Source organism: Heterodontus francisci, chromosome 11 (genome assembly GCF_036365525.1).
Source record: "Heterodontus francisci isolate sHetFra1 chromosome 11, sHetFra1.hap1, whole genome shotgun sequence".
Lineage (NCBI taxonomy): Eukaryota > Metazoa > Chordata > Chondrichthyes > Heterodontiformes > Heterodontidae > Heterodontus > Heterodontus francisci.
Genome location: NC_090381.1, coordinates 99,948,565 through 100,020,653, shown reverse-complemented (window position 1 = coordinate 100,020,653; position 72,089 = coordinate 99,948,565).

Below are 72,089 nucleotides of genomic sequence, written 5' to 3'. Positions count from 1 at the left end.
TTTTACAACCAAAGTGGATAACCTCACATTTATCCACATTAAACTGCATCTGCCATGCAATTGCCCACTCACCCAATTTGTCCTAATCACATTGGAGCCTCTTTGCATCCTCCTCAAAGCTTACATTTCCCCCCAGCTTTGTGTCATCTGCAAATTTGGAAATGTTACATTTAGCTCCCTCACTCAAGTCATTAAAATATATTGTGAATAGCTGGGACCCAAGCACTGATCCCTGCAGTACCCCACTAATCACTGCCTGCCACCCGGAAAAAGATCCGTTTGTTCCTACTCTCTGTTTCCTGTCTGTCAACCAATTCTCTATCCATTACCCCCAGTCCCATGTGCTTTAATTTTGCACACTAACCTCTTACGCGGCACAGTGGCGCAGTGGTTAGCACCGCAGCCTCACAGCTCCAGGGACCCGGGTTCGATTCCGGGTACTGCCTGTGTGGAGTTTGCAAGTTCTCCCTGTGTCTGCGTGGGTTTTCTCCGGGTGCTCCAGTTTCCTCCCACAAGCCAAAAGACTTGCAGGTTGATAGGTAAATTGGCCATTATAAATTGTCACTAGTATAGGTAGGTGGTAGGGAAATATAGGGACAGGTGGGGATGTTTGGTAGGAATATGGGATTAGTGTAGGATTAGTATAAATGGGTGGTTGATGTTCGGCACAGACTCGGTGGGCCGAAGGGCCTGTTTCAGTGCTGTATCTCTAATCTAATCTAATCTTATCGAAAGCCTTCTGAAAATCCAAATACACCACATCCACTGGTTCTCCCTTATCTATTCTACTAGTTATATCCTCAAAAAACTCCAGTAGATTTGTTAAGCATGATTTCCCTTTCGTAAACCCATCCTGACTCTGTCCAATCCCGTTTATGCTTTCCAGGTGTTCTGCTATCACATCCTTTATAATAGACTATAATAGCATTTTCCCCATTATTGATGTAAGGCTAACTGGTCTGTAATTCCCTGCTTTTTCTCTCCCTCCTTTTTTAAATAGTGGGGTTACATTTGCCACCCTCCAACCTGTAGGAACTGCTCCAGAGTCTATAGAATTTTAGAAGATGACCATCAATGCATCCATTATTTCCAGGGCTACTTCCTTTGGTACTCTGATACTCAGGGGCAAATAATTAATGCAATTGTTATTGGGGAGGGCAAAAGAGATGTTTTTATTTATTTTACTTCAATTTCCCTTTAATTATTTAAATTTCCTGGTAGGGCTGACAGACGTTTAAAAATGCATCAGTGCCTGTGCACAGGCAGCTGACGACATTGCCAGGGATGGACTGCTCACCCCCTCCACAAGATTGGGGGCGTGGCCCGCCCCAGTTATTTAAATCGTGCCGCCGCACTTGGAATCGCAGTGGCTTTTGGCGTGCAGCCTGCGCGGGCAGTCCGCCATTTTTCACTCGCCGCCAATTTCGGCGGTGGACTCTTATAAAATTCAGCCCTTTGTTGGAGGAGGGGAAATTCCAGTGGCTTGAGAATGGCTCTGTCCTGGGTAAATTGGAATCAAAGATTAGCAGACAAAACTGTAATCGATCAATGGTTTGGGTACAGTTGAGGGACATTCCTATGAGGGGGAAAGGTAGGACAAACAAAGCCACAGCTTCCTGGATGATGAAAGAGATAGATAGTAAGATGAGGCAGAAGAAAGTGGCATATGACACATGTCAGGTTGATAATACAAGTGATAATACAAGTTGATAATACAGGCTGAATATAGAAAGCACATAGGGGAAGTGTAAAAGGAAATAAGAGGGGCAAAGAGAGTATGAGAAGAGACTAGCAGCTAACATAAAAAAGGGAATCCAAAAGTCTTCCATAGGCATATAAATAGTGTCAGGCAAACCCCGCACCTGCCAAGACTGAGGCACTCATTATTTCGCCACATGAACAAAAACCTAAAATTGCAAGCCCTGACTGGAAGGACATTTGCATAGTACCAGACAATGTTGAAACAATGAGGACCCAGTAGTTGTTTCCTCAATACACAGAAGTGGTCAGACCAGTTTTAGTCACATGTCTAACTGGCTGTTGCAGAGAATTTGAACTTCCAACAAAGGATTTGAAGAGAATGCCATGTGCTCATGGACTGAGAACATCTCCTCTCCTGTCTGCCTGCCTTCATTTTTTCCCATGGAACTGAATCTTGTGAAGACCCGTAAACTCACAGAGAGAAAGGTTTCCTACATGAATAAAGTTTTAAGAAGACTACTGGGCCCCAATGCAACGCAAGACCATATCTTCAATCAAAGACTACAGTGAGCTTGAGAAACGGTAACAAGATATTGCCTCAAACTGTTCTACTTATCTTCTGCTCTTTTCTATCCCAATCTGCATGTTCATATCACGTGTGCATGCTAGTGTGGGTGCTTCGTATATCCGTAGGCGTGAACCGTATTAGAGTTTAAGTTTAAGGTTTAATAAATTTAATCTTTCTTCTTTAAAACAAAGAAAGCCCCTGTTTGTGCTCATTTCTTTGCCTTATAATGGAAAGTTGTGAACAAGGATTCACAAAGGGGGAGCTAAAAACACAGTGTGTTTAAAATTAAACCCTGTTACAATAAGACCAGGTAAGGACAGCAAAAGACCCCTAGAGATCTTCCACATCTGGTCGTAACAATAGTAAAAGGGTAGTAAGAGGAAGAGTGGGGCCAATTAAGGACCAAATAAAGAGACCTGCGCGTGGAGGCAGAGGGCATGGCAGAGGTACTAAATGAGTACTTCACCTCTGTCTTTACCAAGGAAGAAGATGCTGCCCATGTCAGAGTGAAAGGAGGTATTTGAGATACTGGATGGGTTAAAAATTGATAAAGAGGTGGTACTAGAAAGGGTGGCTGTACTTAAAATGGATAAGTCACCAGGACTATATGGGATTCAAATAACAAAGAACAAAGAACAGTACAGCATAGGAACAGGCCATTTGGCCCTCCAAGCCTGCGCCAATCTTGATGCCTGTCTAAACTAAAACCTTCTGCACTTCCGCTGACGCTGAGGGAAGTATTGGTGAAAATTACAAGAAATTACAAAAGCACTGGCCATGATCTTCCAATCCTCCATGGTACAGGGGTGGTGCCAGAGGACTGCAGAACTGCAAATGTTCCAGCCTTGTTCAAAAAAAGAGTGTTAGGATAAATCCAGCAACTACAGGCCAAACACTATAACCTCTTTAACTTAAAAAAAGCCATCATGGATTTGTTAAAGGCAAATCATGTTTAACTAACTTGATTGAGTTTTTTTGATAAGGTAACTGAGAGGGTTGATGAGAATAATGCGGTTGATACAGTGTATATGGACTTCCAAAAGGCAATTGGTAATGTGCCATATAATAGGCTTGCCAGCAAAGTTGAAATCAACGGAATAAAAGGGACAGCATGGATACAAGTTTGACAAAGTGACAGGGAACAAGGAGTATTGGTGAACATTTGTTTTTCAGACTGGAGGAAGGTATACTGTGGTGTTCCCCAGTGGTCAGTGCTAGGACGACTGCTTGTTTTGATATATATTGACTTAAACTTGGGTGTACAGGACACAATTTGCAGATGACACAAAACATGGAAGTATAGTGAACTGTGAGGAGGATAGGGCAAAACTTCAAGAGAACATAGATAGGCTGTTGGAATGGGCGGACACTTGGCAGATTAAATTTAATGCAGAGAAGTGCAAAGTGATACATTTTGGTAGGAAGAGCAAGCAGAAGCAAAATAAAGTAAAAGATATCAAACAAGCAGTCGGACAATTTAGAGTGGAAGGGTTAAGACAGGTGGTGGTAAGGATCAGCTGGGTATCATCAACATATATGTGGAAACTATCGCAGTGTTTTTGGTTCGGAGTTACCAAGAGACAGTCTTCTTTCTCTTCTTTTGGGCCTCCTTATCTCGAGAGACAATGGATACGCGCCTGGAGGTGGTCAGTGGTTTGTGAAGCAGCGCCTGGAGTGGCTATAAAGGCCAATTCTGGAGTGACAGGCTCTTCCACAGGTGCTGCAGAGAAATTTGTTTGTTGGGGCTGTTGCACAGTTGGCTCTCCCCTTGCGCCTCTGTCTTTTTTCCTGCCAACTACTAAGTCTCTTCGACTCGCCACAATTTAGCCCTGTCTTTATGGCTGCCCGCCAGCTCTGGCGAATGCTGGCAACTGACTCCCACGACTTGTGATCAATGTCACACGATTTCATGTCGCGTTTGCAGACGTCTTTATAACGGAGACATGGACGGCCGGTGGGTCTGATACCAGTGGCGAGCTCGCTGTACAATGTGTCTTTGGGGATCCTGCCATCTTCCATGCGGCTCACATGGCCAAGCCATCTCAAGCGCCGCTGACTCAGTAGTGTGTATAAGCTGGGGATGTTGGCCACTTCAAGGACTTCTGTGTTGGAGATATAGTCCTGCCACCTGATGCCAAGTATTCTCCGAAGGCAGCGAAGATGGAATGAATTGAGACGTCGCTCTTGGCTGGCATACGTTGTCCAGGCCTCGCTGCCGTAGAGCAAGGTACTGAGGACACAGGCCTGATACACTCGGACTTTTGTGTTCCGTGTCAGTGCGCCATTTTCCCACACTCTCTTGGCCAGTCTGAACATAGCAGTGGAAGCCTTACCCATGCGCCTGTTGATTTCTGCATCTAGAGACAGGTTACTGGTGATAGTTGAGCCTAGGTAGGTGAACTCTTGAACCACTTCCAGAGCGTGGTCGCCAATATTGATGGATGGAGCATTTCTGACATCCTGCCCCATGATGTTCGTTTTCTTGAGGCTGATGGTTAGGCCAAATTCATTGCAGGCAGACGCAAACCTGTCGATGAGACTCTGCAGGCATTCTTCAGTGTGAGATGTTAAAGCAGCATCGTCAGCAAAGAGGAGTTCTCTGATGAGGACTTTCCGTACTTTGGACTTCGCTCTTAGACGGGCAAGGTTGAACAACCTGCCCCCTGATCTTGTGTGGAGGAAAATTCCTTCTTCAGAGGATTTGAACGCATGTGAAAGCAGCAGGGAGAAGAAAATCCCAAAAAGTGTGGGTGCGAGAACACAGCCCTGTTTCACACCACTCAGGATAGGAAAGGGCTCTGATGAGGAGCCACCATGTTGAATTGTGCCTTTCATATTGTCATGGAATGAGGTGATGATACTTAGTAGCTTTGGTGGACATCCGATCTTTTCTAGTAGTCTGAAGAGACCACGTCTGCTGACGAGGTCAAAGGCTTTGGTGAGATCAATGAAAGCAATGTAGAGGGGCATCTGTTGTTCACGGCATTTCTCCTGTATCTGACGAAGGGAGAACAGCATGTCAATAGTCGATCTCTCTGCACGAAAGCCACACTGTGCCTCAGGGTAGACGCGCTCGGCCAGCTTCTGGAGCCTGTTCAGAGCGACTCGAGCAAAGAGACAGTATGTAAATGAGAAATAGGAACGGGCCAAGGATAGAATCTTGAGTGAAACCAGACGTAACAGCGCAGGAACAGGATGAGAGACCATTGTAGGTGATACTCTGGCTACGAATAAATAGATAAAAATGAAACCAGGCAAATGCAATTCCACCCAGCTGGACAATGGTGGAGAGGCATTAGAAGAGAATGGCATGACCATCATGTCAAAGACTGTAGATAAGTTGAGAAGGACGAGGAGGGATAGCTTACCTTTGTCACAATCACGTTGGATGTTATTTGTGACTTTGGTATGAGCCATTTTAGTACTTTGGCAGGAGAGGAAACCTGATTTTAAGGATTCAAGATTGAACTTCCGAATCAGAAAAAAGCACAGAGTATTCATCTATCCTCAGTTCTCCATCATCCAAAACTGATTTGCTGTTCCCTATGCAACATTCTTGCCTTGCTCAGCATTATAGAAACCATCGTGTCTCATGCAATAATTGACCATCTAAATTTATGCCTATCATTTTAACCATCAATTTCATTCCTTATGAGATATTTATCCAGCTGCTTTTTGAAGGAATTAATCCACTCAGCCTCAGCAGCTTTTGCTGGGCGTGTCATATGCACTAGTCTGTGAGAAAAAGAAAGATTCTTATAGTTTTCAATCCTGTTTGAGGTTTATGTCACATACAGTACGCAGTTCAAGGTATGCAGCTGCAAACTCAGCCACAGGCTTCAGAAGATTCCCCCTCCAGCAACCAGACAGGAAATGGAATGCAGACAGTTCCCACGCATCCCAATAGCGAGCAGTGTGGAAGAATGAAATCGAAGGGGCAAAAAACACAACACAACTGATTTGCAGCAGAACAGGATACTGACTTGTTTGTGAGTGATGTTTGCACAAGTTGTGAATCGAATGCACAATTGCATGCGTAATGCATTAATTTCTATGGACCTGATGTGAACTTATCTATTTTACATCTTCTCAGATGCAGCAGTAACATACAGTGTAAATCAGGCCGGCGTTTCTCAGTTTTAGTCATGCTGATAGGAGGGAGTACAGTCAGGTCAGGGGAACATCTAGTTTTCAGCAGTCATATCCATACTGGAGAGAAGAGGAGGTAGTTGATGTGTTCCCAAGCCTCTGTCATTGTCTGTTTGTACCCCTCAGGTAGAAAGGTAGGAAGGTAATTCACGCTCAATTATATCCCCCATGATATATAGTATTAATGCTCAATTCACCAAGACTCTGCTGGAGAATTCATTTTATCTACAGGTGTTTGAAAGTGCAGAGAAAGATCCTGGCCTTTCTGTACCCTCCTAACAGTATGGTTAAGAATGAGGAACACCTGAATGGCATCAATCAAAGTTTCAAATCTAGTGTCTTACCACCCTCACCTATATACATAATTTAAAGTTTAAGTCAGAACAGAAAGCAAAATTTTTCCCTTGTTATCATAATATGTTTACTTTCCCCTATAGCGAACAGAAACATAAGAATCAGTTTAAAGCATCGTTCTTCAGTGCACGAGTCTCTCAATGTCTAACTATTGCTCTATCTATCATCAGATACACTTGCAACCCATCATTTTGGCATACTCCATGTGTTTGGATATTATATGGGCAATGAAGGTTATTTCAAAATGGAAAGAAAAGCTACAGGCATATCAGTGACAGATAATCCTTCATATAAAACATTATAAATATAGCTTTATAGCCAGCTGCAAAACAAAATGCTGAGGAATTTAAACACATGATACGAGGATTAAGTATGGGAAAAATGAGGAGAGGGTCAGCTTAACATAGTGGCCATGTATCTTGAGGAACATTAATGATATGGTTCACTTAACCTGCAGCAAAATGTTGGATAATATTGATGTGTAGCATTGATGCACTGTTCTCCAGGACTCTGCTGGGGAATTCATTTCATCTGTGAACTAATCAAATAATACTTTAGCTTTGCTGATCTGTCTTGCAGCTGCTTAGGGCAGTGCTGCTAAAAGAGTTCACAATATAATTGACTACTTTGCAAAGTCGGCATACCAGGCACAAGTACTGTAGAGCCTCCACAAAAGCACAAAGTTGTGAATTCTGTTGGCAAAATGCTTTCTTTGATCAAGGCTGAAGAGCTCTTGCTTGCTGCAATGCACTTTGTATCAAAGTTTTGAATGTGTTTCTTTTTTCCTTGATTTTTCTCCTCCTTTCCAAAAAGAAAGACTTGCATTTATATAATCCTCGGGACATCCCAAAGCACTTGACAGTCGATGTGGTACTTTTGATAGGTGCTCACTGCTGCAGCAGCCAATTCACACACAGCAAAGTCCCACAAGCAGCAATGTGATAACAAAATAACAGAAAATGCTGGAAATACTCAGCAGGTCAGACAGCATCTGTGGTGAGAGAGACAAAGTTAACATTTCATGTCAATGATCTTTCATCAGAACTGGAAAAAATTAGAGATGTAACAGGTTTTAAGCAGGTATCAAGACAGGGAAGGATGGGGGGGGTTTGGGCAGAAGGAACAAAAGGGAAGCTCTGTGATAGGGTGGAAGGCAGGACAGATTAAATCACAAAAGGGAAGATGGTACAAGGCAAAAGGGGATGGTAATGGAACAAGTAAAGAAACAAAAGATCATCTAGTGGAGGTGTAAATGACAAGAACAGAATCATTACCAACATCTGCTGTCCAAAAAAATGGGGGCAGAGGTTATAAACTAAAATTGTTGAACTCAATGCTAAGTCCAGAAGGCTGTAAAGTGTCTAATTGAAAGATGAGGTACTGTTCCTTGAGTTTATGTTGAATTTCTTGAGCACAATGTAGAAGGTCAAGGACAGAGAGTTGAGAATGGGAGTGGGCAAAGAATTAAAATGAAAGATGACTGGAAGCACAGGATCACACGTATGGACTGAACAGAGGGGTTCTGCAAAGCAATCACCCAAACATCTTACGTGTATCTACCCTGTTTATCCCTTTAATTATTTTGCAGGTTTCAATGAGATCACCTCTCATTCTTCGTAACTAGAGAATACAGGCCCAGTTTCCCCAATTTCTCTTCATAGGACAGTCCACCATCCCGGGAACAAGTCTGGTGAACCTTCATTGCACTCCCTCTATGGCTATATCTCATCCTAAAGACAGCACATCTGACAGTGCAGAGCTCCCTCAGTGGTGGACTGAGTGTCAGTCGAGATTTTGCACTCAGATCTCTGGAGAGGGAGACAAACCCACAACCTCATGACTCATTGGCAAGAATGCTACCAACTGAGCTATCTCTCACACTTAACAGTTTATGCTGTGACACCGTTCCAATGAGATTAGGCACATGTAGGCATCTCAAACCTGTGACTATTCTTCAAGTGTAAACTTATTCAATGAATGTTGGCAGGATATTCAACGGGTTGGGTTTCACAGTTGAGTGTGATCTTGTCCTCAACTGATATCTTTATGCTTCCTGTAGGGTTACTGAATATCAATCAGTAGCAGGAGCCCTGACCGATATTTTTCCCCTTTCTAGCTCAGGGGTAGTAGAAGCCGCTGAGGCACTCACTGTTAATATAGCACTTTCCTGCATTGTCTGCCTCCGATCCACACTGGATGGTGTTCATACCAAGTGAACAATCAGGAGAGCTTAGAATGTGCTCTTTGATAAGACAAAACACACTCATGCACAGAAAAATAATCACTTGAACATATTAATTCACAACTAAAGTATTATTCACTTGCAACAGGTTCCATGATTGCTGTAGATTTTTTATATTTAGATTATGATTCAACTGCTGAAATAATTAAGCAATAAAACATGCACATATGGGAACATAACCTAAGTAAATTGTTGATGAGTGAGTTGAAATGGCAAATGTACTAGGTACTTGTTATGGTCTTAACTCATATGCCGTCTTACAACCACATTTTAGTATGGTTATTACTGTGCTTAAAGGAACTCTGAAATGCTTATGCTGCCTCCAAGGTCCTTTATCCAATGAAAACAAGAAATGCTGGAACCACTCAGCAGGTCTGGCAGCATCTGTGGAAAGAGAAGCAGAGTTAACGTTTTGGGTCAGTGACCCTTCATCGGAACTGACAAATATTAGAAAAGTCACAGGTTATAAGCAAGTGAGGTGGGGGTGGGGCAAGAGATAACAAAGGAGGTCTAGATTGGACCAGGCCACATAGCTGACCAAAAGGTCACGGAGCAAAGGCAAGCAATATGTTAATGGTGTGTTGAAAGACAAAGCATTAGTACAGATTAGCTGTTAATACACTGAATATTGAACAGCAGCAAGTGCAAACCTGAAAAAAAACAGTGGGTAAGCAAACTGAACAAACTAAGATGAAATGAAAAAAATGCAAAAAAAAGATTGTAAAAAATGTAAAAAAGAATGTAAAAAAAAAGGAAGAAAAAAATAACTAAAAATGAAAGTAAAATGGGGGGCTGTCATACTCTGAAATTATTGAACTCAATGTTCAGTCCGGCAGGCTGTAGTATGCCTAATCGGTAGATGAGATGCTGTTCCTCGAGCTTGCGTTGATGTTCACTGGAACACTGCAGCAATCCCAGGACAGAGATCTGAGAATGAGAGCAGGGGGGAGTGTTGAAATGGCAAGCAACCGGAAGCTCAGGGTCCTGCTTGCGGACTGAGCGGAGATGTTCCGCAAAGCAGTCACCCTGTCTGCGCTTGGTCTCCCCAATGTAGAGGAGACCACACTGTGAGCAGCGAATACAGTATACTACATTGAAAGAAGTACAAGTAAATCACTGCTTCACCTGAAAGGAGTGTTTGGGGCCTGGGATAGTGAGGAGAGAGGAGGTAAATGGGCAGGTATTACACCCCCTGCGATTGCAGGGGAAGGTGCCATGGGACGGGGACGTGGTGGGGGGGGGGGGGTAATGGAGGAGTGGACCAGGGTGTCGCGGAGGGAACGATCCCTTCGGAATGCTGACAGGGGAAGGGAGGGGACGATGCAACTGGTAGTGGCATCACGCTGGAGGTGGCGGAAATGGCGGAGGATGATCCTTTGGATATGGAGGCTGGTGGGGTGAAAAGTGAGGACAAGGGGAACCCCGTCACGGTTCTGGGAGGGAGGGGAAGGGGTGAGGGTAGAGGTGCGGGGAATGGGCCGGACACGGTTGAGGGCCCTGTCAACCACAGTGGGGGGAAATCCTCGGTTGAGGAAAAAGGAGGTCATATCAGAAGCACCGTCATGGAAGGTAGCATCATCAGAGCAGATGCGTCAGAGACGGAGAAACTGGGAGAATGGAATGGAGTCCTGACAGGAGGTAGGGTGTGAAGAAGTGTAGTCGAGGTTGCTGTGGGAGTCGGTGGGCTTATAATGGATATTAGTAGACAACCTATCCCCAGAGATGGAGACAGAGAAGTCGAGGAAGGGAAGGGAAGTGTCAGAGATGGACCATGTAAAGGTGAGAGAAGGGTGGAAATTGGAAGCAAAGTTGATAAAGTTTTCCAGTTCGGGGCGGGAGCAGGAAACGGCACCGATACAGTCATCGATGTACCAGATGTACCCATCCACAGAGGCCCAACCAGTCCCCATCCACCACCACCCTCCTCCGCCTGGCTGAACTTGTTCTCACATTGAACAACTTCTCCTTCAACTCCACGCACTTCCTTCAAGTAAAAGGTGTTGCTATGGGTACCCGCATGGGTCCTAGTTATGCCTGTCTTTTTGTGGGATATGTCGAGCATTCTTTGTTCCAGTCCGACTCAGGCCCCCTCCCCCAACTCTTTTTCCGGTACATCGATGACTGTATCGGTGTATCGAGTTGGGGGAGGGGGCCTGAGTCGGACTGGAACAAAGAATGCTCGACATATCCCACAAAAAGACAGGCATAACTAGGACCCATGCGGGTACCCATAGCAACACCTTTTACTTGAAGGAAGTGCGTGGAGTTGAAGGAGAAGTTGTTCAATGTGAGAACAAGTTCAGCCAGGCGGAGGAGGGTGGTGGTGGATGGGGACTGGTTGGGCCTCTGTGGATGGGTACATCTGGTACATCGATGACTGTATCGGTGCCGTTTCCTGCTCCCGCCCCGAACTGGAAAACTTTATCAACTTTGCTTCCAATTTCCACCCTTCTCTCACCTTTACATGGTCCATCTCTGACACTTCCCTTCCCTTCCTCGACTTCTCTGTCTCCATCTCTGGGGATAGGTTGTCTACTAATATCCATTATAAGCCCACCGACTCCCACAGCTACCTCGACTCCACTTCTTCACACCCTACCTCCTGTAAGGATTCCATTCCATTCTCCCAGTTTCTCCGTCTCCGACGCATCTGCTCTGATGATGCTACCTTCCATGACGGTGCTTCTGATATGACCTCCTTTTTCCTCAACCGAGGATTTCCCCCCACTGTGGTTGACAGGGCCCTCAACCGTGTCCGGCCCATTCCCCGCACCTCTACCCTCACCCCTTCCCCTCCCTCCCAGAACCGTGACAGGGTTCCCCTTGTCCTCACTTTTCACCCCACCAGCCTCCATATCCAAAGGATCATCCTCCGCCATTTCCGCCACCTCCAGCGTGATCCACTACCAGTCGCATCTTCCCCTCCCTTCCCCTGTCAGCATTCCGAAGGGATCGTTCCCTCCGCGACACCCTGGTCCACCCCTCCATTACCCCCACCACCTTATCCCCGTCCCATGGCACCTTCCCCTGCAATCGCAGGAGGTGTAATACCTGCCCATTTACCTCCTCTCTCCTCACTATCCCAGGCCCCAAACACTCCTTTCAGGTGAAGCAGCGATTTACTTGTACTTCTTTCAATGTAGTATACTGTATTCGCTGCTCACAATGTGGTCCCCTCTACACTCGGGAGACCAAGCGCAGACAGGGTGACTGCTTTGCGGAACATCTCCGCTCAGTCCGCAAGCAGGACCCTGAGCTTCCGGTTGCTTGCCATTTCAACACTCCCCCCTGCTCTCATTCTCAGATCTCTGTCCTGGGATTGCTGCAGTGTTCCAGCGAACATCAACGCAAGCTCGAGGAACAGCATCTCATCTACCGATTAGGCACACTACAGCCTGCCGGACTGAACATTGAGTTCAATAATTTCAGAGTATGACAGCCCCCCATTTTACTTTCATTTTTAGTTATTTTTTTCTTCCTTTTTTTTTACATTCTTTTTTACATTTTTTACAATTTTTTTTTGCATTTTTTTCATTTCATCTTAGTTTGTTCAGTTTGCTTACCCACTATTTTTTTCAGGTTTGCACTTGCTGCTGTTCAATATTCAGTGTATTAACAGCTAATCTGTACTAATGCTTTGTCTTTCAACACACCATTAACATATTGCTTGCCTTTGCTCCGTGACCTTTTGGTCAGCTATGTGGCCTGGTCCAATCTAGACCTCCTTTGTTATCTCTTGCCCCACCCCCACCTCACTTGCTTATAACCTGTGACTTTTCTAATATTTGTCAGTTCCGATGAAGGGTCACTGACCCGAAACGTTAACTCTGCTTCTCTTTCCACAGATGCTGCCAGACCTGCTGAGTGGTTCCAGCATTTCTTGTTTTTATTTCAGATTTCCAGCATCCGCAGTATTTTGTTTTTATTCCTTTATCCAATGCTTTGTTTTCTATGCATGACTGAGGGATACACAATGGACATAACCATTGGACAGAGCATTATAACAGTGGACCTTACAATGGACAGCCAGGCTTCCAACAGATGTACCAAAAAACCAGACTCTTTGGAACAGATTTGCTATCAACAGTTCCCCTATAACAGACATATTTATTACGTGCATTCCCTTTGCAACATATAGATTTATTGTTGACAGTCTCTTATATAGCACTTCTTCACTGTTGCCAGGTCTTTTAATAGTTGTCTATTTTTGTAAAATGTACTGATTAGTAAATTATCAGTAGTTTCTGGGTCCCTTGCAACTTTCATATTAATTCATGCTCCAGTGCCTCTCCTCTGCTTTGACATATAGATAAGGGTAAGTGACTATTCCAGGTAGATACAATCAGCTCCCGAGCATCAGTATATAATGGCGATGAGAGTGACTGCCATTGACATCAAGGCAGCATTTGACCAAGTATGGCATCAAGGAGCCCTCGCAAAACTGGAGTCAATGGGAATCAGGGGGAAAAGTCTCTGCTGGTTGGAATCATCCCTAGCGCGAAGGAAGATGGTTGTGGTTGTTGGAGGTCAATCATCTCAGTCCCAGGACATCACTGCAGGAGTTCCTCAGGATAGTGTCCTATGCCCAACCATCTTCAGCTGCTTCACCAATGACCTTCCGTCCATCATAAGGTCAGAAGTAGGGATGTTCACTGATGATTGCATAATGTTCGGCACCATTCGTGACCCCTCCGATACTGAAACAGCCCGTGTCAGATTCAGCATGACCGGGACAACATCCAGGCTTGGACTGATAAGTGGCAAGTAACATTCATGCCACACAAGTACCAGACAATCACCATCTCAAACAAGAGAGAATCTAACCATCTCCTCTTGACGTTCAATGGCATTACCATTGGTGAATCCCCCACTATCAACATCCTGGGACCAGAAACTGAACTGGATTAGCCACATAAATGCCGTGGCTACAAGAGCAGGTCAGAGGTTGGGAATTCTGAGGCGAATAACTCACCTCCTGACTCCCCAATGCCTGCCCATCATCTACAAGGCACAAGTCAGGAGTGTGATGGAATACTCTCCACTTGCTTGGATGGGTGCAGCTCCAACAACACTCAAGAAGCACGACACCATCCAGGACAAAGCAGCTCACTTAACTAGCAATCCCTTCACCACCTTACACATTTACTACCTTCACCACCAATGCACAGTGGCAGCAGTGTGTACCATCTACAAGATACATGCAGCAAAGCACCAAGGCTCCTTTGACAGAACCTTCCAAATTTGCGACCTCTACTACCTCAAAGGACAAGGGCAGCAGATGCATGGGAACATCACCAACTGCAAGTTACACTGCAAGCCACACACCATCCTGACTTGGAACTATATTGCCATTCCTTCGCTGCCATTGGGTCAAAATCCTGGAACTCCCTTCCTGTTACAACTGTTGGTGTAACCCTATCCCAAGGATTGCAGCAGTTCAAGAAGGCAGCTCTCCACCACCTTCTCAAGGGCAATTAGGGATGGGCAATAAATGCTGGCATAACCAGCGATGCCAACATCCCATGAATGAATAAAAAAAAATACACACTAAGAAAATTAAGGGTAAATTTTCTGTTTCAGTGCTCTCAGCACATGAGAGGCGTGTGTGCAGCCCATTCCTTTTTTACCTGCTATTTTAACATGTCAATTAAATTAAATGGGTCTAAGATGGTGATAAAATGGTGTGCAGGATACTAAGTCCTATAGTGCCAATTTTAACCTAACTTGCACATCGGGAAACTGACAGGATTAGATGCAATGCTGGTTTTACACCCTGTCAATTTTAATCTCCATTGAATTCAGTTGAGAGCAATATTGGGTCGGGTGCAAAATGTGTGTTACCCTGATCTGTGGGTTTCCAGCCCAGAGAGTTAGGTTAAAATTTTGTTCAACAGACAGGTAGGTACATGGACGGGAAAAAAACCCAGAAGAAAATAATAGATATTTGCAGCAAGAAAGAAATAAAAAAAGATGACAGACAGCAAATGTCTTTGAGAGAAAACTGAGAGAGGGAGAGATAAACAAATGATGTAATAAATATGAATGGGAAAGATTTTTGGATCATCTCAGTTCAACCATTCCTTTCTCCCATCACAGCATCTAAATGGATCTTGAATTAATCCAAAGCTTTTATCTCCACTACTGTACCTGAAAGATCGGTCCAAATATTGGGCACTCTTTGCATGAAGAAATTGTTCCTTCCATCAACGCCAAATTGACCTTTCACCTATTTTCCTTGTTTTACTGTATTGACTTACCTGGAAATGCTGCTCAGATTTACTTATCCATACTGTTTAACAATTTTGATAATTTGTTAAGATTTCCCATGTTCTGACCGAACACTTTATCCTTCAGCTGTGGCAGGGTGGAAGCACTCTCAAATATAGGGAGGTTATGCTTCAGCTATACAAGGCATTGGTGAGACCAAATCTGGAGTACTATGTACAGTACTTATCTCCTTATTTCAGGAAGGATGTAAATGCATTGGAGGCTGTACAGAAAAGGTTTAGTAGACTAATACCTGGAATGGGCGGGCTGTCTTATAAGGAAAAATTGGACAGGCTAGGCTTGTATCCGCTGGAATTTAGAAGAGTAAGAGGCAACTTGATTGAAACATGTAAGATCCTGAGGGGTCTTGACAGGGTGGATGTGGGTTACCCTGATCTGTGGGTTTCCAGCCCTAGTGGGAGAATCTAGAACTAGGGGTCACTGAGGGGTCTCCCATTTAAGACAGAGATGAGGAGAAATGTTTTCCCTCAGAGGTTTGTGAGTCTTTGGAATTCTCTTCCTCAAAAGGCAGTGAAAGCAGGGGGGTGATCGGGGTAGGTGGAAATATGGAGTAATCAGTTCAGCCATGAGCTCATTGAATGGTGGAGCAGACTCAAAGGGCTGAGTGGCCTATCTTGCTCCTAATTCGTATGTTCGCCTCTGAGTCAAAAACCACAACAATTTGCATTTCTGTAGTGCCTTTATCATGGTGAAATGTCCCACGGTTGTGGGTGCACACTCCACCCCAGAAATCAGAGCACAAAATCTAGCTGCCACTTCCAGTGCAGTACTGAGGGAGTGATACCCTGTCAGTGGTTCTGAGTTTTGAATGCGATGCTAAACCAAGGCCCTGTCTGTCTCTTCAGGTGGACGTAATAGATGCCATGGCACTATTTCGAATAAGAGTAGGGTGTTCTCGCCCACGTTGTGGCCAATATTTATCGCTGAATCAACATCACAAAAAACAGATTTTGGACACCTTGCCATATGCAAATTGGCTGTTGGTGTACAATAAACAACAGCAACTTGCATTTATTTATTAACATAGTAAAAATGTTCCAAGGTGCTTCACAGGAGTGTTATCAGACAAATTCTAATACAGAATAAAGAGATATCAGGACAGATGATGGTCAAAGAATTCACTTTTAAGAAGTGACTTAAAGGAAAAGTGAGAGAGGTAGAAAGACAGAGAGGTTTAGAGAAGGAATTCTAGAGATCAGGGCCTAGGCAGCTGAAGTTTCATTTCCCTTAATCACTGCTTTTACTTCAAGGAAATATCATTTTTCAAAACCAAAAATGAAATTTAGGGAAATAAATAAACAAAGCCTTACCCATAAATCCATATCAGTTGTAATTGGTCCACTTGAACCACTTGATCATGGAAAATGGGACAACTGGACCAGTTGTACTGGTTCCAGTTGACTGCTTGTACTTGTTCCAGTTGAAAATTATATTGGCTCCAGTTGAGACCAGTGAACCTGGTTCCAGTTGAAAATTATCTTGCTTACAGTTGTGACTAGTTAGACTGGTTTCTGGCTCAGCTCGTTCCATTTATTTATTTATTTAGAGATACAGCACTGAAACAGGCCCTTCGGCCCACTGAGTCTGTGCCGACCATCAACCACCCATTTATCCTAATTCTACACTAAGCCCATATTCCTACCACATCCCCACCTGTCCCTATATTCCCCTACCACCTACCTATACTAGGGGCAATTTATAATGGCCAATTTAACTATCAACCTGCAAGTCTTTGGCTGTGGGAGGAAACCGGAGCACCCGGAGAAAACCCACGCAGACACAGGGAGAACTTGCAAACTCCACACAGGCAGTACCCAGAACTGAACCCGGGTCGCTGGAGCTGTGAGGCTGTGGTGTTAACCACAGCCAAAGTATTTGAAGCCAGAGTATTATTATTGTGATGCTGAAAAACACAAAACACAGTTACATAGCAAAATCCATGTTAAACACAGTACAGAAATCAAGAAATAAGTGAACACAGCAGTTAAAGTGCAAAAACATTATATTACAGCTGTAATCAAAATACAAAACTTAAACATTAATTACATTTAGACATTTGATGGTTCGCTGGATTTTGTTCTTCTATTGAGGTCTTGTATTTTCTGGGAGATGTAATTGCTCATCTTTCTGAGCTCTTTTTTGATAGGTTCCTCACTCATCCCCTGGGTTTGCAGGTGATGCATGAAGCATGCTGTAAATAAGAGAAAAAGATAAAGTCACAGACTTCCAAATCAGATGACAGAGGCCTGCCGAGCTCCTGTTGAGAGAGATTTGTGATGTTCTGGACTCTAATTAACTAATTAGTTAACTACAGACTCAAGATGAGGGCAGATTATTCAATGGTTCAGTCTCACTGAATGACTTAAGTCATTATGGAGGCAAGTTTAGCACTGCACCAAATGTCATAATGATCCATCACCTTCTGCTGAAACCCATAATGATTATACAGTGTTTTGAAAATTAATTATAAGAATCATTACCTTGCTATCAATCGCAGTATACAACTGCTTGCTGACCTTGGCATGCTGAATAAGAATTGAGGCTGGGGGTGGTGGGGGGTTGGAGGGGGCGCAGGCATGTCTCATACTATTTTCTGTTTTGTACTGGGGGTGCACCACCCACCTAGGCATGTCTGGGTCTCATGCTGTAACATGAGGAAAAATAATTGTCATCATTAATATATCAGAGTTGGGAGGCTATTTGCGCAACTTCAATTTACTCCATCATCTGTTTCTGATCAGACATAGCTGCAAGTAGAGGCCTGCTTTTAGGTCGGGAAAAAGAACCCGACCCGAACCAGACTGGACTACAGCGGACCCGACCCCGACCCGGCCCGACTCCCTCCTATTTTGCTCCAAGCCTGATCCGACCCGATCCCGCCACTACCCGACCCGACCATCCGTTTACTTACATTCCTGACACCGAACCTGCCGGAAGCTGCAGCGCATGCGCGATGACGTCATAGTGACGTAAGTCACTCTGCGCAGACTCAATTTCATCCCAGACTCCCAGCTCAGGTAAGTTTTTTAAAATTCCAGCAGAGCACTTACCGTGTGTGTCCGGCCCGACCCAACCCGACTCGACCTGGACTCGGCCCGACCCAATCCGAGCCCGAAAGCTGGCCCCGGAAGATGGGCCCGACCCGACCCGAACCGGACACATGTCGCCGGGTCCCGTTGGGTTCGGGTAGGGTAGCAGGCCTCAAGCTGTAAGGTCACTGACCTTAGCTGAGATCTTGGACAAGGCATAAAGTGCAACAGACAATGGTTTCAGTGCAACAAGTCAACAGAATAAATGCTGAAACAAAGTACTTAAAAATAGGTGATAATAGACACGCCGCTTTCTATCCTTGCTCCTCGAAGCTGCCTAGACACAGGTGATGTTGTCTTTGGTCCTTCTCAGATCTCTTCTTCTACTCTGGCTTCTTCTTTTGTGTGAGTCTTCTGTGGTTGTTCCTGTGTCTCCATCTCTGCCTGTGTGTTCTGAGGTTCTTAGGGCCCTGCTTTTGTATCTTTTTTTCAGAGCTGCCTATGTGCCAAAGTAGAGCATGGCTACCCGACCCGAACCCGAAGGGACCCGATGACATATGTCGGGATCGGGTCAGGTCGGGTCACTCTTCCGGGTCAGCCATTCAGGCTCGGGTTGGGTCGGGCTGGGTCGGACACACTCTGTCACCACCTCCAGTAAGTGGCTTCAATGTTAATGTACTTTTTGGACTTGAAAGCTTGTTTAGTTACAGCTTTTTAGCAACAAATTGAAAAACGGAAGCTAGGTTAACTGATGGTCGGGTCAGGTCAGGTCGGGCATGAGAAAAAAATTAAAGGGCTTGGGTTGGGTCGGTCTCGGGTCAGATATGGTTCTGTCGGGCTCGGGTCGGGTTTCATTTGCAGACCCGAGCTGGCCTTTATGCCAAAGTACAAATTCTGTGCAGCTTAGCACCTGTTCTTGACCTTATAACAATTGATACTTCGATTGGCTTCTCCTGTCTCACCCCAGACTTTATGGCAACATCTGATGCAACAGAACGTTCATAAAACATCTTTAAAAACTATTACTACAACAATCCTTTCAATAAAAACCTTTTCATAAATGACTTTAAACATATTTTACAGTCTATCCAATCAAAACATGAATTTAAATTTATTTACACCTTTTTAATCAGAACATGAATTTAAATATATTTTACACCTTCTCACAGAGCTGTATTATTCAGAGAAAGAGATACAGCAAGGCAGAATACAGTCTAATTCAATGGATATCATGTAGCTGAGCAGCTCTGAAAGAAAAAGATGAAAAAGTAGGGTCCGAAGAACCACAGAATACACAGGCAGAGACAGAAACGCATTGGGCATTTTTTTTAAAGCTGCAGCCTTACTGCTTTGATTAAGTTAATCCAGTTGAATCCAACTGGATTGACTATCAGTAATATTTCCCTGTTCAAAGATTCTGTCTGCCAACTGGTTACAGTTGAAGCAGCTATATGCCGACTGGCTCCACTTAATTCCAACTGGTTCCAGATGAACCAGTCAGCAAGCCAACAGGTACCAGATGAGCCCAAATGGTTCCAGTTAAAGTCGACTGGGCAACTGGGAACACCAAACGGTTGCCAATTAAGATTGCCAGTTATCCCAGCTGTATCCAGACAACACCAGTTGAGATCACTTACATGCGGTTGAGACCAGAAAAGACCAATTAAGACCTATTGACGTTTCCAAGTGGTTTCAGCTGGTTTGAAATAGTTTTGCCAGGCCAATGATGTTTCTTGGGAAGGTATAAATGTCAGTGAAAGCTGCCAGGTTTACTGCAGGGCAACTGTCATTTTCGAACTGCAAATAGTGCTTGTGCACATCTTGTAGGCCAATGGAACCTAAAAATACTTGTGGCGCGAGACATTTGCTCTTCTAATTCATTCACTACTTCACCTCTCCTACCACCATATGGTTCAAATGTCTGTACATTTTAGGAGAAAATGGTGAACTTAAAAGGGAAGGGTTTTTGACTTTGTGCTGTTGCTAATGGAGGAGAGATTTCCATTGTTTTCATTCCCATGTGATTGGTTCCAATGGGCGGAAAATTGTGGTCTGAATTCCTGCAATATCCCAATATGTTTGTTCTGTGTGCCAAGGCTCCCTACAGGTAGCATAATAACAATTACAAATGAAAATCTCCTTTTCCAAGTGTTTGAAGCCATGTAATATTTGTCATTAAATAACATCATGTTAATGCTAATCCTTCATCCAAAATTTCTTCCCCGGCTGTTTTTACAGAATTTTAAACCATTTGCTTTAAACAGGTTAACACTTAAGTTAATGTATCAGAAAAGAATTTCAGACGAACACATGGTATTGATCAGGGCCTTTTTTTTTTAACCATGAAAGGGATTCTGTTTGTTTCTTTTGCATGCATTCTATTTAGGACAGGATGAAATAGTTGGGCACGTTATGGGCTCATAAATAGCATGCTTTCAAAATATTTTCTGATTCCGTTCATATCATCACACTATTTTTCTTTTGTTTCTTACTGAACAACTGAATCCGGATCAAGTTTGAAGGTGCATTATGGGATTTTCAGCATGTGTGTGAGTTGGTGTCCTGAGGAAACATCCGCTGGAGGGGCTAATGGCATTTAACCTTCCATTAAAAGGCTAGATCTTCTTGCACCGTGTTTTCCATTTCTATCAATATGTCCTGGAGGTTGACTTTCTGCAGAGTTGTAGCTCATAAATAAGCTATTTTCCTGGCAGAAATTTTGCGTATCCCCGTACTCAGTGCAGGGAGTAAAATTCAATTTTTACATGAACACATTGTACTGGAGATGCAGTCAAATGATATCTATAAACCATTTTAAATGCAGCTCTAAAATATTATTGTTCATGTTATCTATAGAATAATAGGTGTGCAGGAGGGATTTACCAGGCAATGATTTCACATTCATAAAGTGTACAATCTCACGATGGTACTCCTTCATTCACAGGACAAAGAAACTGTATCATAGCTGTACTCATGCCAAGGCACTTTGGCTACTATAAGGCCATTTCTCCCCCCACCAGTGCTCAATAGCCAAACTGCTGCGCTAATTATCAATGGACCTGAATTCAGAGGCTTGGTGTGTTAAGTGTGTGTTTGTGTATGTGTATGAAACAGAGAAAGCGAGAGAGAAAAGGAGAGTGCAAGAGATTTATTTTAGGCAAGTTAAACAAAATCAGCATATTCATTTTGAAGTCACAATATTTGTAACAATAGTGAGAATGCATTTGTATGAATTTTTTATGGCCAGTATATTAGTGAGGGGATTATCTACTTATTTAAATGTGTTAGTGCCCTTGTTGTACTAATGCAAGCACCACTACTATGGCACTGTGACGTCAGCTCAATAGAGTGGCTTTATGGTAGTTCCGTAAATGCCCCCAACACAATTTTGACCCTTATAACAGTTATGGGTCCCCTTGCACTATTTTCAGCAGACCCATTCATGTGGTTGGAAATAGATAAAATAATTGGCTTGACACCTGCTTTAAAATATTTTTTTTTAAATGTATTACACAAAGGTGGAATTAAACCCATTGGAAAGTGCCACTGTTGTAAGGGGAGCATTTTCGGTGTAAAGTATTCAGCTTCACTCAGACTGATTTTGATGTAATTGCTGTTTTTGAGCAAGAGCTCTATGTTGGCTCTAAAAAACAGTAAATATTTACAAGAACACAAGAACTAAGAGCAGGAGTAGACCATACGGCCCATCGAGCCTGCTCCACCATTCAATACGATCATGGCTGATCTTAGGCTTCAACTCCACTTTCCCACCCACTCGCCATATCCCTTGATTCCCTGAGACACCAAAAAACTGTGTCGCCCAGCCTTAAATATATTTAATGATGAAGCATCCACAACGCTCTGGGGTAGAGAATTCCAAAGATTCACAACCCTTTGAGCGAAGTAATTTCACCTCATCTTTGTCTTAAATGATCGGCCCCTTATCCTGAGACTGTGTTTTAGATTCCCTGACCAGCGGAAACAACCTCACATTATCTACCCTATTCAGCCCCTTCAGAGTATTGCATGTTTCAAGGAGATCACCTCTCATTCTTCTAAACTCCAGAGAATATAGGCCCAATTTACGCAGCATCTCATCATAGGACAACCCCCTCATCCCAAGAACCAACTTAGTGAACCTTCGCTGTATTGCCTCCAATGCAAGTATCTTCTTTCTTAAATGTGGAGACCAAAACTGCACCAATTATTCCAGATTTGGTCTCATCAAAATCCTGTACAATTGTAGCAATACTTCCTTATTCTTGTACTCCAGTTCCCTTGTAATAAAGGCCAACATGAGATTTGCCTTCCTAATTGCTTGTTGTACCTGCATGTTAACTTTCTGTGTTCCTTGTACAAGCACTCCCAAGCCTCTTTGAACAGCGACACTTACAAGTTTCACACCTTCTAAAAAAATGTTCTGCTTTTCTATTCTTATGACCAAAGTGAATAACTTCACACTTCCCTATATTATACTCCATCTGCTATCTAGTTACCCACTCACTTAACCTGTCTATATCTCTTTGCAGCCTTTCTGTGTCCTCCCCACAGCTTACCTTTCCACCTACCTTTGTATCATCAGCAAACTTAGATACATTACTCTCTGTCTCTTCATCTAAATCATTAATATAGATTGTAAATAGCTGAAGCCCAAGCACTGATCCTTGCAGTGCTCCACTATTCACTGTCTACCGACTTGAAAATGCCCAGTTTATGCCCACTCTTTACTTCACTGCCAGCCCTCTAATAATATATATTATCCCACTACCAGTATAGGACCTATGACTCAGCACCATACAGAAGGGTGGTGAGGACTATGGCTTCATACACTCTGAGTTTGGTCCGTGCTCTGAGGCTGTGGTTGCTCCACACTAGTTTGTAGAGCCTGCCGAATGTACTGTTTGCTTTTGAGAGCCTATTGTTCACTTCCTTGTCTATGTTGGCATCAAACGCGATGACGCTCCTCAAATAAGTAAATTGCTTGATGGCATTCAGCTCGGTTCCCTCGATGACAATGCTTGGTGGTCTATATTCTTCTTGGGTAGGACTTCAGTTTTCTTCTAGCTGATTTTTTGTCTGAAGAATTGTGCCGCCTGGAAAAAGTGTGCTGTTATACGTTGCAGGTCTGACTGACTGTGGGCCAGGAGAGCACAGTTATCGGTGAAAAGAAGTTCACAGATAAGTTTTTCTTGTGTCTTTGTGTGAGACTGAAGATGCCTGAAGTTGAAAAGGCCTCCCTCAGTCCAGAAGTGCACATAAACTCCTTCCTTAATGTCTTCCAATGCCTGTTGCAGCATCATGCTGAAAAAGATGGTGAATAGGTCGGGGCCAGCACACATCCCTGATTCACGCTGTTGGAGATTCGGAAGGGACTTGAGAGGTCACTGATTTGCTTGACTTGTCTGTACTGATTTTCATGAAACTGCTTCACCAAGGCCAGGAACCTGGGTGGGTATCCAAGTTTTACAAGGATTTTCCGATGTCCATCTCTGCTCACGGTGTCAAATGCCTTGCTGAGGAACATAGGAAGATTGGAACAGGAGTAGGTCATTCAGCCCCTCGAGCCTGTCCTGCCATTCAATGAGATCATGGCTGATCCGCGGCCTAACTCCATATACCTGCCTTTGGCCCATATCCCTTAATATCTTTGCTTAACAAAAATTTTATCTCAGATTTAAAATTAACAACTGTTCTAGCTTCAACTACTGTTTGTGGGAGAGAGTTCCAAACCTCTACCACCCTTTGCGTGAAGAAGTGCTTCCTAACATCTCTCCTGAATGGTCTGGCCCTAATTTTTAGACTATGCCCCCTAGTTTTAGAATCTCCAACCAGTGGAAATAAATCTTTATCTAGCCTGTCTTTTCCTGTTAATATCTTGAAGGCTTCAATCAGATCACCCCTTAACCTTCTAAATTCTAGCGAAAACAGGCCTAATTTGTGTAATCTCCCCTTGTAACTTAACCCCTGCAGTCCAGGTATCATTCTTGTAAACCTACGTTGCACTCCCTCCAAGGCCAATATATCCTTCCTAAGGTGTGGTGCCCAGAACTGCTCACAGTACTCCAAGTGGGGTCTAACCAGGGTTATGTACAGCTGCAGCATAACCTCTGTGTCTTTATACTCCAATCCTCTGGATATAAAGGCTAGCATTCCATGAGCCTTTTTGATTATTTTCTGCACTTGCTTGTGGCATTTTAAAGATCTATGCACCTGAACCCCCAAGTCTCTTTGGACATCCACTGTACTTAACCTCTTCCCATTTAGAAAGTACCCTGCTCTATCCTTTTTTGGTCCAAATTAGATAACCTCACACTTGCCCACATTGAAATCCATCTGCCACAGTTTTGCCCATTCACCTAGTCTGTCAATATCTCCTTGCAATTTTACGCTATCATCTAGAGGTCTACACAAGTGACGGAGCTCACGACACTTTTCTTGTAATTGTCTGAGTGCAAATACTATGTCTGTGATGGCATGTACTCCTTCTGGAGCGCTTCCATCAGCACTGCCTCCGCAGCATCCTCAAGATCCGCTGGCAGGACCGCATCACAAACATTGAAGTCCTGGAAACAGCCAACATCACCAGCATCGAGGCCATCCTCCTGCAAAGCCAACTGTGTTGGGCAGGTCATGTTGCCTGGATGGACAACAGTTGCCTGCCCAAGATCGTGTTGTATGGAGAGCTGACCACGGGTAAAAGGAACAGAGGGGCTCCATACAAACGTTTCAATGACTCCCTGAAGAAGTCCCTCTCTGTGTGTCACATTGACCAAGACCAGTGGGAAGTGCAGGCCATAGATCGTGACGCCTGGAGATGCTACATCAGGAGGGCTACAGACACCTTTGAGACTGAGCGAAGAACCAGCATGAAAAAGAAAAGGAGAAGAAGGATAGATCCAATTGCAGCCAGCAGCGACTACACCTTCACTTGCACCTGCAATGGGAGAATCTGCCAGTCACGGATAGGCCTGACTAACCGCCAGCGGGCCTGCAACCGATGACTACAAAATCATCCTCTGTGAAAAAATGCCAAGAGATCCCACTACCAGCCCTCTATTAATGTATATATTATCTTACTGCCAGCACCGTATATATTACAACAGTGACTACACCTCCAAAAGCATTTAATTGACATTAAAAGTCCTAAGGATGTGAAAGGTGCTATATTAATGCAATTCATTCTTTTTTCTTGTTTCTTTCCTTCTTTATTTGCTTAGTCTAGATGTTACCTTCTCACCATGTGCTACATTGTTACTTTGCTACCATTATCTATTACCTATGCATTATCTCACTGTCAGCTCATTACTGCCCTACATATTATCTTACTGTATTATCCTAAATGTGCTAAATTACATTTCAGTTAGTGGTCTATTTGTAGATATATGAATGCATATGCACTAAACAAAAGCAAAGCATTTTTCAGTATTATTTTAATGTGGCATATATTTGCACAATGAACAGTTTTACTTTATCTTCCACCCTCCCTAACAGCCACTGAGAGAATGACTTTCCATCCCATGCCTGACGTTTATAATATCCTTTACATATTTGGTTGTATATTCTATCTCTCCCTTGCTTGTTCAAGATAACCCCACTTCCCAAATGAGATAATGAAATTTGATTTGCAACTGGGAACAAATCTATATCGCAATGTAGTAAACTGCAATAAATTGAAATTAAATTATAATTATCAGTAGACAAAATTACATTATGCAGTATTATAGATGTGACAGCTGTTAAGAGGGTTAAGCATTTATTATCAATCAGACATGATTTTTTTTTGTAACCCATCCAGCCAACTGCAGCTTAGATCTCAATTGGACTATTACTGTCCTGGCATGTTTTGACTACAACACTACAATGAACAGATGTTCCTTTGAAGTAAAGAAAGGCCACTATATTGACACTGTATGACCTAAAGAGGAGTGCTGGATTCATCGTAAACTTTGCAGTTATATTTATAAGTGCTATTTTATGTGCCACAGTATTTAACAGCCGTCTCCAGTGCTGAAAATAAAGATACAGGGCAGATTCTAACATTTCATTCGAATTCTTTTAAGAGTCATGACCGTTTCAATGGGGTTGGAATTCTCAATTGGATCCATAACCAAAACCCTAAAACAAAAGCAAAAAAAAATTGTATTTCAGTAGTTCAACCAAGGGAATAAAGTTGTAAAAAAAAATCTCATTTCCACTAATCACATTATGGAAACATAACAGTAATTACCAGTCCTACAGGAGTAGTAGCATTTTATGAATTCAATGTCTTAAAGTGCCTTATGGTACACTAATTTGTATTCAGTAGGAAACATAATTTCAGTCATTATACTTGCAATGTTTAATAAAAGGAAATTGTCACTAATAATTTTTTGATACTCCATAAAACAATTAAATAAAATACAATACTTTGCCAACATTGGATATCTGTTACAAGTATGTTGTTTAAACATCAGAGTCGAATAGAATCCTATGCAGATCAAAGGTCAAACTGACTATAACACTTAAAAGTGCCTTTTAAAAAAAACAGCAAATGTTGGACATCTGGTATAAAAATGCTGGAAATTCAAAGCAAGTGCTTTGGTATCTGAGTCCTGCTAATGGATCTCCATCCAAAACATTAACCTATTGTTTCCCTGTTAGGCGTTAGCTTTGGTTCAGTGGTAGCACTTTATCTCTGAAGGTCATGGGTTCAAGCTCCAGCCCAGAGACTTGTGCATGTAATCTAGGCTGACACTCCAGTGCAGTGCTGAGGGAGTGCTACACTGTTGGAGGTGCTGTCTTTCAGATGAGATGTTAAACACAGGCCCAATCTGTTCTCTCAGGTGGATGTAAAATATACCAAGGCATTATTCAACGAGCAGCAGAGTTCTGTCCGGTGTCCTGGCTGATATTTATCCCTCAACCAACATCTGTAAAACAGATTATAAGGTCATTTACCTCATTGCTGTTTGGGGAAGCTTGCTGTGCACAAATTCACTGCAATATTTCCCTACGCTGCAACTCCAAAAGTACTTCTTTGGCTGTGAAGCACCTTGGGACATATTGAAGCCAGGATAGGCACTATATAAATGCAACTTCCTTTTTTAGACGCTGATGGACTAGCTGCATATTTACTTTTTCGGTTTTTACTTAAATATAGCAATTGTTAACCTCCAGATCAAACCAATGAAACCGAATCAGAAATGATCAATGTGAAACTGATTTAACTAGAATTGCAGCAAAACGACAACAGATCGAGCCAATCTGCTTTTGAGGGCGATATTCTACTGAAGTCGGTGCAGTTTACACATCGAGTGAAAAGAGAGGTTTGAGCACATTTATCGTGCAGAATTAAATAGTGAAAAATTATTTTGACTAGCTGGTGAATTGACAACAAGGAGGCATAGGAGGTGATTATGGAGTGAAGCACATCTTGGGTGGGTGGGATGTTGGTGCATGCAGTCGAAGGAGTCAGCATGGGAGCTGTGCCATTTTCATGGTCGCCTCTTATTCAAATGAGTTTGGTGAGCTGCCAATATGAAATGTGTTCATTACAGGTAGCTCTCTAATCTGGAGGGTAAGAGAATCCAGTGGAAACATGGAGATAGGTCGGCACTTCCATTCCCCTCACTATTTTATTCCCAACACTGCTCAGTTTTTAAATGCAAATGAAGCGATAGGGACATGAAAATCGTCCCCCGGCCCCTCATAAACTCAGCATTAGAAGCATGAAGGAAGTGGTTACAATGAATGTTTATCATGCAAAAAGTTACTAGAATATGAAATGCTTTATAAGTGGCTCTTGAACTAAGTCAGTTATAACATTTGAAAGGATATAGTTGAGAAAAAAGTATTAAAGAGGGTGAAGAAAGGTGGGATGAAAGTGTATAGCTCTGACTTGGAGCTAGTACGTGCAGGGCCAGCTATTGACATTTGCAGCTAGTCTTATCAACAACTAATGAGAGAAACAATAGATTCATGTTTTGGATGGAGAACCCCCCTGCACCCCTCCAGCCCCTGCCACCTCTGCCCCGCAGCAGAACTCAGTTGTTGAAGGACTTGCTTTGTATTTCAGCATTTTTTGTTTGGATATTAGCTTTCCAGAATTTGTAGTTCGTTTTTTAAAAAAAAACATCTGGCATATTTAAGTAGTTTAATTCATTTGCCCTTTGATTCAATGGCCATACTCTTCTTCATAGCAAGGCACGACACTATTGCAGATAACCTCCATATAATTAAACCAAAGTGGCCAACTAGGCTGACAACGTTTGAAACATATCAACTGAAGTCATATTGTGCTCGTGTATAGCATTGAGACTGCTGTTAATTTTGACTGACTCTGTTAGACCTATAAATTCAGAAGTCTATCTGAAAAAGTAATTGTAGTAATGATGCACTCTAGCCCTTAGCATATAGAATGATACATGTTTACTAAATATACTGTTGATTTCTAACTATAAGACAACAATAATGTACAAATCCACAGGATGACCAAGCAAGAAATGCTTGATTATTTAATGATATATAATTAAAACGTCTGCCAGCTACAGTTTGGATGTAGGCTAGACATGTTAATATTTATCCTGGTAAAATAAGAAATGAATAATTTTGGTGCAACTCACTGGTTCTGCTTGTAAGTATGAAACCTAGGGCGTCCTGCCAAAGAGGTTTTGGTGAGTTGCTGGAATGAGATCTGTAGATAGTGCAAACTGCAGTTATAGCATGCTGGTGGTGGAGGAAGTGGATATTTAACCTAATGGATGAGGTACTGATCAGGTGGACTTTTTTTCAATTTGGGAAGTAGAGAACACTACACCACACTCCTGACTTGTTTCTTGGTGGAGTCAGGAGGTGAGCCATTTGCCTCAGAATACCTTACTCTAGTAACAAAAGCATGTATGTGGCTGGTCCACAATGATTTTCTGGTCAATGATGACCCCCAGTATGTTGATGGTGGGGGACTTGGCAATGGTAATGCCACTGAATGCCATGGGAATGTAGTTAGGTTCTCCCTTTCTAGAATGGCCATTGTCTGGTACTTGTATGGCATAAATATTACTTGCCAATTATCAGCCCAAGCCTGAATGTTCTCTAGCTCCTGTTGCATGTGGGCAAGGGCCACTTCATTACCTGAGGGAATATGAATGGAATTGAACATACTGCAATCAGCAGTGAACATCTCAATTTCTGAACTTAAAATGGAGAGAACGTCATTGATGAAGCAGCTGAAGATGGTTGGACATAGGACACTGCCCTCAGGAACTCCTGCAGCAATGCCCTGGGACTGAGATAATTGGCCTGCAACAACCACAACCATCTCCCTTTGTGTCAGCTTTGAAAACAACTACTGGAGCATTTGCTCCCCGACTTTCTTTTATTTCAGTTTTACTAGGGCTCCTAGGTACCGACTTGGTTGAACAATGCCTTAATGGCAAGGGCAGTCACTCTCAGACAAAACTCCATGTTACAGGTTGGATGGTAACATTATTTAGGTTGTTTAAATTCAGGGATTCCCCCTTTCAAAGTTTGAGACCCTGCTGGGATCAGGGGAAAATGTTTGTTATATTATAACTCTACACCTATAATGATGGAGTTTGTAATAATGAGGTAGTGCTTTATTGCATTTAATTTAACAATAGCTCTAGGGTTTGTTGTGTGAGAACATTCTGCAAAGACAGTTGTACATGTTCCTTAGGAAACAAAAATCTTCCCAGGGCTATACAATCATTCCATGTGACATTAATCGATTCTGCAGTTGCTTCCCACTTTCTTGGATTGCCTTGAAATTTTACCCTTTTGTTTGTTACTTGAATAAATATCAAAATGCCATGGATCTGGCTGTTGCAATGATACAACACTGGCAGTAATGCATACCACCTGTTATCTAATATATACATTGGGAGTGATAGTAAAGGCTCCAGCTCAAAATAGTCACATGAATAGGCCACCCATTCCATACACCGCTTTTGAAGCTGTCACACATCACTCACTTCCAGAAAATCAACTCACAACATAACTTCTCAGCCATGTGTGTACACGTAGTGAGAGATTGCAGAACTCTGAGATGCAGAGGGATCTGGGTTTACTTGTGCATGTATCGCAAAAGGTTAGTATGCAGGTACAGCAAGTAATTAGGAAAGCTAACAGAATGTTATCATTTATCATGAGGGGAATTGAATACAAAAGCAGGGAGGTTGTGCTTCAGCTATACAGAGCATTGGTGAGACCACATCTGGAATACTGTGTACAGTATTGGTCTTCTTATTTAAGGAAGGATATAAATGCATTGGAAGCAATTCAGAGGAGGTTTACTAGACTAATACCTGGAATGAGTGGATTGTCTTATGAGGAAAGATTGGACAGGCTAGGCTTGTATCCGCTGGAATTTAGAAGAGTAAGAGGCGACTTGATTGAAACATATAAGATCCTGAGGGGTCTTGAAAGGGTTGATAGGGAAAGGATATTTCCCCTTGTGGGAGAATCTTGAACGAGGGCTCACTGCTTAAAAATAAGGGGTCGTCCATTTCAGACAGAGATAAAGAGAATTTTTTTCTCTCAGAGGGTCATGAATCTTTGGAACTCTCTTCCACTAAAGGCAGTGAAAGCAGAGTCTTTGAATATTTTTAAGGAAGAGGTAGATAGATTCTTGAAAAGCAAGGGGGTGAAAGGTTATTGGGGGTAGGTGGGAGTGTGGAGTAATCAGTTCAGCCATGAACTTATTGAATGGCGGAGCAGGCTCGAGGGGCTGAGTGGCCTACTTCTGCTCCTAATTCGTATGTTTGTATGTATGTGCATACACACAAAACAAGTGATGCCAAGCCATTTTCTCTCATAGTCTACCTCTTTCTCACAGGCAATTTCTAAAGCTGGTTTCCAATTCTCTCTTAGTATGAAATGAGGTATTTATTTGACATTTGCAAGCTGATACACTTGCTAGGTATATTTATTGGGGTTGATATTAACCCTGCCTGTCTGGGATAAACCGAGCAGAGGGGCGGGCAGTTAAAATTGTCTGGGTGACTTACCTGCTGATGTCCAATCTGATTCCCACTGCCTCCAATTTTAAACTGCTCTTCTGAACAGGAAGTAAAGGCACCCACTTGAAGCCGAGGGGTTCATCGTTAAATATGCAGGTAGGGGTCCAATTAAACTATTGGGACCAAATCACAATTTTAACTCTGATCTGGGCAAGGAAGTCCATCTTTCCTGCAGTGAGAAGTGGATTGGAAGCAGCTGAGGCTGTTCAAGGTAAGATTTTTTCTTGCCTTTGTGTGACTAAGAGGAGCAGGTGAATTCCTCCAGTCCCAGAAGTAATATTTAGGCCTGCTATGCCCTGCACTCCCCTCTTCCCCATTATGTACCACAAGACTACCTCCCTCATGCACCACACCTGACTACCACCACCACACTTTGCCTGAGTGCCAGGAGGTGTCCAACGGCCCAGATTTCTGCAGGCCAGCAACTGCTTCCTGCCACTTCTGTTCTGTTGCATGCTAATGAGTCCTAGTGATTAAAGTCATGGCCTTTTTGTACCATGACTGGAACCAATGTTTTCCCACCAGAAAACTGTTGACATTTAAAACCCCATTTTTTTAAAAAAGAGTTTTGCATCTGGTGTGTGCCTATCAGAATGCAGGGTATCATACTTGAAAATAATCACAATTTCATTTTCATTGATTTCAATGAACATCAGGCGGTTTCGCTAATGCCTGCCAATCCACCAGTGTTACATGCAGGCAGCAAGTTGAAATCACAATTATCCCTTTTGTGTGCTGAAAGAGTTGGGCCCAGTTAAATACTGGTCTGCTTTAGAACAAGAATAATACATTATGCGTTCCACAGTAAAACTCTCATTGTGTGCACTCCAATTCACCATGAACACTACCTTTGGAGACCTGCTGTCTGTGTATAAAGTTATGATTTTGTGGTGAATCAAAGGTGAAATTAAAAGCATATATCATAGTATTTATTGAATTTATTAACAACAATCATTGCTTGTTTTATTTACACCATGTGTGGGCTCGTCCACACTGTTTAATTACTGGTGAGGTGAAATTGCACAATGCAGTACTAGGGTCCAAGCCTTTAATGTATTTGTATGAAACTCATTTGTATGCTATTTTAATAGCAACATTAATCCATTCAATGTAAAGTGGTCAGCATGCTATTAAAATACGGGATTGAGAAGTTAGATGTAAGCACTTTAAACATTCACATGCGAATATTGCAATTTTACCCCAGAACGGTCTATGAATCTTGGGCACCAATATTGAGGCTAGTTTTGAACTGTTAAATTGCTGCAACTAATCATCTTCTGTTTTCCTATCATCCTGCTCCCCACTGCTTGCTGAGGTTTTCAACAACAATGACTTGCATTTATGTAGTACCTTTAACAGAGTAAATCATCCCAAGGCACTTCAACAGAAACATTATCAAACAAAATTTGACACCGGGCTACAGAAAAAGATATCAGGATGGATGGTTGAAGGCTTTGTCAATGAGACAGGTTTTAAAGAGCGTCCTAAAGGAGGAGAGAGATAGAGCAGTGGAGAAGTTTAAGGAGAGAATTTCATAGTTTGAGACCTAAGCAGCTGAAGGCACAGCAGCCAATAGTGGAGTGGTTAAAATCGGGACAGTTCTGATGAAAGGTCACCGACCTGAAACGTTAACTCTGCTTCTCCCTCCACAGATGCTGCCAAACCTGCTGAGTATTTCCAGCACTTTCTGTTTTTATTTCAGATTTCCAGCATCTGCAGTATTTTGCTTTTATTTTAGTGGTCAAAATTGGGGATGCACAAGAGGCCAGAATTGGTCGGGGTTATACGCTTAAGATATCTACAATAGTCTATGGAGGAGACCTTCAACAGGGTTTTCTTGATAAATGCTTATGGACTAAAAATTGGCTTGCTCTGGTTTTCAGGTGCAAGGGTCACAATTTGTGATCAGCTGGCACCCAGCCCCATTGAGGCAGGCAGAACACACACATCACTCTGCCTCCTCATTTGAATTATTGTAGTGTTCAGCAGAGTGGGATCCACACTGCTGGCTGGCTGAATGCTCAAAATGGGACCCAGCAACGTGTGTGGTTAGCACGTGTTCCAGGTAACCTGCACCTCTTAAAAGGCAGTCTGCCCCTCTTAAAGGGGAGCTACGCACATCACACAGAAGCTATCACTGACTGCTTGTTGTGCAAATGGCTGTAAGTGGCTGAGCGATCACACAACCAACAGATCAGAACAAAACTCTGCAGTCCTACTATATCCGGATGTGAATGGTGGTGGACAATTAAACAAGTAACTGAAGCAGGAGGCTGCACAAACATCTCCATCCTCAATGATGGGGCAGCCCAGCACATCAGTGCAAAAGACAAGGCTGAAGCATTTGCAAACATCTTCAACCAGAAGTACAAAGTGGATGATCCATCTTGGCATCTTCCTGAGGTCCCCAGCATCATAGATGCCAGTCGTCAGCCAATTTGACTCACTCCACATGGTATCAAGAAACAACTGAAGGCACTGGATACTGTAAAGTCTATGAACCCTGACAACATCCCGGCTATAGTACTGAAGGCTTGTGCTCCAGAACTAGCTGCGACCTTAGCCAAGCTATTCCAGTACAGCTACAACACAGGCATCTACCCGACAATGTGGAAAATTGCTTAGGTATGTCCTATCCACAAAAAGCAGGACAAATCCAATCTGGCCAATTGCCGCCCCATCAGCCTTTTTTTTATTCTTTCATGGGACATAGGCATCACTGGCTAGGCCAACATTTGTTGCCCATCATTAAGTGCCCTTGAGAGGGTGGTGGTGAGCTGCCTTCTTAAACCACTGGAGTCCATCTGGTGCTGGTGCACCCACAGTGCTGTTAGGAAGGGAGTTCCAGGATTTTGATCCAGCGACAGTGAAGGAACGGCAATATATTTCCAAGTCAGGATGGAGCGTGGCTTGGAGGGGAACATGCAGGTCGTGGCATTCCCATGCATCTGCTGTCCTTGTTCTTCTAGGTGGACGAGGTTGCGGGTTTGAAAGGTGCTATCGAAGGAGGCAAGGTGAGTTGTTGCAATGCATCTTGTAGATGGTACACACTGTTGCCACTGTGCATTGGTGGTGGAGGGAGTGAATATTTAAGGTGGTGGATGGGGTGCCAATCAAGTGGCTGCTTTGTCCTGGATGGTGTCGAGTTTCTTGAGTGTTGTTGGAGCTGCACCCATCCAGACAAGTGGAAAGTACTCCATCACACTCCTGACTTGAACCTTATAGATGGTGGACACGTTTTGGGAAGTCAGGAGATGGATTACTTGCCACAGAACTCTCAGTCTCTGACCTACTCTTGTAGCCACAGTATTTATGTGGCTACTCTAGCTCAGTTTCTAGTTAATGGTAACCCTCAGAATGTTGATAGTGGGGGATTCAGCAATGGTAATGCTATTGAATGTCAAGGGGAGATGGTTAGATTCTCTCTTATTGGAGATGGTCATTGCCTGGCACTTGTGTGGCATGAATGTTATTTGCCACTTATCAGCCCAAGCCTGAATGTTGTCCAGGTCTTGCTGCATATGGACACGGACTGCTTCAGCATCTGAGGAGTTGCGAATGGTGCTGAACATTGAACAATCATCAGCAAACATCCCCACGTCTGACCTTATGATGGAGGGAAGGTCATTGATGAAGCAATTGAATATGGTTGGGCCGAGAAAAGTATCCTGAAGAACTCCTACAGTGATGTTCTCAGGCTGAGATGATTGGCCTCCAACAACCACAACCATCTTCTTTTGTGCTAGGTATGATTCCAACCAGTGGAGAGGTTCCCCCTTGATTCCCATTGACTTCAGTTTGGTTAGAACCCCTTGATGCAACACTCGGTCAAATGATGCCTTGATATCCAGGGCAATCACTCTCATGTCGCCTCTGGAGGTCAGCTGTTTTGTCCATATTTGGATAAAAGGCTGTAATGAGGTCAGGAGCCTCTTCTCGATCATCAACAAAGTGATGGAAAGTGTCGTTGACAGTGCGATCAAGAAATAGTTACACACGAATAATCAGCTCACTGATGCTCAGTTTGGGTTCTGACAGGGCCACTCGGCTCTAGGAGGAGTCCAGCTCCAACATGACACAGAGCATCGTGGACAGCCAACCCTTTCCAGCGTGGAAGTTGTGGCCAACTCCATGACAACACTTGCGGACCCTGCTATGATGCAGTGTCTGGTGGCTGATGTCTCAGCTTCCACTGCAGAACATGCAGAAGCCACCCAATGTCTGAGTGCTGCGGTGGAAGCTCAGATGGAGGTTATGAGATCCATGTTTGATGGCATATAAGTTCAGACTGCTGCTATCATGGCTGTGAATCTCAGTGCTGAAACTAGCATGCAGATTCTCACAGCAGTCCAGCAATTTGTCCTTCAGTAGATTACCAGGATTGCTGAGGCACCACTCCGGGAGGAGTGCCAGTGGCTCCATGGTGCATGAATCTGCTGTTTTCTCTCAGCATGACAGCATTTGTGCTCCCACCACTGCCACTCCACCAGAGTCCCTGCTGTTGCCTCTCTGCGAACCAGCCCAGACTGCTGCTGCCCATGCCAAGGTGATGCAGTCCAAAGCTGGGCTTTTTATAACCAGACCTGCTCAAGGGTGTCCTGTGAGGCCATCTGCAGTCTGCCCCACTGGAATTCAGCAGCCTTTCACCAGACATGCTACAGCCATTGGGGTAGCACTGTGTAGGAGCACAATAGGCCAGGCAGAGGCACCTGCAAGACAGGCACTAAAGGAATGCACAAGGGTCATGAGTTGATTTTTGTTTGTATTATTGTATGTGTTGTTGGATAAAGTTTGTGGTGTTTGGGCTGGAAATATCTCTTATGGAGATTACTTAATTGGTCATGTTGTCTCCTCCTTTCATTCATAACACCTCCCAACAGAGAAGGCAGTATTACAATATGATTAGCTCTTACCACATACCACCCTCCCTCCCCCTCTTAAAACAAAATGATTACCTTACTATACAATATGACTCAACCAATCTCAACAATACCTGCAATTTACCAGGTTGGGTTGCATTTTTGCTTTTCCTGTAATCACAACCAATTCATATATGACTGGTACAACCAGAGTAAATTACCCCTAAAAAATAATCTTTTGCCTCAACACCAATATGTGTATAATGAAAACCATCATTTGACTTGAAGTAATTAAAAGAACAACTTCTTTTCTGAAATAACACTGCAATATGTATCTTGTGTTTTGTGTACCATTTGCATATAGACGATATCTAACTGCACTACTTCAAGTATTTCAGTCTAATGGCCTTTGATTTGCCGAAACAAAATAATAAAAAAATAACAGTACTTAACCTCTCTTGGATTGGGAAGTAGGCTTATACTGCCAATTTCCCAATTCCTCTTTAACTTCTTGCTTCTTCCTTCCTACATGCTCTCAATTAACATATCTGACTTCTTTCTCTTTCTGTATGGGTATCTTCTTCCATTTCTATTTCCGTGAGCTTGACTTTGCTCTCTCAACATCTCTGACTGTGTCAAACCTGAACTTTGACTTCTAACTCCACCTAATGGTTGGGACTGTGATATTGACTGATTAGACTTAATCAAAGCCCCTGGTTCACTTTGTTCTAACGGTGAATTCTGTGATACTGGCAGACTTTCAGTTTCTTTGTGACTTTCCCTTTCTTCCTGACTTCCACTTTGGACTGTAGGAGGAATTTGGATTTCTTCATTCAAGCAAATGATCTACATGGCACTGATGGAATCTCTCTCCAATCTTCACTAGATACATGAATACACCTAGTCTCTTTACAACAACTCCAAACATATACTTCTCCTTACCATCTCATGATCTCATGTTTTCCATCATGATCTCTGGCCAGCACTGAACTTTCTAAGTTTCATGCCTGGTATATCATGATTCATCATCACTTTGTCTTAAGGTGAGCTGCCTGTTGTAGACTGTGGGGTCATTCTTTAAGAGAACAGAAAATTGTCCAGCCTATGTCAAAGGGAAACATGGGAATCACTGCTTAGCTTGTCACCTAGCAAATACTTTTGCAAAGACCTCATCACAATCTGCACACTCCTTTCTGCAGCACCATTTGATGCTAGGTGATATGGTGGTACCAGAGTGTGTTTGACTCCATTCTTACTCAGAAATATTCTGAACTCTTCTGATGTAAACTGCAGGCCATTGTCTGACAACAACTCTTCCGGCAACATATAAATTGCAAACCAACTTCTCAAAACCCCAACAGTTTTGGCACTTGTGGTATTGTGCATAAACTCAACATTTATCCACTTGCTATAGCTATCTACCAAAACATAGTACTCTTTCCCCTTCACTTCAAAGAAACAGTGTAGCTGCGTCTTCCAGCAGCAGACTGGAGGTACAGTGCTCTAGACAGGTTTAATGGCCATTCCTGCCTGCCTGGCTTTAACTACATCCACAGGCCAGCCTTTGGAGGGGATCCCCCTGCTCGCCCCCCCTTCCCCCCACCACAATGGTGACCCAGCTGTTGAGGCCATTTTTTATTTTAAGTTTAAAAACTTGGAGAGAGGGTGCATCCATCTTAGGGTGTCCACTTCCTCACAACTGCAAAGCCATCCTACCACTGCCTCCGAGCTGGAGAGCCTCCTATTGGCCCTCCAGCTTCGAGCCCACCTTCCATCCTTAATTGGACAGCAAGGAGAACCTCTGGCCACTAACTGGCCAATTCGGTGAAAATCACAGATGAGTGACTGATCCCTACATAGTGTGGGCTTCTGACCCTCATATGAGGCTCCTGAAGCCCATGGCCCATATGCTTACATTGCATATGTGGATAAATGTTGCCACTGAAAGTTAGGTCCTGTCTATTACAGTCTGAATTTTTAACAGTGACAAGTCTTAATTACTGTCAAGCCACCTCTCTAGCACTGAAAATTTACTTCTATGAGTGTGCAGTCTCATTCCTTCATCTATTAATTGTTGTTGGAGAGTTTCTTTTAAATTTAAATAAAAGTTTTTGTTTTACTTTTTCTTTCTACCTCTTTTGTCTCTCTCTTTTAATGCTATCTTTCTTCCCCTCACTTTATCTTGCTTTCAGTATCTGATTTGATGTTGAATTCATTATTCTAACTTACTATTCCTAGTTCAGACTCTGTGTTGTTTATTCTATAATCTGATTTGTTAAGGAGATACACAGTTGTTTGACCTGTTCACATAGGTCCCAGATGCCCCATGGAAGGTCCTGCACTGTTTCAGTGTCCCACTTGCAGCAACTTGGCATGCAAAAGCTCACAGAAATTAAATGGGCAAGGGGAAGTTTAATGAACAATAGTAGCCATTTGTTCACTGTTTGCAGTAAATTCTGGCCCATTATGTGCTATAGTTTCCATATGGGCACTTTTTTCCTCTCGTTGCTGTAGTTGTTTATATTTTTGGTACTCTATGAACAAGAGGAGATCATTTTTAGGCCATAATAATGTAGGTCAATGGAAATTTTTGAAAGTGAATAGCTTTCCTCAGAGGTTCACCACTATATTTCCTTAGTGAGGCAAAATTGCACACGCTTGTAAAGGAAGTCATATATACAGCACACTTCTGCTAGGACTGTTATGACAAAGTTGGACTATATGAACTGGTGAGGAAAGAAAGAAAAGACATAGCTCATTAAGCACTAGTTCGCATTTGTTACTGTTTAGTTTATGCTGGTTATACTTTTTTTGCACAGAAACAGTAATTCTGTTTGTCAATTTAGAAATAATTTGGAGAAGACAACAACCTCATCTAGTCAGATCTGACTTTCATTTGCAAGCAGCTGAAGCTGTCCAATTCTTGAGGGCTGCATTATGCAAAGCAGTGATTAACCTAATATTAATTGCAACCCAACCCCTGTAATCATAAAAATGCAAAATACCACAGATGCTGGAAATCTGAAATTAAAACAGAAGATGCTGGAAATACTCAGTAGATCAGACAACATCTGTGCACAGAGAAACAGGGTTCACATTTCAGGTCAATCTCCTTTCATCGGAATGAAATGTAAAAGTACTAATGAAAGGCCATCAAACGGAAATGCTTAGCTGGATTTGTGACCCTGACATTGGGACCAAATGGGGAATCCTGAGCCCACTTTTGCCGGCAGCGAGACTGGCGGAGCAATCTTAAGAGGACCTCAGCTCTGGAGCCCCACTGGGAGAGGTGGATGCTGCTGAGGCAGGTCGGAGACTGCGAAGGCGTCTCAACAAGGAGGAGCTCACAGATGTATTGATGAACTGAGAAACTGATGAGGGTCCGAAGCCACTGGTTCCCTCAGAACAGAGGTGAAACCCCTCTGGAGGATTAGTTTGGGCCACAGGCATGGGTTTTCCTGCCTACGACTCATCATGGAGCCCCTGGCTCCGAAGATCCCCCCAACCTGCTGCAAGGGGGCCACCAACACTGAGCTGATGGCCTCTGCATGTGGTGGAGGGGCCACTCCACTGGTGGCAAAATGCTGGCAGGGCCACAAAATTGTCCTAATTAGGGCATTAATCGTTCTAATAGGCTGCCCATCTCCATGGGAAACATCCTCCTGCAGCGGGAATGTGTCAGGGAGCTGTCCGAACGTGCTTCCCACATTTTCCCAGCACCCTGCCTCCAACCCTTTGTCACAGGATCAGGAAATCAGTCCGTTAAGTCTGTTTCTCTCTCCACCGATGCTGCCTGACCCGCTGTGTATTTCCAGCATTTTCTGTTTTTATCTCTGTAATCATATGGTGACATTCACTGTCAGTCATCACTAAGCACTCAAATCTCATCTGGCTCTTAGGAGCTGCAACTTTTTATAAAGTACCCTTACAACCGAGGCGGAGGGGTGTGCACCGTCTTTTCTAGTTCCACTTCTTCACAGGTCACAACATATATTTCAATGTTTACTCATTTACCGATATGGTCAATCATGTACTCTACTCTTTATCCCAGATTAAAATACCAGGTTTCTTTTATAAACAACAAAATTATCAGTTTATTATAAAACAAGACTTAATCAGTAATGAAACAAAGCATTAACACACAGATTGAAATATGAAAGTTCCCTTTTTACCTTCACACACACACACACACACACACACACACACACACACACACACACACACACACACACACACACACACAGTTAACCGAAAAAATAGAGATTTACTTTTCAGAACTCTGTTACAAAAAAAAGACAAAAAAGAATACTTAGGCCAAATACTTGCGAGTTCTTGAAGAAAAAAAGAGATGTGGGAAGATGTCAGTTGTCCCTTTTTTGGTTTGATGTTGCGATTAAACGTAGACAGCTGTCGCTCGGATCTTTCTCTGGAAAAATTTGTTCAGGCAGCGTCAAGGATTTATCCGGCTGGTTTTTTACAGTGTCTCAGGCGAAATGTGGCAACAGGGGTTTGAAGCAGGCCTTTCAGGACGAATGTAGCATCAATTTCTCTATTACTTACACTCACTTCTAAAGGCTTCTCAAAGAGATGGACAACTGGCAGGCTTTTGAAAGAGATGGATCAGGCTGAGCTGGGGGGCCTGCTCTCCTGGCTGGTGTTTTAAACTCCAACTCAAAACACTGTCCATGCCCCAGCTGTCCAAAGTGAAACCAAAACAATATCTCAACAGTCAAGCCTCCTGACTCCTATAAATCTTGACCTGTCACTTCTCCGTAAATATCTCTCCCAAGATAAAAAGACTTCCTGTACATGCTGTTTACAAACCATGCCCAAAAGGCCTTATGATGACATCTTTTTTAAAAAAACATACAAAGTCCAGCACCTATGGATCCTTTTTTCATTTTTAAAATACAAGTCCTCAAAATTTAACAAAAAATGGAAGTACTTTCGTAACAGTACTTAAGAAGTTGGATATCTGATCTGCTGAAGTGTATCAAGTGTTCCCTTCCCATAATATTGGGCGCTCTGCACACTATATGACTGGAAAGTCCAAAGGGGGCTAAAAGACATAGAAAAATAGAAGGATAGAAAATAGGAGCAGGAGTAGGCCATTCGGCTCTTCGAGGCTGCTTCATCATTCATGATGATCATGGCTGATCATCCAACTCAGTAACCTGTTCCCGCTTTCCCCCCATATCCTTTGATCCTTTCGCCCCCAAGAGCTATATCTAATTCCTTCTTGAAAACATACAATGTTTTGGCCTCTGCTGCTTTCTGTGGTAATGAATTCTACAGGCTCACCACTCTCTGGGTGAAGCAATTTCTCCTCATCTCAGTCCTGAAAGGTTTACCCAGTATCCTTAGACTATGACCCCTGGTTCTGGACTCCCCCACCATCGGAAACATCCTTCCTGTCAAGTCCTGTTAGACTTTTATAGGTTTCTATGAGATCCCCCCTCACTCTTCTGAATTCCAGCGAATATAATCCTAACTGACTCAGTCTCCCCTCATACGTCAGTCCTGCCATCCCAGGAATCAGTCTGGTAAACCTTCGCTGCACTCCCTCTATAGCAAGAACATCCTTCCTCAGATAAGGAGACCAAAACTGCACACAATATTCCAGGTGTGGCCTCACCTAGGCCCTGTATAATTGCAGCAAGACATCCCTGCTCCTGTACTCGAATCCTCTCGCTATGAAAGCCAACATACCATTTGCCTTTTTTACCGCCTGTTGGACCTGCATGCTTACCTTCAGCGACTGATGTATGAGAACACCCAGTCTCATTGCATATTCCCCTCTCTCAGTTTATAACCGTTCAGATAATAATCTGCCTTCCTGTTTTTGCTACCAAAGTAGATAACCTCACATTTATCCACATTATACTGCATCTGCCATGCATTTGCCCACTCACTCAACAAATCACCCTGACGCCTCTCTGCATCCTCCTCACAACTCACCCTCCCACCTAGTTTTGTGTCATCTGCAAATTTGGAGATATTACATTTAGTTCCCTCATCTAAATCATTAATGTATATTGTGAATAGCTGGGATCCTAGCACCAATCCCAGCGGTACCCCACTAGTCACTGCCTGCCATTTGGAAAAAGAGCTGTTTATCCCTACTCTTTGTTTCCTGTCAGCCAACCAATTTTCTATCCATCGCAATACATTACCCCCGCTCCCATGTATTTTAATTTTACATGCTAACCTCTTATGTGGTACTTTGTCGAAAGCCTTCTGAAAGTCCAAATAAACCACATCTACTGGTTCCCCCTCATCAACTCTACTAGTTACATCCTCGAAGAATTCTCGTAGATTTGTCAAGCATGATTTACCTTTTGTAAATCCATGCTGACTCTGTCTGATTCTACCATTGTTGTCTAAGTGCTCTGCTATAAAATCTTTGATAATGGACTCTAGAATTTTCACCACTACCGACGTCAGGCTGACTAGTCTATAATTCCCTGCTTTCTCTCTACCTCCCTTTTTAAATAGTGGTGTTACATTAGCTACCCTCCAATCTGTAGGAACTGTTCCAGAGTCTATAGAATCTTGAAAGATGACCACCAATGCATCTACTATTTATAGGGCCACCTCCTTAAGTACTGTGGGATGTAGATTATCAGGTCCTGGGGATTTATCGGCCTTCAATCCCATCAATTTCCCCAACACCATTTCTCTACTAACACTGATTTCCTTCAGTTCCTCCTTCTCACTAAACCCTGTGTTCCCCAACATTTCTGGTATGTTATTTGTGTCCTCCTTTGTGAAGACAGAATCAAAGCATGCATTTAGTTGGTCAGCCATTTCTTTGTTCCCCATAATAAATTCCCCTGTTTCTGACTGTAAGGGATCTACATTTATCTTCACCAATCTTTTTCTCTTCCCATACCTAAAGAAAGTTTTAGTCAGTTTTTATGTTCCCCGCAAGCTTGCTCTCATACTCTATTTTCCCTTCTTAATCAATCCCTTGGACCTCCTTTGCTGAATTCTAAACTGCTCCCAATCCTCAGCTCTGTTGTTTTTTCTGGCGAATTTGTATGCCTCTTCCTTGGATCTAATGCTATCTCTAATTTCCCTTGTAAGCCATGGTTTGGCTACCTTTCCCGTTTTACTTTTGCGCCAGACAGGAATAAATAATTGTTGCAGTTCATCCATGCACTCTTTGAATGTTTGCCATTACCAATCCACCATCATCCCTTTAAGTAATGTTTCCCAATCCATCATAGCCAACGTGCGCCTCATACCTTCGTAGTTTCCTTTATTAAGATTCAGGACCCTAGTCTCAGAATCAACTATGTCACTCTCCATCATGATGAAGAATTCTATCATGTTATGGTCGTTCGTCCCCAAGGGGTCTTGCACAACTAGATTGTCAATTATTCCTCTCTCATTACACAATACCCAGTCTAGGATGGCCTGTTCTCTAGTTGATTCCTGAACGTATTAGACCAGAAAACCATCCTGTATACCCTCCTCTACTAGAGTTCCTCCTCTACTGTATTGAGACTAATTTGATTTGCCCAATCTATATGCAGATTAAAGTCACCTATAATTACAGCTGTTCCTTTCTCGCATGCATCTCTAATTTCCTGTTTATTGCCAATACCAAAATCACTACTACAGTTTGGGGGTCCACATACAACCCCCACTAATGTTTTTTTCCCCTTAGTGTTTTGCAGCTCTACCCATACAGATTCCCCACATCGTCAGAGCTAATATCCTTCCTCACTATTGTGTTAATTTCCACTTTACCAGCAATGAAACTCCACCGCCTTTTACTTTTTGTCTGTCCTTCCTAAATACCGAATACCCCTGGATGTTCATTTCCCATCCCTGGTCACCTTGCAGCCATGTCTCCATAATCCGGACTATATCATACCCGTTTACATCTATTTGCGCGATTAATTCATCCACTTATTGCGAATGCTCCGCGCGTTAAGGCACAAAGCCTTAAGGCTTCTCTTTTTAACATTATCTGTCCCCTGCCCATTATTTTTCACTGTGGCCCTGTTTGATTCTGGCCCTTGATTTCTCTGCCTGTCAATTTTCTTATTCCCCTTACTGTATTTTGTTCTTGTCCTTGATCCCTCCCTTCTCTGACTCCTTGCAAAGGTTCCCATCCCCCTGTGCACTAGACCCCAATTTTGATGCATGCGGCAGCCCCATAATGGGGTTGTAGTATCCAAATGGTACCTCAGCCACATTACAGGGCTTGTTTGGAATGGAAGTGACAAGCTCACAATATCAGGTGCTGAGGTTGAAACTCTGCCACAAGGTGCAAATAATTGGGTTTCCTTGGCTTCCTAGACTCCCTTCCCTGATGCCTCTTGTACTATGTCTGGTGCCTCTACCCCATGCCAGACAGTTGCCAAGAACACAACAGGCGGACAGCAACCCTTCACTTGTTGCTGCTGCCGTCCAGATTGCATTCTTGATGATCATTCGTGAAGCACCTGGAGTGCCAGGAAATTCTGGAAATCAGGTGACCTCACACTATCCAGGTGTACAGGTGCAGCATGACTGGTGGTGTCAGCACTGAGAGCAGGGAGCGTTATTCGTTCCATAGTGTCACGTAATTTAATCCTTCACCAAACCTCAAACATGCACTTGCCAATCAATTCAGATATTTCCGCCAAGCTTTCAGCTTAACTGGAATCAATGTGCCAAATATCGTTTTGCTGTCCAAATAATGAGAAGTGCACTTGAATTGAAGTATTTACACTCCAGACACATTTTAGGACATGAGGATTTATTCTACTTTAAATGATTAGGAGCCATTTGTTTGAGCAACATGGCCATATTTGGTACATGTACCAACTTCAAGACATTCTTGTGATTGCAAGTAATAATGTATATCAGGTTGAAATGATAAATTTCCAGCATTTTTGTTTCCTGTCTGCACTTGCTGTTAGCAGAGAGTGGGGCCAATAGTGAGTAAAGATATAGTAGAAGAGTGGATAGTAGAAATTGCTGAAACAGAGCTGGGAGGGCATAAGAGGATCAACTTTGCACTCACTGGTTATATCAGGCTGGGATTCTACCACTGCTCACTAAGAGACAGTGCCTGGCACAGCTCACACCGAGCAAAGAAGATGGCATTGTGTTCCCCACAAACAACAGCATTTCTGTGGAAGTCAATGTGATCCCTGCCCTGAAATTCTATGCCACTGGTCCTTCGACAGAATCAACTATTAACAGAAAAGTGCTGCACTTGTTGTGTGACTGGAGTCCTTTATTAAAAGGCACAGCAGTTCTTTTATTCAGCTTGAAGCATGAGCTTTATGAGCAAAGGTGGATTGACTTTTACCAGCTGATCTCATCGCCAAATTTCAATGGCTCAGGTTCTTTTTCATAATGAAGAGCCACATATGAATAAGAGAGACATCCACATCTTGGTGACCAGCATCTGAAAGTGGTCCTTGCTAACTGACACTGCCCAGGGAGTATACATAGTTCATTGCTTGAAGGAAAATGTTGGATGGAAGAGTAGGTCCTGCAAGACAAGGAAGATGTGGTCGTCCAGGACATTGAGTTTCTGGGCTAGTGTTGGTCTGTTAGTTAATCCATGTCTGTGCAGCCTGAACCCAAATTAAATTAGTGGGCTGGCCTTCGGTCCTGAAGAATTCATCCTGTTCCTTATGCATCTTGTCAGGACGATGGTGAGATCATGGCTAGCAAACCTTCAAATGTTGTAAGCTGCATTTTGATTTCTCATTGAACAGTGGTCCTTATGCCTGTCCAGAAATATTGATGATGAAACAATTCATTACTTGCTTGAGAAATCTGAAAGTAAGTATATGCATAAGTCATTTCCTGTCTGTTAAACTTTATGAGGCACATATCTAACAGGAAGAAATCTAAGTTTGATTGGCAAGTGATGATCACAAACAGAACTGGGGAATTTTAAAAATTATTTTAAAGGAGAAAACTAAGGACCTGAGGGTCAAGTAATTATTCTTCAAAGTACTTAGCCTGGAGTTAACTTCTCCCTCAATAGGGAGACCATATCAAACACTTTTACATTCTTTCTAGTTTCAAAGTCCAACTGCATAGCTCACAGCTATGTCAAAGTCAGGCAGTACATGAAGAGAAACGTCCCTTCACCATACCAGTTCTAAAATACACAAAAGAATGCTGCACTCATAATCACAAGAAATTAAATGCAATTTAATGTATAAATGCATTATGTAGATAGTTTTGTAGCTTTAGCAGTTCAATTCAGGAGGTCCATAATAATAGATACCACAGAGCATTAGGAACAGAGCAGGGTTTGATGTTGACCTTGTGCCATCGCGTAAAATGTCAAATAGCGAATTGACAGCCCATTTTACATCTCTCCCAATTTTTACTTCCATTAAAGTTGAAATCGGGAGGGATGTAAAATGGGGGGTGGTGGGGGGTGCGATTCGCTCTCAGCCATCATCACACAAAGTCAAAACCTAACTCAACAACTTTATAATAAAACTGTCAGTTCAGAAACAACAACTATATAGCACTTTTAACATAGTAAAATGTCCCAAGGCACTTCACAGTAGTATAATCAGACAAAAACAATTGCTTCGCTATACTGCGCTATGCTGCAGTGTGGTGTGCTGTATTATTTTGTATCATGCTGCATTATCCTGTTTTATATTGGACCGTACTACATTGCAGTGTTGTGTTGCACTCTGCTATGTTTTGTTGTTGTTGGTCGACCTCTGTTTAAAAGTACTCAAACAAATCAGTGGCACATTTTGATGTAATCAATGTAATCCCAATGTGCCTCGAGAGAAGAGCAATGTTCTATTTTATTGCTTCTAGCTTCCAGAACCCAAAGAATCCAGATTAACTGATCACTCTTTGAAGCTTTGGAGGTGGTTGAGACTGTAATCCCAGACTTCAGCATGAAAGAAGTGTCTTTCAAAGAGGTTTGGCACAAACAAAATAAGAATGTACTGCATAGCCTGGTATGAACCCTGTGGTTATATTAAATTGAGGTACTGTACCATCAAAATATGGTACTGTATCTTTATTTAATATAACCACAGGGTTTGTGCCAGATTAGACACTGCATTCTCCTTGGGGAAGTTAGACAGATGGCATCGCTTAAGCTTGATTTTTGCAATCATGGAAAAGAATAGTTCCTTGGTAACAGAATGGAGGAAATTAATGATGTTGTACTAAAATCTGCCCCCCGGGTATGGTTAGTCATTTTCCAAGGTCACTGACACTGTACAAACATCAAGCAGTATCAAAATTAAAGTGAATGTACTCAATGTTGCTCCATGGTGGCTCAGCTCCGTTCCTATCTCATTTCGTCTTCTTCTTCCTCCTCATATTCTTCTCTGTCAACGATTTAGTATGTTTCCAAAAAAATGGCACCATGGAATTGCACACATGAAGCTTATGTATTGCTTGGTATTATGCAGTATGATAGCCAGACAAGTTTTTTTTAAAGACCAAACACACACACAATTCCTTTATTTTGGAATAAACTGTATTTTCCTCCCAGCTTTATGTATTCTCTATTTACTATATGGAAGGACAGCAAGAAATTGAGATTAATAAAAAGAGCTGTCATAGTTAACAAAATGGTGGAGTAAGCTTTTTTTAAAAATTATTCATTCATTGGTGTCACTGGCTAGGCCAGCATTTATTGCTGATCCCTAACTGCCCTTGAGAAGGTGGTGGTGACCTGCCTTCTTGAACTGTTGCAAGCCCTGTGGTGAAGGTACTCCCACAGTGATGTTAGGTATGTAGTTCCAGGATTTTGACCCAACAACGATGAAGGTATGACGATATATGTTCAAGCCAGGATGGTGTGTGGTTTGGAGGTGATGCTGTTCCCATGCACCTGCTGCCCTTGTCCTTCTAGGCAGTAGAGGTCATGGGTTTGGGAGGTACTGTCAAAGGAGGCTTGACAAGTTGCTGCAGTGTATTTTGAGAATGGTGGTGGATGAAGTGCCAATCAAGTGGACTGCTTTTTCCTGTACCCACTTACCTACCTCCACCCCCTCCCCCAGTTTTCCTCTCCCTGTCCTGGAGTTGAGGTGGAGCATTGTTTGACTTTTCTTTTTGCTAGGCTGGAGGGCCATACAAATTAAAGCAGCCATACTGTTGCTGAAGCTTGTCCAGCTAATTCAATCCACACAGATCAAATTGTGGACCTTACTGGCCTGTATGGGCTCTTTGCTCTTTGGGAGTAGTGAAAATGGACAATAGTGAATGGGCAGTTCATTTTATGCCACACCTAATTTTCCTTTCCATGGATCAATTTCACCCCTTATATTTTGTGGTGCATTTATCCACTCAAGTCACTTGGGAGTTTTACTTCAGTAAGGTGAAATGGTATGTCTTCCTCGTGCTGTGTGATGAATTTGTTGAAGGAGTTTCTTGTTCCGTTGAAGTGCAGCTATGGTAAGGTAGCATGGCAGTTATGTCACTGAACTGGTAATCCTGAGGACTGGACTAAAGATCCAAAGACATAAGAACATAAGAACTAGGAGCAGGAGTAGGCAATTCAGCCCCTTGAGCCTGCTCCGCCATTCAATACGATCATGGCTAATCTCATCTTGACCTCCACTTTTCTGCCCATCCTCCATAACCCTTCAACCCATTTCTAATTAAAAATCTGTCCATCTCCCCCTTAAATTTACTCAATGTCCCGGCATCCACCATACTCCGGGGTAGTGAATTCCATAGATTTACGACCCTTTGAGAGAAGTAATTTCTCCTCATCTCTGTTTTAAATCCTTATCCTAAAGCTATGACTTCTCATTCTAGATTGCCCCACAAGAGGAAACATCCTCTCTATGTCTACTTTGTTAATCCCCTTAATTATCTTGTAAACTTCAATCAGATCTCCTCTCATTCTTCTAAACTCCAGAGAGTAAAGGCCTAAACTGCTCAATCTCTCTTCATAAGACAGGCCCCCCATCTCTGGAATTAATCTAGTGAACCTCCTCTGAACTGTCTCCATTGCAACTACATCCCTCCTCAAGTAAGGGGACCAAAACTGTACGCAATACTCCAAGTGCGGTCTCACCAATGCCTTGGACAGTTGCAGCAACACTTCCCTACTTTTATACTCTATTCCTTTAGCAATAAATGCCAAAATTCCATTTGCCTTCCTTATCACCTGCTGTACCTGAAAACTAGTTTTCTGCGATTCATGCACGAGGACACCCAGATCCCTCTCCACTGAAGCACTCTGAAGTTTCTCTCCATTTAGATAATAATTTGAGTTCAAATTTCACCATGGCAGCTGGGGATATTAAATTCAGTTAATTAAATAAATCTGGAATTAAAAGCTAATATCAGTAAGCGAAATCATGAAACCAAGAAATTGCCATTAAAGACCTGCTCAGGTATAAAATTGGGGCCCGAGCCCTTTAATTTTTTTTTTGCTGACCCGAATATCACAATAAATTTAATGATACCACTCAACTCCAGACCTCTTTACAGGCTTGGTCCAAACATGGGCAAAAGATGTTGAATTCCAGAGATGAGGTAAGAGTGATTGCTCTTGACTACAAGGGAGCATTTGTCCAACTGTGGCATCAAGGAGACTGAGTAAAATTGAAGTCAGTGGGAATCAGAGGGAAATCTCTGCATTGCTGACAGACACGTGTAGAACAAAGGAAGTTGGTTGTGGTTGTTGTAGTCAATCATCTCAGTTCCAGGACATCACTGCAGGAGTTCCTCAGGGTAGTATCCTAGTCCCAATCATCTTTAGTTGCTTCATCAATGACCTTCCCTCCATCATAAGGTCAGAAGTGAGATGTTTGCTGACGATTTCATAGTGTTCAGTTCCATTCAAATCTCCTCAGACCCTCAAGCGGTCTGTGCCTGCATGCAGCAAATCCTGGACAACATTCAGGCTTGGGCTGATAAATGGCAAGTAACATTGGTGCCACAGAAGTGCCAGGCAATGGCCATCTCCAAAAAGAAAGAGTCTAACCACCTTTCCTTGGCATTCAATGGCATTACCATCGCAGATTCTCCCACCATCAACATCCTGGGGTCACCATTAACTGGACTTAATTGGACAAACTTAACTGAACCAGAAATGTTGGGGAACAGAGGGCTTAGTGAGAGAGAGGAACTGAAGAAAATCAGTATTAGTAGAGAAATGGTGTTGGGGAAATTGATGGGATTGAAGGCTGATAAATCCCCAGGGCCTGATGGTATGCATCTCAGAGCACTTAAGGAAGTAGCCCCAGAAATAATTGAGGCATTGGTGGTCATCTTTCAAGATTCTGTAGACTCTGGAACAGTTCCTATAGATTGGAGGGTAGCTAATGTAACCCAACTATTTAAAAAGGGAGGTAGAGAGAAAGCAGGGAATTATAGACTAGTCAGCCTGACGTCGGTAGTGGGAAAAATTCTAGAGTCCATTATCAAAGATTTTATAGCAGAGCACTTGGAGAACAGTGGTGGAATTGGGCAGAGTCAGCATGGATTTACGAAAGGTAAATCATGCTTGACAAATCTACGAGAATACTTCGAGGATGTAACTAGTAGAGTTGATGAGGGAGAGCCAGTGGATGTGGTTTATTTGGACTTTCAGAAGGCTTTCGACAAAGTCCCACATAAGAGATTAGCGTGTAAAATTAAAGCGCATGGGATTGGGGGTAGTGTATTGCGATGGATAGAAAATTGGTTGGCAGACAGGAAACAAAGAGTCGGGATAAATGGATCTTTTTCCGAATGGCAGGCAGTGACTAGTGGAGTACCGCAGGGAACGGTGCTAGGACCCCAGCTATTCACAATATACATTAATGATTTAGATGAGGGAACTAAATGTAATATCTCCAAATTTGTAGATGACATAATACTGGGTGGGAGGGTGAGTTGTGAAGAGGATGCAGAGAGGCTTCAGGATGATTTGGACAAGTTGGGTGAGTGGGCTAATGCATGGCAGATGCAGTATAATGTGGATAAATGTGAGGTTATCCAGTTTGGTAGCAAAAACAGGAAGGCAGATTATTATCTGAACGTTTATAAACTGAGAGAGGAGAATATGCAGCGAGATCTGGGTGTTCTCGTAAACCAGTCGCTGAAGGTAAGCATGCAGGTCCAACAGGCGGTAAAAAAGGCAAATGGTATGTCGGCCTTCATAGCAAGAGGATTCGAGTACAGGAGCAGGGATGTCGTGCTGCAATTATACAGGGCCTTGGTGAGGCCACACCTGGAATATTGTGTGCAGTTTTGGTCTCCTTATCTGAGGAAGAATGTTCTTGCTATAGAGAGAGTGCAGCGAAGGTTTACCAGACTGATTCCTGGGATGGCGGGACTGACGTATGAGGAGAGATTGAGTCGATCAGGATTATATTCACTGGAGTTCAGAAGAGTGAGGAGGGATCTCATAGAAACCTATAAAATTCTAACAGGATTTGACAGGGTAGATGCAGGAAGGATGTTCCCAGTGGTGGGGGAGTCCAGAACAAGGGGTCATAGTCTAAGGATACAGGATCAACCTTTCAGGACTGAGGTGAGGAGAAATTTCTTCAACCAGAGAGTGGTGAGCCTGTGGAATTCGCTACCACAGAAAGCAGTTGAGGCCAAAACATTATTTGTTTTCAAGAAGGAGTTAGATATAGCTCTTGGGTCTAAAGGAGGGGCGAAAGCGGGAACAGGTTACTGAGTTGGATGGTCAGCCATGATCATAATGAATGGTGGAGCAGGGTCGAAGGGCCGAATGGCCTACTTCTGCTCCTATTTTCTATGTTAATGCAAGAGCAGGTCAGAGGCTCGGAATTCTGTGGTGAGTAACTCACCTCCTGACTCCCCAGTGCCTGTCCATCATCTACAAGGCACAAGTAAGGGGTGTGAAGCAATATTCTCCACTTGCCTGGATGAATGCAGCTCCAACAACACTCAAGAAGCTCGGTACCATCCAGGACAAAGCAGCCCACCAGCCCATCGACCATCTTAAACATTCATTCCCTCCACCACTGGTGAACCATGGCTGCAGAGTGTATACATGTATAAGATGCACTGCATCAATTCCCAAAGCTTCCACGACAGCACCTCTGAAGCCCATGAGCTCTACCTTTCAGAAGAACAATGGCAACTGATGCAAGGGAACAAAACCATCTGCAAGTTCTGCTCCAAGCCACACACCATCCTGACTTGGAACTTTATTGCCGTTCTTTCATCGTTCCTGGCTCCAAATCCTGAACCTCCCTCCCTAACAGCACTGTTGGTTTAATTACACCACAAGGACTGCAGCGGTTCGAGAAAGCAGCTCACCACCACCTTCTCAAGGCAGTCAGGGATGAGTAATAAATGTTGGCCTAGCCAGTGCTGCCCTTATCTGATGAATGAATAAAAAAAGCTCCAAAATTGAAACTAAAAACCAAATAAGTCACTGCTCTTCCTCCACCATCCTTTCTGATTATATCCAAAGCACTGCATTGGTGAAACACCTTTAGGCAAAATTTGAATGTAATTACTGAACGTCTGCTTGTAGATCTTGTCCTTGATGAATATTCTCCTCTAATGACTTTTTTTAAATGAAATTTTATGTGTAAGTTGGCTACTCTGATTCTAATTTATTTTTAAATATATTTTATTCCTCTCAATAGGGATTGGCAGTAATTTAGCCTGAAGGTTAAGGCCCTATTCACTAATTCTTCGCAATTGCCAGCAAATCAATTTGGCATTGCAATCATTGTGCTAAATGTCATTAAGTGACTAGACACAGAGCTTTTGCTGGGAAAGTCATCCTTTTGCACATAATATACAGTACAGAAACCGGTCATTCAACCCAACTGGTCCATGCCAGTGTTTATGGTCTGCACAAATCTCCTCCCATCTGATTTTATCCACCCTATCAGCACAACCCTTTGTTTCTTTCTTCCTCAAGTACTTAACTAGCTTCCCTTAAATGTACTTGTGCTATTCACCTAAACTACTCCATATGGTAACGAGTTTCACTTCTAACAACTCCCAAGGTAAAGAAGTTTATTCTGAATTACTTATTGGATTTATTAGTGACTATCTTATATTTATGGCCCCTAGTTTTACCTTGAACTGGGATATTAAAGCACATGTTAATAATGTAACAATGGTTCTGGGAGCATTTCTCGCTACATGCTCCATTTATTCTGCTGAAATAAAGATGCAATTTGTTGAGATCTGAAAAACAGCTGATTTTGAAGTATTGTGGACTTGAGTCACACTGCAGAGATTTAAACAAATAATCTAGCCTGACACTTCCAGCACAGTACTGAGAATGCTCCACTCTTGGATGAGTAGTTAAACCAAGGCCCCATCTACCTATTCAGGTGGATGTGAAAGATCCATGGCATTATTTTGAAGAAAAGCAGGGGAGTTCTCCCCAGTGTCCAAGTCAATATTTGTCCTTCAACCAACACCACTAAAATGGATTATCCTGTCATTATCGCATTGTTGTTTGTGGGACCTTGCTGTCGCGTGCTTTCTACATTACAACTGTGACTACACTTCAAAAAAGTACTTCATTGGCTGTAAAGTACTTGGGGAGATCCTGAGGTTATAAGGTGTTATACAATGCAAGTCTTTCTTTGTTTTTTTGCATTGTTCATGAACACAAAACTAGGAACTGAAAATATGCAGGTCATAGAATCATAGAAAGTTTATGGCACATAAAGAGGCCACTTGGCCTATCTGTGCCAGAAGAAAAACAATACACCCAGTTCTAATCCCAACTTCCAGCATTTGGTCCATAGCCCTGCAGCTTACAGCACTTGAGGTGCATATCCAGACTCGTTTTGAATGAGTTGAGGGTTTCTGCCTCAACTACCCTTTCAGACAGTAAGTTCCAGACCCCCTCCACCCTCTGGGTGAAAAAGTTTTCCTCATCTCCCCTCTAATCTGTCTCCCAATCGCTTTAATTCTATGCCCCCTAGTTACTGACCTCTCTGCTAAAGTAAGTAGGCCCTTCACCTCCACTCTATCCAGGCCCCTCACAATTTTGTACATCTCAATCAAATCCCCCCTCAGCCTTCTCTGTTCCAAGGAGAACAACCCCAGCCTATCCAATCTTTCCTCATAGCTGCATTTTTCCAGTCCCAGCAACATCTTCGTAAATCTCCTCTGTACCCTCTCTAGTGCAATTAACTCCTTTCTATAATCAGGTGACTAGAACTGCACACAGTACTTAAGTTGTGGCCTAATCAATGATACAGTTATGCACAATTATACAGTTCCAGCATAACTGCCCTGCTCTTATATTCTATACATTGGCTAATAAAGGAAAAGATACCACATTCCTTCTTAACTACCTTATCAAACTGTCTTGCTACCTTCAGGGATCTGTGGACATTCACTCCAAGGTCCCTGACTTCCTCTACATCTTTCAGTATTTTCCCATTAATCATGTATGCCTTTGCCTTGTTTGACCTCCACAAAAGCATCACCTCATATTTCTCCGAGTTGAATTCCATTTTCCACTTTTCTGCCCATCTGACCAGACCATCAATATCTTCCTGCAGCCTACAGCTATCCTCCTCACTATCTACCACACAGCCAATCTTTGTGTCATCTGCAAACTTATTGATCATGCACCTTACATTTACGCCCAAATCGTTAACATATATCACAAGAAGCAGGGGACCCAGTACTGAGCCCTACGGAACGCCACTGGAAACAGCCCTCCAGTCGCTAAAACACCCATCAACAATTACTCTTTGTTTTCTGCCACTGAGCCAATTTTGAATTTTGCAATCGCAGGAGGTGTAATACCTGCCCATTTACCTCCTCTCTCCTCACTATCCCAGGCCCCAAACACTCCTTTCAGGTGAAGAAGCGATTTACTTGTACTTCTTTCAATTTAGTATACTGGATTCGCTGCTCACAATGTGGTCTCCTCTACATTGGGGAGACCAAACGCAGATTAGGTGACCGCTTTGCGTAACACCTCCGCTCAGTCCATAAGCATGAGCCTGAGCTTCCAGTTGCTTGCCATTTCAACACACCCCCCTGCTCTCATGCTCACATCTCTGTTCTGGGATTGCTGCAGTGTTCCAATGAAAATCAGCGCAAGCTCGAGGAACAGCATCTCATTTACCGATTAGGCATGCTACAGCCTGCCGGACTGAACATTGAGTTCAATAATTTCAGAGCATGACGGGCCCCCCTTTTTATGCTTAGTTATTTTTTCTTTTTTTCATTTTCCTTTTTTATTTGGTTATTTTATTTTAGGTTTTTCAGTTGTTTAGTTTGTTTCCACTGTGCTTACCCACTGTTTTGGTTTTTAAAATTTTTTTTATGTTTGTGCTTGGAGTGCTCTGTGCTTTATAGTCATTCACACCCTATCTGCACTAACACTTTGTCTTTCAGCACACCATTAACATACCGTTCGCCTTTGTTCCATGGCCTTCTGGTCAGTTATTCTCTGTGACCTTGTCCTATCAACACCTTCACCTTTGTTATCTCTTGCCCACCCCTGCTTTACTTGCTTAAAACCTTTTACATTTCTAATATTTGCCAATTCTGAAGAAGGGTCTCTGACCTGAAACGTTAACTCTGCTTCTCTCTGCACAGTTGCTGCCAGACTTGCTGAGTATTTCCAGCATTTCTTGTTTTTATTTCAGATTTACAGCATCTGCAGTATTTTGCTTTTATTTGAATTTACCTTGCTGCATTTCCCTGGATCCCATGTGATTTTATTTTTTTAACCAGTCTGCCATGTGGGACCTTGTCAAAAGCCTTGCTAAAATCCATGTAGACCACATCAACTGCACCAACGTTATCTATCGTTATCTTGCTAATTCTTCAAAAAGTTCGATCAAATTGGTCAGACAAGATCTTCCCTTAACAAATCCATGCTGACTATCCTTGATTAACCTGTGCCTTTCTAAGTGACAGTTTATCCTGTCTCTCAGAATAGATTCCAATAATTTGTCCACTACTGAGGCTAGACTGACTGGCCTGTAATTATTCGGTCTATCCCTCTCTCCTTTTTTAAACAGAGGTACAACATTCGCAGTCCTCCAATCCTCCGGCACCACACCTGTATCCAGATCAGAATTTAACTCTCTTCATTCCTATTGCTACGAGGCACCAGGACAAGTTTTTCTTGGTCATGGCTGTATCTGGTTGTCCTATGGCAAAATTGACCAAGCGATCTTTATGAAGGTCAATAAATCCATCTAAACAAGGGATTCATAAAATTAATTGGTGAAAGATAGGAAATCCTGATGTAAGGTATGGTAATTGTGAAAGTGTTCACCTAGAATTACTAAAAAGGTTAGTGGTAAGTGGTAGCATTATAGCAATAGCTTCTCTCTCATTAAAAGAAATTCTCCAGAGAGAGACTGAAGAGAGACTGCATAGGTGAAGAGAGACTAGATAGACGAGGGCTGTTTTCCTTAGAACAGAGAAGGCTGAGGGGGGACCTGATTGAGGCATGCAAAATTATGAGGGGCATTGATAGGATAGATAGGAAGAAACTTTTTTCCTTAGCGGAGGGGTCAATAACCAGGGGGCACAGATTTTAGGTAAGGGGCAGGAGGTTTAGAAGGGAGTTGAGGAAATCTTTCACCCAGAGGGTGGTTGGAATCTGGAACACACTGCCTGAAGGGGTGGTAGAGGCAGAAACCCTCACAACATTTAAGAAGTATTTAGATGAGCACTTGAAATGCCATAGCATACAAAGCTACGGGCCAAGTGCTGGAAAATGGGATTAGAATAGATAGGTGCTTGATGGCTGGCATAGACACGATGGGCCAAAGGGCCTGTTTCTGTGCTGTATAATTCTGTGACTCTATAACTCTATGACTCCAGCAGTCTACCATAGAACACATGAACACAGAACAGCACAGTCAAGAGAGTCAAGGTAGATTAGGTTTCACAAGGGCTGTTATCTAGTCAAAGACATAACTCTAGCACAAAGTCTTGGTGTAAGACATTTCTGAGCCTGATGAGGTGGAATCTCATGCCCACATTTCTAAACAACTGTCTGGGTGAGGTTAATAAGATGGCCTTACAAGAGATAAGCAGGGCGATGACGTCATGGACTAGGGGCTGCATTAGGAGGATTCTACTTTCGGTACCTGTCCCTTGGTAATTGAACCCTTGAATGGGAAGACGTAATTGAATGAATGATTATCATGAGATTTCCACCAGCCCCCAGAGATAAGGTATCTAACCAGGTACCCGGGAAGGCAAAATCACACCAAACAGGGCTGCCTTCCAGGGTGGATCCATGCTAGCTTCTCTTAACATTTCCTGCCAACTCAAGAGGGAACAATAGGAGAAGAGATTGTTACCGAGCTGCAGAGAATTGAATAACCTCACCTTACCCATCTGTGTGTCTGATCCAGGATCAGTAAACAATCCTCAACTGTGACAGGTTGTATGTTTACTTCTTCTAATTATATGATTGTATCTTGTATTTGAATGATTGCTCTGTCACTTCTCAATAAACCGCCTGTAACTCCTCAACTCTTTTGTGTAATCTGTGATGCCTGGACAAGTCTTACACTGAACAGGCAGCATAAGATGGAATATCTGTACAGGCCACCAGGGGGAGGTCAGTTGTACAGACTGAGCTGGGGTGGCGAGAAATCATGACCTCACAAAAATAAAGTGAGATCTGAGGAATAACATTTACATGTGGCATCTCTCTCCCCTAAACTCTTTCCTTCAAAAAGCTGTTGAGGTTAGGGGGTTAATTGAAAATTTCAAAACTGAGGTTGATAGATTTTTTGTTAGGCAAGTGTATGAGGTGTTACAGACCAAAGCAGGTAGATGGAGTTAAAATGCAGATCAGACAGGACATAATTGAATGGCAAACAGACTTGAGGGACTGAATGTAGCTGGGACCTCCTTACAACCTCATCCTGTAAGGTTACTCTTGGAATGGTACACCCTTTGCCAGCTTGATTGATGCCATCTACATCATCTTACTATGAAGAATCTAATAAAAAAGTACCATAAGAAATAGGAAACCAAGATCCAATGATGGAGAGAATTGTTTACACTGTTTGTGCGTAAACAACAATATCTTGGCATTCCTGCAATTTGTTTCTTCCGAAAGCAGTCCAATAAAGTTTCATGACTAGTAGTGAAGTACTAATTGTTATGGATGGGCTTCAATTTAGGTAGGGACAGGGATACTTCAAGCTCCATTTTTGTCATATCTTCACGCAAATTCATCATAATTATTTAAAATTACCTAATGCTTCCAATTGGTCTGATGTAGATGTGATGCTCTGACGTGTTTTTCTGAGATTATCAATATTGAATAGAGTTCATAAAGTCATTTACAGCACAGAAGGAGGCCATTCAGCCCATCGGGTCCATGCCAGCTCGCCACCGAGCTATCCAGTCAGTCCCACTACCTCACTCAATCCCTGTACGTCCTGCAAATTTATTTCCTTCAAGTGACCATCCAATTTCCTTTGAAGTCATTAATTGTCTCCGCTTCCATCACCCTTGTGGGCAGCAGTTCTAGGTCTTTACGACCATAAAAAAGTTCTTCCTTATATTCCCCCAGTATATCTTGCCCAAAACCTTCAATCTGTGTCCCCCTTGTCCTTGTACCATTAGGTAATGAAAACAGTTTTTCCTTGTCTAACTTATCTAAGCCTGTCTTATTCTTGTACACCTCTATTAAATCTCCCCTCAATTTCCTTTGCTCAAGAGAGAACAACCCCATCTTTTCCAACCTAACCTTGTAACTAAAATCTCCCATCTATGGAACCATTCTGGTAAGTCTCCTCTGCACCCTTTCAAGGACCCTCACATCCTTCCTAAAGTGTAGTGACCAGAACAGGATGCAATAATCCAGTTGGGGCCTAACCAGATCTTTTTAAAGGTTCAGCATAACTTCCCTGCTTTTGTACTCAATGCCTTGGTTAATGCAACCCAAGATTCTAGATGATTTGCTAACTACTCTCTAGACATGTCCTGCCACCTTCAAAGATCGATGCACATGCACCCCCATGTCCTTCTGTTCCTACACACTCTTCAGAATTGAGTCATTAAGTCTGTATTGCCTCTCCCTATTCCTTCTGTCAAAATGCATCACCTCACACTTGTCAGTATTAAATTCCATCTTGGCTGCCCATTCTGCTAGCCTATCTATATCCTGTTGCATGTGGTTCATATCATCTTCACTGTTCATCCTCCTATTTTGGTGTCATCGGCAAATTTTGAGATTTTACTCTGTATTCCAAGATTCAAGTAATTTATATATAGCAAAAAAGCAGTGGTCCCAGCACTGACCCTTGGGGAACACCATTGTCTACCATCCTCCAGTCTGAAAAACAACCATTAATTACGATTATCTGTTTTCTGTCCTTAAGCCAACATTTTTAATCCAACTGGACACTGACCATCCTATTCCATGAGCCTCAATTTTTATAACCAGCCTTTTCTGTGGTACCTTATCAAACGCTTTCTTAAAATCCATATGGACCGCATCTAGTGCATTCCCTTAATCAACCTTGTTTGTTACTTCATCAAAAAATTCAATTAGATTAGTCAAGCATGATCTGCCTTTTACAAATCCATGTTGGCTATCCTTAATTAACTAGAATCTCTCCAAGTGTCTGTTGATTTATTTTTCCCTGATTATTGTTTCTAAAAGCTTATCTACCACTGATGTTAAACCAACTGGCTTGCAGTTGCTAGGACTGCCTTCAACACTTTCTTGAATAAGGGTGTCAGACTTGCCAATCTCCAATCCTCTGGCACATCATCCATATCCAGGGAAGATTAGAAGATTATGGCAAGCCCTTTTGCTATCTCCATCCCCCCTTCCTTTAGCAACCTGGGATGCAAGCCATCCGGACCAGGTGACTTATCTACCCTAAGCATAGCCAACCTTTTTGTACCTCTCCCCTTTCAATTTTTAGCCTATCCATGAAGCATCTAGTCCATTTTAATCCACGTTTCCGATATTGCCACTACATCAAACTTCCATCCTGCTATTTGTGCTTGTAGCTCACCAACCCTATTCACCACACTTTGTGCATTTACACAAATGCATTGTAGCCCTGTCTTTGCATTCCTTGTAGTCTTTCTCAGTCCACTTCGAACTAATATGGAACTATTCCCTTCTCTAGTACTGTCTCCCTCACATTATACACCTTGTTCCTCTTTTCTACTTCTACATGCTAGTGTCCATCCCCCTGCCAATTTAGTTTAAACCCTCCCCCTCCACACTAGTGAATCTCCCATGAGGACATTGTTTCCAGTCCTGTTGAGATTCAACTTGTACAAATGCTGCCTGACCTGATGAATATTTCCAGCATTTCTTGTTTTTATTTCCTTTATATGGTGCCTTCTGCCCCCCAAACTGGTCCCAATGCCCCAAGAATCTGAAGCCCTCCCTTTTGCACCTTGCTTCAAGCCATGCATTGATCCTCCCTATCTTCCTATTTCTATACTCGCTAGCAGGTGGCACTGGGAATAATCCAGAGATTGCTATTTTCAAGGTCCTAATCTTTAACTTGCTCCTATAGCTCCTGAAAATCTGACCATAGGACCTCAATACCCGCCCTTGCTATGTCGTTGGTACCAATATGTACCACAACTTTTGGCTCACTCCCTTCCCCCTGCAGAATATCCTGCACTCTCTCCATGATGTCCTTTACTCTGGAACCAAGGAAGCAACACACCATGTGGGACTCACGATAACCATTACAGAAATGCCTATTTGTCCCCCTGACTATGGAATCACCTATAACAACTGCATTTCTGCACTTGGCTGCTCCCTCCTCTACAGTCCCATGCCCATGTTACCATAGTCTGGACTGCACTTCTTCAAGGTTTCGTCACTCACAGCAGTCTCCAATGCTGACTACCAGTTTTTGAGTAGCACATACCCCAAAGACTCCTGCACTTCCTGCCTCTTCTTACTCTTCCAGATGATCACCCACCTATTATCCTGAACTCCTACTGTCTGTAGTAACAGCAGCTGTTGTAAACAGTCTTGCTAAGTGAGTAAGTGATTTTAAGCAGGTCTATTTGCATTTACTCACTTATTTAGCGTAGTTTGCACAGCATTTCTGTAATATTTTGCCAGAACTCCTAAAGACATAATGTTTTATGAATGAATTAATCTTGATTAAAATCTATATTACAAACAGAAAGCTTTCTAAGATACATAAAAGTAATTGGTCTTTCTACTAAAATTACAATGTTTGATATTTTAAATATTGACAGTATGTCCTGCAATGAACAACAACCCACACTCCACAGCAAGTGTACACAAGACAGCCCTGATTGACCGTGAGCTACACAAGTTTGGTTTTGATATTGCTGCTCTGCAAGAAACCAGATTAGGCGACACAGGCTCTATTCGAGAGACCAATTACACCTTCTACTTGCACGGAAAGAATGCAGAAGATCACCGTGAGCATGGTGTAGGCTTCAAGTGAGCAACCGGCTGACACAGTCAATTAAGATATCAGTAGCAATCTCGGAGCGCCTCATCTCTCTGCAGCTATCATCCGATGGAGGCACAGTCATCATCATATGTGTCTACGCACCAGCTCTGAACACCAGCATCTCAGATGAAGAGCATTTCTACGACTCCCCAGGTAATGTTCTGAGGAACATCTCAAATGGCGAGAGGCTATTCATCCTGAGTAACTTCAACGCACATGTTGGGGCAGACAGTGATTCGTGGCCAATGTGTCTCAGTCATCATGGCGTGGGCAAGATGAATGATAATGGACAACACCTTCTTGAGCTTTGTGCCCTGAATGAACTCTGCATCACCAACACCTTCTTCCAGGGCAGACATCGCCACAAGGCATCATGTTGTCACCTAATGTATGGGTCATTTGCACCAACTAGACCTAGTCATCACGATGGGGTGCGATCTGCCCAGTGTTTTTCACACCCGCACCTACCACAGCGCAAAATGTGACTCCAACAGAGCAGCAGAGTTCCAAAGCTCCAAACACAACTGCACAGCATGTATCAACATCCCTTGCATAAGCAATGATGCCAAATACCAGCACTTTGCACCGTCGCGAGAATGCTCACTACCCACCAAAGCCTTAATGGGAAGCACTGATGCTGGCATTGATGAAGCTTGGAAGTCACTAAGCTCAATCATCTATAAAGCAGCAGAAGCATTATTTGGTAAAAGTGGAACCTTCAACAAAGACTGGTTTGAGACCAATTCAGCTGGGAAGATATCTGTCATTGATGCAAAAACAAAGCCTACATGATTCACAACATAAGCCAAACAGCTGAGACACTGCAGGACCTGAAAGAAGCCAAGACAGCTATGAAAAAGAGAGGGAGATACTGCACAAAAAAAGTGGATCAGCTTATATCAAAATTCCAAACTGCATGTGACAAAGGGAACCTACGAGCTATGTATAAAGGAATCAAGAGGGTGCTTGACCCTGCCATCACCAAAGTTGTTCCCCTGAAGTTGGCAGAAATAAATAGATGTCCCGCGGAGCTGAACACTACTGTGACCTGTAGTCCTGTGAGTTGGACATCTCCAAGTCTGCGGTTGATGCTCTCCCGCAACTTCCTGTCATTGATGAGTTAGATGAAGAACCCTCATCATTGGTACTTGAGAAGGCCATAGACTGCCTAGCAAACAGAAGGGCAGCAGGCAAGGATGGAATCCCAGCTAAACTGCTCAAGCATGGAAAGTCCCATCTATTGCCACATCTTTATGACCTTCCCCTTCTCTGCTGGAAAGTAAGCTCTGTTCCACAGGAGATGCATGATGCCAAAATCATCATACTATACAAAAACAAAGGCGACGGAGGAGACTGCAGCAACTACAGGGATATCTCACTGCTTAGCGTCATGGGGAAGGCCTTTGCTAGGGTCATACTTAAAAGACTCCATTTACTTGCAGACCGAGTGGACCTGGAAGTGCAGTGCGGTTTCCGTGCCAGCAGATCTACTGTGAATATGATCTTCTCCATATGCCAGCTACAAAAGAAATGTAGGGAACAAAGTAAACCCCTTTACCTTACTTTTGTAGATCACACTAAGGCATTCGATACCATCAGCACAGCAGGGCTGTACAAGATTTTGGGAAAAATTGGTTGTCCACCGAAGCTCCTCAGTCTCATCCACTTCTTCCATGACAACATGCACTGCACTGTACAGTTTGATGGCTCCATTTCCGACAGTTTCAGAGTGAAGAACGCAGTGAAACAGGGTTGTGTCCTAGCCGCCCACTCTGTTTGGCACCTTCTTGTCCATGCTCCTGACCTTCACCTTCCCTGCAGATATGGAAGGTATCTACTTGCACACTAGGTCAGACGACAAGCTCGACAATCTATTAAGGCTGAAAGCAAAGACAAAAACACATCACATCCTGATCAGAGAACACCTCTACAGTGATGATGCTGTGCTAGTTGCTCACACAGAAACTCAGCTACAAAGATTCATGGACTGTTTCTCTCATGCCTGTAACTTGTTCTTCTTGACTATAAACGTTAAGAAAACAGTGATCATGGGACAAGGTGTTGCATCTCCATCCCTGATCACACGTTATAACATCACACTGGAAGTGGTTAGCAAATTCTGATATCCTGGGTCCACGGTGACTGATAATCTGTCCCTTGATGCAGAGCTTGATACACACATAGGAAGAGCAGCTGCCTTCTTTGGTCAACTTGCGAAATGCACATGGGATAACATCAAGCTGACCCTCAGGACCAAGCTGATTGTTTATAAGACCTGTGTTTTCAGCACCTTGCTGTATGGCTGTGAAACATGGGCGACTTACAGCTACCAGGAAAAGAAGCTCAACAATTTCCATCTTTGCTGTCTGCCGCGCATTATGTGTATATCCTGGTAGAACAAAATCGCAAATGTGGCAGTCCTCTCAAAGGCAGAGTTCCCATGCATGTTGGTGGTAAACAAACAGAGGCAGCATCGGTGGATCAGACACATCTGCCGAATGGAATACAGTCGCATACGCAAGGATCTTCTGTATGGTGAGGTAGCTGGGGCTAGATGACCAGTGGGGCGCCCAAAGCTCCGCTTCAAGGCTGCTTGCAAGCATGACATGAAGGCCCTAAATGTCAACTATCGCACTTGGGAGTCACTGGCTGGTGAAGGAGGGAAACGGCAACACATCCTGTGGACAGAAGTGTACTACTACGATGACCAGGTGCTACAGCAGCTTGGTAACGGGCGCAAAATTCAAAAACAACATCACTTGGCAGCTTCGCGTGCAGCATTTGTGGCAGAATCTGCCTCTCAAGGATTGGCCTTCACAGTGTCATGAAAGTTAGCACAGGCTGAAAGTGAAGCAGAGGGAGTCCCTGACTGCTACTATTTAAAGAATGAGGTCCTGATGAGGAAATGGAGTTCTCCTCACAGACTGGACAGCAAGGAGTGGACAGTAGTTCACCAGTTAGTGGTGCCACAGAGGTACTGGAGAGAAATATTAAGAAGGGACCACGAGACTACAGTGGGCACATGCCAGGATACAAAAGACCAAAGCCCGCATAAGACAGCAATTTGACTGGTCAAAACTCTACAAAGATGTGGTGGAGTACTGCAGGAGGTGCCACATGTGCCAAGTTGAGGGGAAACCCCAACCTACAGTGAAACCTGCATCCCTAAGTCCTGCTCCGGTGTTAGGAAGATCCTCCAGCAGAGGGCTGGTAAACTGTCAGGGACCCTGCTGAGAACAAAAGGGGACAGGCAGGCGCAAAGCTGGAAAATGGTTAGATAGGGAAGGGGAAAAAGTGACCAAGAGGGCAGGTTAAAGGAAGTCCGGGAAGAATCCCGGATGAAAACCCTTACTGTCCGGTCAGCCAACACCAAAAAATTCGAAAAGTTAGACTCCACATCCTCCTATGTAAATGCAGACACTAGAAGCACCCCACCTGAGTTGCTAACAGCATTTACAGGAACCTGCAGAGACAAAGAAAGACCTCTAGGGGGGCAGAGAAACTGTGAGGATGATGCCTCACCTAGTTGAAGTGCCGTGGGCGAGTGCAGTACAGTCTGCATAAATACCTGCAGGCAGGGGTGTCCTCTGGGATAAAGGGGAGATTAGCAAAGAATCCTCTCCCACAATCAGAAAAAAAAGCGAACCACCCATCCCCTGAAGTCAATAGCCTTTCCATGACTCAGCAAAGCACTGAAAGCGTTCAGGATAGACTCGCCCACTACTGACTCTTTTTAAAAAAAAATTACCTCAGCAGGAACAAAGACCCCAGGCAGCCATAGAAATGAGCAAACGGAAGAGAAACTTCCGGAAAAATAAGAACCGCATGTTTATTGAGATGCCAATAAGGGGCAATTAAAACAGCACTGGCACCAAGAGAAGACAGGCTGTAATAAGTTTTAGGATTTATGAATTAATGGGAATGAATGAGAGAAATGAATGTTTTTTTCTGTATCTTACATTTTTCTCATGAACCTTTTAATGAAATGCACTTTTCTCAAATCACATTTCAGTGTCATGCTAGGTCCCCACCAGCTAAGCATGAGGCACATTAATTTTGTCATGAACATTGATTTTAAACTGTTACTGGAGTGAAGAAAGGACTTGTTAAACAGATCAGCCGTGGCTTGAAAAGGCATTTGTATATCAACAGACAGTGTTTGGAAGGACAAAGCAGCCATTCCCTGACACATTCAACCCACAATGGACTTTTGATCACCAGACGTTGAAGGTGGGGGAGCTCGCATTCCAGGTTGACTGCTAAGATGGCCGAATACACAAACGGACATGCTCAAACCAGCTAGTCACATGACTAACCTGCTGGGCAACCTGAGTTTTTTGAATTTGTACAAACAGTTTGGGCAAAAAAGCAGAATGCTCCTGGACTGAGAAGATCTCTCCTGGCTGGCTCGCCACAGCTTCTCCTGTCTGCCTGCTCCCATCTCTTTCTCACAAGCCTCTGAATCCACTGAAGACACATGAACCCCAAGATAGAAAAGACTCCTACAGCGAACAAGGTTTAAGAAGAATACTGGCCCCCAATGAAAAGCAAGATCTACCTAGAATCAAGGACTCTAGTCCATTGAGGAGAAGAAGGAGCAGCGGGACCCTAGGGAAGCCTTGAGAAAAGGTGCTCCGAACACCCAAAAAATCCATGAACGGCTCCTCGGCCACAACTTCAAAGCGCCCACGGGAGATGGCTTGGAGAGCATCTGCAGCGTACTGTCGGCAATGCGGTATGCCTTTATTTAAAGCACATCAAAAAACCCTTAACGAATATGACCACCTTTGTAAGTCTGCCCAAAGATGCTTCACCTCCCGAAGGACGCGGATGAGCTTTCCGGACGTCGATGGTGGGAACTGAGGAAATGACTTATTACCTGCACCCGCTTTCCCCTCCCTTCCCCTTCCCCCCTTTCCACACCCCCCCGTTCCCCTTCCCTGCTCCACCCTCTCAGCTCACCCCCTCACAACCCCGTCCCAGCACCCCCCTCGCACTATCTTCCCTCGGCACCCCCTTCCCCTGCACCCCCCCCCCCACACCCTTACATCCCCCTTCCCAGCTCCCCCTCGCACCCCCCTCCCTCCACCCCTCCCCCTCGCATCCCCTCCTCCCACTGGCATCATCCTACACCTGTGTTGGGGCCCCAACAACCCCACTGCCTTGTGGGCGTCTCGGGAGAGACCAAGGCTAAGGGAGTAAACCCGAACCAAAAATCCGGAGCAGAACCCCGTAGGCGGTCATGTGTCACCTTTAGCATGTTTCCGGCAGTTCCTGCAGCCATACCGGTGCCAAACGTCGTGCTCTGCACTCATTTGGACCCCACCAGAAAGGCCGAGAGGGGGGTTTTCATGACTGGGCAACTCTCAACCTCCATAAATTCGCCCAGGCATGCACCATGGAGAGGTCACTTCATAGCGACTGAAACAACACGGAAGGCAGCAGTTACATGTTATAAGTCCAGATAAATTGGCGTAGAAACTGGGTGCCACGGGTTGCCTTTGTCGGTGGGAGAGGTCATCGCACCTCACTGGACAGCTACCGCCCGCCTCAAGCCGGGCAGCCCCTAGTCAATAAGGTTCTGTCCCGCCACAGTCTACCTGCTTCAATGGGTGCTTAGAGCTCAGGGTCATTGCCCAAAAGGTGGACTGAAACACCGCACCAAACAACACTAAAAAAGGAAAGAAGGTACCAGCCCTTCGCTTTGCAAGCTGGAACGTCAGAACTATGTGTCCTGGCCTGTCGCAAGACCTTACACAAATCAACGATTCTCGGAAGACCGCCATCATTAACAACGAGCTCAGCAGACCCAATGTCGACATTGCAGCACTTCAGGAGACACGCCTCCCCGCGAGTGGATCTCTAGCAGAGCAAGACTACACCTTCTTCTGGCAGGGCAGGGATCCTGAAGAACCAAGACAGCATGGAGTGGGCTTCGCCATCAGGAACTCCTTGCTCAGCATGATAGAGCCTCCCTCAAATGGCTCGGAATGCATACTGTCCATCCGACTGCTCACCACCTCTCGCCCAGTACACCTACTCAGCATCTATGCTCCAACACTCTGCTCCCCACCTGAAGCTAAAGATCAGTTCTACGAGGAACTCCATAACATCATTAGCAGCATCCCCAACACCGAACACCTATTCCTGCTGGGGGACTTTAATGCCAGGGTTGGGGCCGACCATGACTCATGGCCCTCCTGCCTTGGGTGCTATGGCGTTGGAAGGATGAATGAGAACGGGCAGAGACTGTTTGAGTTGTGTACCTATCATAACCTCTGCATCACCAACTCGTTCGTTCACACTAAACCCTGTCACCAGGTTTCATGGAGGCACCCAAGATCACGTCGTTGGCACCAGCTGGACCTCATTGTCACAAGGCGAGCCGCCTTAAACAGTGTTCAAATCACACGCAGCTTCCACAGTGCGGACTGCGACACCGACCACTCCCTGGTGTGCAGCAAGGTTAGACTCAGACCAAAGAAGTTGCATCATTCCAAGCAGAAGGGCCACCCACGCATCAAACGAGCAGAATTTCTCACCCACAGCTGTTACAAAAATTTCTGAACTCACTTGTGTCAGCCCTTCAAAACACTCCCACAGGGGATGCTGAGACCAAGTGGGCCCACATCAGAGACGCCATCTATGAGTCAGCTTTGACCACCTACGGCAAAAGTGCGAGGAGAAATGCAGACTGGTTTCAACCTCATAATGAAGAGCTGGAACCTGTCATAGCCGCCAAGCGCATTGCACTGTTGAACTACAAGAAAGCCCCCAGCGAGTTAACATCCATAGCACTTAAAGCAGCCAGAAGCACTGCACAAAGAACAGCCAGGCGCTGCGCAAACGACTACTGGCAACACCTATGCAGTCATATTCAGCTGGCCTCAGACACCGGAAACATCAGAGGAATGTATGATGGCATTAAGAGAGCTCTTGGGCCAACCATCAAGAAGATCGCCCCCCTCAAATCTAAATCAGGGGACATAATCACTGACCAACTCAAACAAATGGACCGCTGGGTTGAGCACTACCTGGAACTGTACTCCAGGGAGAATGTTGTCACTGAGACTACCCTCAATGCAGCCCAGCCTCTACCAGTCATGGATGAGCTGGACATACAGCCAACCAAATCGGAACTCAGTGATGCCATTGATTCTCTAGCCAGCGGAAAAGCCCCTGGGAAGGACAGCATTACCCCTGAAATAATCAAGAGTGCCAAGCCTGCTATACTCTCAGCGCTACATGAACTGCTATGCCTGTGCTGGGACGAGGGAGCAGTACCTCAGGACATGCGCGATGCCAATATCATCACCCTCTATAAAAATAAAGGTGACCGAGGTGACCTCAACAACTACCGTGGAATCTCCCTGCTCAGCATAGTGGGGAAAGTCTTTGCTCGAGTCACTCTAAACAGGCTCCAGAAGCTGGCCGAGCGCATCTACCCTGAGGCACAGTGTGGCTTTCGTGCAGAGAGATCGACCGTTGACATGCTGTTCTCCCTTCGTCAGATACAGGAGAAATGCCGCGAACAACAGATGCCCCTCTACATTGCTTTCATTGATCTCACCAAAGCCTTTGACCTCGTCAGCAGACGTGGTCTCTTCAGACTACTAGAAAAGATTGGGTGCCCACCAAAGCTACTAAGTATCATCACCTCATTCCATGACAATATGAAAGGCACAATTCAACATGGTGGCTCCTCATCAGACCCCTTTCCTATCCTGAGTGGCGTGTAACAGGGCTGTGTTCTCGCACCCACACTTTTTGGGATTTTCTTCTCCCTACTGCTTTCACATGCGTTCAAGTCCTCGGAAGAAGGAATTTTCCTCCACACAAGATCAGGGGGCAGGTTGTTCAACCTTGCCCGTCTAAGAGCGAAGTCCAAAGTACGGAAAGTCCTCATCAGGGAACTCCTCTTTGCTTTAACATCTCACACTGAAGAGTGCCTGCAGAGTCTCATCGACAGGTTGTCACTCTAGAATTGGCCTATATAGCCACTCCAGGCGCTGCTCCACACACCACTGACCACCTCCAGGCGCTTACCCATTGTCTCTCGAGATAAGGAGGCCAAAGAAGAAAATTGTGAGCTCGAAGAACTATAACAAAAACTCTTCTGATATTGCCTCAAACATTTTCAGTTTATTTTTCTTCTGCTCTTTTCTGTCTCTATTTGCATGTGTGTATCACGTATGCAGGCACATCATGTATCCGTAGGCGTCAATTGAATTAGAGTTTAAGTTTAATAAATTTCAACTTTTCTTCTTTAAACCTAAGAAAGCCTGTTTGCGCTGGTTTCTTTGCCTTATAATTGGAAAGCGGTGAACAACGATTCACTAAGGGGGAGCTAAAAAACACGATGTGTTTAAAAATAAAAACAGTTACAGTAAGACCAGGTGAAGGCTGAGATGGACCCCGAGAAACCTTTCTCACCTGGTCGTAACAACAACCATCAACAAAGGTGCACCGAGAGAAGATACCCCACCTAAATGGATTGTTTGCTGTGTGTTCATCATCTTTCGTAGATGGAAGGATGCTAACCAACAATCCTCTTTTAATTTAATTGTACATTTTTTATTTTCCAGTCTTGTTTTGAACAAACTCTTTCACGCATGATATCATAAGCTGAATACCAGGCATGCCTCTCCTTTTGCTAAGCTTACAATACCTTGACCTTGCAGCTTATTAAAAGGGAAACTAATGTGGTTTTGTTAATGTTATTTTTAAGATATAAATCTTTGAACACTAGAGTTCTGTCATATTAAATGTATGTGAATACCTCAGGACTTGATTCTTGGTGAAAAACTTCATGCTGCAGTGTTAAAACTCTTAAGAATGTAAGAACGCATAGATTGAGAAACAGCATCCAGCATGTCAACTGTGGCCCTGCTAATTCACCTCATATGATTTTCAGTGTCATGGATTCTCCTACTTAAGTTATTTAAGCTCTCACGCCTGCAAAACTTTACCCTGAAGGCAAACATAGCAAGAATCCAGCATAGCAATCCACCTTTATTCAACTCTTACACATTGCATTCCACAGATGATGTAATGAGTTATTTTATGTTGTCTGATGTGACATAAATGAGATACATGGAGTCCAGTTGGTTGAAGATCTCAAACAGGTTTATTTACAGCTAGATTATTATATTCAGTACAGAGCTAACTATTTACAGAATTTGCCTCCAGATGTTACAGTTGCAGAGTGACTCTGGCTCCGAGTCACATGCCTGCATCCTGGTTCTTAGCTCATTAGCATACTAAGATCTTAAAGGGACATCACTCTTAAAGGCAATCCTACAACATTCCCCTTCTTTCCAAAGATAAGTCTTGTATGCTAAAAGTAAAAGCATGTTAAATTAAATAACATCAAAATTAGTTTGAGGGGGTAGAAACTATAAAATTTTCAATTATGGGGATAAAGATTGTGAAATTTATAAGTGCAGAGGCTTAAAAGTCCATATATTGTTTCAGTGGTTTGACAACTCTTGCTCAGGGAGTTTGCGTCTCATCTGTTGCTGTTTTTCTGATGTTTCCCCCTTTCTGCATTTAGTTTCTGTTGCTCTGCTTTCAGCCTGCTAATATACTCTGTTGCTTTTCTCAAGGTGACCACTTTTGAGGCCTTGTCATTCTTGGAAAGTTCTGACACGTCATCTCGAAGAAACAACAGATAATGCTTCAACTCAATCCTCCTCTGCCTCCTCAGGACATTGTGTACCCATTGCCTCTCCTCATCCTCCATGTCTGAGGTCTTGGGCTCAAGGTCGAGGACCTGTTGCGGGAGGAGCACTTGACCTCGTGGTGGTACCTGTCTGTTCTGACTCTTGTTGATGCTGGCAGTTCTCTGGATAGCAGAGATTAAGGCGTGCCATAGTTGTGCTGTTGCTGGATTTCCAGACTGCAGCGTTTGATGCTGGACGGAGTCTGCAAGCGGGTTCCGGTTCTTGGAGATTTCCCTTTGGCAATGCTTTCGTGAATATTTATGATGTTGAGGTCCTTACATACTGGCAGCCCTGCCACTGCTTGTCCGCTCATGTCTACCAGGTAGAATATTTGCAGTTTCCATGCTGACTTGCCGTAGCTGCATTTCATTGTTTGTGTGCCACTGCAAGGAATGGGTGACCCGTTGTATGCCGATAACTTGGCAGTTGTCGGTTGTATCCATGATTTCCAACAATCCGGTACATATCCTTGCGTATTCGGACTGGTGGGATATTTGCACTAGCGACAGTGTCAAACTTGACCCTGAGTGTATGTTTGTCAGCTGTCTTTGGACATGTGATGTTAATAGTGGCGAAACCTTCCAGTTGTTTGACTTCATCAACATGTTAGTCGTCTGGCTATAAGTTGTTCCTCGTCAAGTCTTGTCTCAGGTCTGTTTTGCTTCATGTATCAGCTTGTGTTTACGCAGGTCTCTGGCACTCTTCCTGCTGCTGTAGCCATTTGCTGTGCCTGTCTTCTGCTTGTGTCCTACTGTGGATTCTGGTTGTGTCTTTGGAGCCAGATTTCTTGCACA